The sequence below is a fragment of the Aquarana catesbeiana genome, linkage group LG09, assembly GCF_042186555.1.
Source record: "Aquarana catesbeiana isolate 2022-GZ linkage group LG09, ASM4218655v1, whole genome shotgun sequence".
In the NCBI taxonomy this organism is placed as follows: Eukaryota; Metazoa; Chordata; class Amphibia; order Anura; family Ranidae; genus Aquarana; species Aquarana catesbeiana.
The window spans coordinates 248876966-248949054 of NC_133332.1; the positions used below are offsets into that span (position 1 = coordinate 248876966).

At 45.5% G+C, this 72089-nt stretch overlaps 1 protein-coding gene across 1 annotated transcript; it reads left to right on the forward strand.

Annotated features, from left to right (window-relative positions):
• Positions 1–1084: 1084 nt before the first annotated feature.
• On the forward strand, positions 1085–47701 carry LOC141108494 (torsin-1A-like). The gene is made up of 5 exons (XM_073600143.1): positions 1085–1411; positions 6836–7101; positions 21848–22023; positions 29273–29391; positions 44428–47701. Exons 1-5 carry the CDS (start codon positions 1201–1203, stop codon positions 44670–44672), a joined length of 1017 nt encoding a protein of 338 aa, XP_073456244.1. The 5' UTR covers positions 1085–1200; the 3' UTR covers positions 44673–47701.
• Positions 47702–72089: the final 24388 nt, after the last annotated feature.

Consider the following 72089-nt stretch of genomic DNA (forward strand, 5'->3'; position numbering starts at 1 on the left):
AATAAACAAACTAACCAGCGTCACCCGTAACGGTTATACGGTGATCAGTGGTGAAAGGGTTAACTAGGGGGCAATCAAGGGGTTAAAACATTTATTCGGTAGTATATGGGGGTCCCTGTCGCTATAAAACGCTGACGGCGAACCTAAATATTTACGTTCCTAACTAGCGTCACCGGTGACACTAATACAGCGATCAGAAAAATGATCGCTTAACGACACTGGTGACGGGGGGTGATCAAGGGGTTAAAACTTTATTAGGGGGGTACCCTAGACCTAAAGGGGGGTAACACTCACTGTCCTACCACAGTAACTGTCACTAACTGACACCATGCAGTAATCAGAAAAAAAAAAAAAATACTGCTTGGTGTCAGTGTTACAGGGAGGGGGGAGGGGTGATTGGGGGGGGGATCGGGGGTGTTTTGTGTGCCTGGCATGTTCTACTGTGTTGTGTGTGAGTGTTGGTGCACTTACATGTCTTCTCTCCTCGGCGCTGGAACGGAAACTGCCGAGCCGAGGAGAGATGACATCACATCCTCTGCCTTTGTGTACTATACACAGGCAGGGGATGTTCCTCATTGGCTGGGAGCGATCGCGAGGGGTGGGCCACGATCGGATGGTCTCCCCCTCGTCTCTCATCGCTCCTAGCCAAATGCCGACCGCCGCTGGCACCGGGGCGGGGTCCGATCGGACCCCCCGCCCGCGGGAAGGCAATCACGTATAGGTACGTGATTTTGCCTGCCCGTGCCATTCTGCTCACGTATATATGCGTGAGGCGGTCGGCAAGTGGTTAACATGTAAACAACACATCTCAGAAAGAAGCTCGGTCCTTAAGTGGTTAAGCCTAAAAGAAAAATCTGTGGAGGCCACGTGATTCCTGTGGAGAGTGGAGCTCCAGTCTACAGCCAGATACCACCATTGGGAACTGGAGATGTGACAGGAAACATGTCACCTCCACTTCCATGTGTTGTTGCTAATTTCTGTTGAATGTTTGTTACATTAAAGTTCATTAAACAAAATAAAAAAAGTGCAGTGGAGGCCACATGCTTCCTGTCAAACGTGGAGCTCCACTCTGCAGCTAGACCCCCTCTCAAGGAAAGTGAGGAGAGTACGCTCTGATCCCGAGTACGAGAGGAGAGTTCTGCACATGCGCGAGTCTCCGTGCGTACAGCCCGAGAGGTGCGTGCGCAGGTTGTAGCTCCCATGGCCGGAGCTAGGCGCTGTTTCCTGGGGTCATGGCTGTCTGTTGGGGTTTTGTTGGGTCCCCTGTTGTCGGGTGTGTTGACCCTGGAGCCTGTCACCACAGCTATCGCCATAGCCACCGCCTCTGTACTGACCGGGTACCTGTCCTACCCCCGCTTCTACTGCGGCCGTCTGGTGGAGTGCTGTGAGGAGAACGCCTATAACAGTACAGGTGAGGAGGAATGGGGGGAGGGGCAGAGGGACTACACAGCCCAGCATGGAGGAGGTGATTGGTTATCAGCTGTCTCTGATTTCCTGTTCTATCTATGAATCATTCTGATCATTCATTAGAGGGTATGGACAGAGAGACAGAGAGGGGTGATGGTGTAGTGAGGGGTGACAACCTCTTCCCTTCACTTCCTGTCCTGGAGACACAACAGGAAGTCAGAGCTGATCTCCCAGAGTGACAGGAAACACCCTCCCAGTTGTCTTTTGGAACCGGTGTCCCCATTGGACGATTTCCCCTCACTTCTTATTCTGGTGACAACCGCTGACATGTTGGATTTCCCCTCGGTGATTGTGGTCACCAGGACAATCAGAGAGGGCAAATCTCCACAATGGGGACACAGACAGCCATAGGGCTGCATTCACCCTCTCCTTATCTGAAACCACACAAAAATCGCAGTAAAGCAGGCGTGTGGGTGCCATGAGTACATTGTGGCACGCCAATCGCGGGGAGCAGACTCTCACATTTTGTTGTGTGGGACCAGGAGGGGCTGTCCGGTGTGATTTGTAAAAGTAACATTTTCTGCATTTTCCAAGCCTTTGGCAGCCCAGAATGCAAGGACTGCATGGGAACATGGGCATTCCCGCGCAGACTCCCCCTCACATTCCAGATTTCACATTATTATTATTATTATTATTATTGTTGTTTTTGTTATTATACAGCAGGGATATGCAATTAGTGGACCTCCAGCTGTTTCAAAACTACAAGTCCCATAATGCCTCTAGGTGTCATGCTTGTGGCTGTCAGAGTCTTGCAATGCCTCATGGGACTTGTAGTTCTGCAACAGTTGGATGTCCACTAATTGCATATCCCTGTTATTCAGGATTTATATGGCGGTTTGCTCAGCGCTTTGAGGGCAGACAGTACAGTTACATTACAATTTGGTACAAGAGAAATCAGAGGGCCCTGCTTGATAGAGCTTACAATCTAAGACATTAATGCGGCAGGTTGGCTCCGCTGCGTGAAATCACATTATTGTACGTAATCTCGCGAGGCCTGGATAGCAGGCGTGCGCTTGCCCGCCGCAAGCTCCGGGATACCCGCGATCTTCTCATGGAGAGGAAGAACAGGGAAATGCTGATGTAAACAAGCATTTCCCCGTTCTGCCTAGTGACAGGACACTGATCACCGCTCCCTGTAATCGGGAGCGGTGATCAGTGTTGTGCCACACACAGCCCCTCTGCCAGTCACATTTACGCAGTAATCAGTGCATTTTTAATAACACTGATCGCTGTATCAATGTGGTCCTAAAATAGCGCCAGATGTGTCCGCCATAATGTCGCTGCCATTACTAGTTAAAAAAAAAAAAATATTAACAAAAATGCCATAAATCTATCCTCTAGACGCTATAACTTTTGCGCAAACCAATCAATATACGCTTATTACTATTTTTTTTTTTTTTACCAAAAATATGTAGAAGAATACGTATCGGCCTAAACTGAGGAAAAAATTAGTTTTTAATATATTTTTGGGGGATATTTATTATAGCAAAAAGTAAAAAATAATGCATTTTTTTTTTTTTTTTTTTTCAAAATTGTGGCTCTTTTTTTTGTTTATAGCGCAAAAAATAAAAACCGCAGAGGTGATCAAATACAACCATAAGAAAGCTCTACTTGTGGGAAAACAGGATGTCAATTTTGTTTGGGAGCCACGTCGCACGACCGCGCAATTGTCAGTTAAAGTGACGCAGTGCAGAATCGCAAAAAGTGCTCTGGTCTTTGGCCCAGCCAAATGCCTACCGGGCACTTTCACCCCTTCCCTGCCCAGGCCAATTTTCAGCTTTCAGCGCTGTCACACTTTGAATGTCAATTGCACGGTCATGCAACACCCACGCCTGTACCCAAATGAAATGGTTATATATATATTTTTTTTTTTTTCATGCACATAGAGCTTTCTTTTGGTGGTATTTAATCACTACTGGGGTTTTTATTTTTTTGCTAAACAAACGAAAAAAGAACAAATATTTTGAAAAAAATTGGGTTTTTTTTCATAATTTGTTCTGAAATTTTGAAAACTGGTAATTTTTCTCCATCACTTTTGTATGCTGATGAGGCGGCACTGTTTGGCAGCACTGTTGGGACTGCATTGATAATCCATGCTGATGTCCCTTTAACACAAGCTGGTTAGCGGCTCTTTTTCTCTCCTTGCGCTATTAGTGTGAGGAAAGGAATGACCTTCATTGGACACAGCTGATCACAGGGTAAAGGGCCGCTTTGATTTGCCTTTTACCACGATCTGTTCACAGAGCCCACCACCTGCATGCTGCAGGGAGTGCACGAGCAGTGCGATCACGGGAGGAGATCTATAGACGCCCTCCCGGCAAAGTAAGCCCACACAGTAGCCGTCATATGGCTTTAGTGTGGGCAAGAAGGAGTTAAAGTGTTTCTAAAGGTAAAAGGTTTCCTAAAGAGCCCCCTCTGTGCAGCTACCCCCCCCCCCCTTTCACCCGCAAGCCCTTCCTTATACTTGTTTTAGCTTAACCCCTTGCTGCCCAGCCTATAGCCGAATGACTACGGGGCCGACCTCTCGTTGATCTGTCATATGATGTCCTCCTGGATCATGCTGTTGTGTGATCTGTCACCGGCTGTCTCCAGGGGACACAGCCGATGATTGTTTACTGTATTGGCACACTGCCGATCCATGGAACCGCTGTAACCAATCACAGTGGGTCACATGACAGTTGTCACCTATGGATGGCTTCTTTCAAGCCATCCATTGTATACAATTTTGTGTTGCTGGCTGTGATTGGTCACAGTGATCACATGGTACAGACTGGGCCAATCACAGTGTCATGCAATCGGCTGTGGCTAATCATAACAAAACAAACTGAATGAATGGATTTTATTCAGTAAGCAAACATAATGTGTAAAACAAACACTGATCTTTTCCCCAGAGCAGTACAATGTTACTATGGTAACATTATATTGCTCTGGTCAAAGTGTGTGATAAAAAAAAATTGAAAAAATTTGAAAAAAAATGTTTTTCGTACTGTCACCAGTCAGTGTCCCTGATCACTGCCACACCAGTTATATGATGACTCTCTACTACACTGGTGACGGTATGTAAAATTAAAAATTATTTTCAAAAAATTTAAATTTGAAAAGGTTTGCCATGCCTCTTACTAAATACCTTGGACTGCCTACTTTTGCAAAAAGGGCTCATTTGGGTGATATTTGTACTGTCCTGACATTTTTAGGGCCTCGAGAAATGCTGTCAGTACATCAGGATTGATACATTTTCAGATATATCTCATAGTTTGTGGGCTCTGTAACTTTCCTACAGACTAGATAATATACACTGATTTGGACTATTTTCACCAAAGGAATGTAGCAGTTTACATTTTGGCCTACATTTATGAAGAAAGAGTATTTGCAAAATTTTATAACCAAAACAAAGAAAAATATGTTGTGTTTTTTTTTTTTTTTTTTTTTTTTTTTTTTAATTTCCCTTTTTTTTTTTTTCTTCAAGATTTTCGGTCTGTTTCTCCTTTAGCAAAAAAGGTGATTAAACACCACCAAAATAAAGCTCTATTTGTGTAAAAAAAAAAAAAAAAAAAACAATTTCATATGGGTACTGCGTTGCATCACTGCGCAATTGTCATTCAAATTGTGACAGCGCTGAAAGCTGAAAATTGGCCTGGGCAGGAAGGGGAGTAAAAGTGTCCGCTAACGGATAAAGAAAGGTACAATGTTTTCCTTCCTCTCTGTTTTATCATTAACCACTTGCTGACCGCACTATAGCAGAGTAATGGCTATAGCATGGCCGGCTAGTTGGCTAGTTCTATGACCGCGTGCCTTGAGCACGCCCTGTGATCGCAGTGTCTCCTGAGGACGTTGCTGATCACATATGGAGGTAAAGAGACAATCAGTGGCTCTTTACCACATGATCAGCTGCGCCCATTCACAGCTGATCACAGATGTCAACAGAAGCTGGTTATCGGCACTCTTTTTCTTGTGCTGACAGCATGAGGAGAAGAGCGCCGATAACTGACTTCTCTAAAAAGGGACATGTACACTGATTATCAGTGCCCATCAGTGAAGGAGAAAAATTACCTCTGCAAAACTTTATAACAAGCTATGAAAGTTTTTTTTTTTTTTTTTCTTTGTCTGGCTAAAAGGAAAATCAGAGAGGCTTGAATCCTGCTCGTTTTGCAAGCGTAGTCTCGCAAAACGAGCAGGGTTCAAGCCTCTGCGGTGTGCAGTACCACATTTGGCCAGAGGTGCGGGGGCGCCCATTACACTCAGAGCCATTCGGAAATACTCGGAAACACTCAGTTCGGTCCCTGCCTGCAAAAGGCAATTGCTAAGGCCTGGCTGAGCCAGTGCCTGGCCTAACTTTAAATGTGCTAGCTGCTCCTGGGAGTTAAGAGTCGTGAAGGATTAAGGAAGGGGAATAGTCTGGAAGCAAGGAAAGTGCTGGAGGGAGACTGGTGTAATAACTTGTACAGAGAAGTGTACATTCTTGTCCCAATTGATATACAATCCACCAATTGATGGATATACAATTTGCTGGACGTCTCATAATTAATTCCCTTACCCCATCTGAGTTAGATTCCCTAGTAACAATTACAAAAACAGGCACATGGACTGTTCATTGTCTCAAAGTGACTGGGAAGTGAATGCCAGGCTGGGCAGTGTGATAGGTGGGCCACATCATACATTACATAAAGGTTCCACTGCTGTTTCCTAAGGCTGGTTTCACACTGGGGTAGTGGGCGGTTTTAACCCTTTTTCGTCTGCTAGCGGGGGGTTAAAACCGCCCCGCTAGTGGCTGAAAAAGGGGTTAAAACCGCCCGCAAAGTGCCGATGCGGCGCTCTGCCGGCGGTATAGCACACAGCTGCTCTATTGATTTTAATGGGCAGGAGCGGTGAATACACCACTCCTTCACTGCTCCAAAGATGCTGCTTACAGGAGTTTTTTCCTTCCGTCCTGCAAGCGCATGGCTCCCTCGGGCTTTCACACTGGAGACACAGCAGTGGCTGTTTCAGGTCGGTTTGCAGGTGCTATTTTTAGCGCAATAGTGCCTGCAAAACGAGCCAATGTGAAAGGTGTCTTTCTCAGGATTGTGTGCACACTGAGGGCTCATGGGAAATGTAGGACTAGAGGAAACACCTACATCAATGGGGTGCCACCCTGCAGGCTTCTTTCCGTGCTTTTACAAGAAGAAAATGTATAAAACCGAATCACGATAGGACTTTGGAAGTTCATTTCCTACTGGAGCGCAGAAAAAAAGATAAACCTGAGAAATTCTCTAAATGGGTGGGAGGAGAGGAGGTTTATAGGAACAAAGATGTACCTGGACTGTTTTCACAGATTATTAGCTTGGTAATCCACTGCACACTCCACTGTAACACTTCTTATTTTTATCAGCTTTCAAGGAAGACTTGGAAAATAAACTGATTGGGCAGCACCTGGCCCGTGATGTCATCTTCCGAGCAATCACAGGGTTTATGAACACTGAAAACCCCAAAAAGCCCCTGGCTCTATCCCTGCATGGCTGGACTGGCACCGGCAAGAACTTCATCAGCAAAATCATTACAGAGAACATTCATGAGAAGGGGATGAGCAGCAAATATGTCCATCTTTTCGTGTCAACTATGCATTTCCCACACAACAACTTAATTCATCTGTACAAGGTGCGCTTACCTTTTGTAAATCTCACAAAATGTCACAATTTGAAGAACACCTAATAACCCCCTGACCTTTATAAGGCAGAATAATGAGTATTAGTTACTGTGTATGTACAGCCGTGGCCAAAAGTTTTGAAAATGATGCAAACATACGTTTTTTGCAAAGTCTGCTGCTTCAGTGTTTTTAGATCTTACCCTGAAGCCTTCTTCACAAATGCAGTGGAAATGTTTTTTATGGGATTAAGTTCTTTTTCGCGGCAAATATGGTCTTTGCAATTAATTCTTCTGATCACGCTTCATAGCATTCTGGAGTATATATGCAAATTGGCATCATAAAAACTGAGGCAGTAGACTTTGAAATGTATTATTTGTGTCATTATATATATATATATATATATATATATATATATATATATATATATATATATATAGAGAGAGAGAGATGGAAAGTATTCAGATCCCCTTACATTTTTCACTCTGTTATATTGTAGCCATTTGCTAAAATCATTTAAGTTAATTTTTTTTTCCTCATTAATGTACACACAGCACCCCATATTGACAGAGAAACACAGAATTGTTCACATTTTTGCAGATTTATTAAAAAAAAGAAAAACTGAAATATCACATGGTCCTAAGTATTCAGACCCTTTGCTGTGACACTCATATATAACTCAGCTGCTGTCCATTTCTTCTGATCATCCTTGAGATGGTTCTACACCTTCATTTGAGTCCAGCTGTGTTTGATTATACTGATTCGACTTGATTAGGAAAGCCACACACCTGTCTATATAAGACCTTACAGCTCACAGTGCATATCCGAGCAAATGAGAATCATGAGGTCAAAGGAACTGCCTGAAGAGCTCAGAGACAGAATTGTGGCAAGGCACAGATCTGGCCAAGGTTACAAGAAAATTTCTGCTGCACTTAAGGTTCCTAAGAGCACAGTGGAATGGAAGACGTTTGGGACGACCAGAACCCTTCCTAGATCTGGCCATCTGGCCAAACTGAGCTATCGGGGGAGAAGAGTCTTGGTGAGAGAGGTAAAGAAGAACCCAAAGATCACTGTGGCTGAGCTCCAAAGATGCAGTCGGGAGATGGGAGAAAGTTGTAGAAAGTCAACCATCACTGCAGCCCTCTACCAGTCGGGGCTTTATGGCAGAGTGGCCCGATGGAAGCCTCTCCTCAGTACAAGACACATGAAAGCCCGCATGGAGTTTGCTAAAAAACACCTGAAGGACTCCAAGATGGTGAGAAATAAGATTCTCTGGTCTGATGAGACCAAGATAGAACTTTTTGGCCTTAATTCTAAGCGGTATGTGTGGAGAAAACCAGGCACTGCTCATCACCTGTCCAATACAGTCCCAACAGTGAAGCATGGTGGTGGCAGCATCATGCTGTGGGGAAGTTTTTCAGCTACAGGGACAGGATGACTGGTTGCAGTCGAGGGAAAGATGAATGCGGCCAAGTACAGGGATATCCTGGACGAAAACCTTCTCCAGCGTCCTCAGGACCTCAGACTGGGCCGAAGGTTTACCTTCCAACAAGACAATGACCCTAAGCACACAGCTAAAATAACGAAGGAGTGGCTTCACAACAACTCCTTGACTGTTCTTGAATGGCCCAGCCAGAGCCCTGACTTAAACCCAATTGAGCATCTCTGGAGAGACCTAAAAATGGCTGTTCACCAACGTTTACTATCCAGCCTTACAGAACTGGAGAGGATCTGCAAGGAGGAATGGCAGAGGATCCCCAAAACCAGGTGTGAAAAACTTGTTGCATCTTTCCCAAAAAGACTCATGGCTGTATTAGATCAAAAGGGTGCTTCTACTAAATATTGAGCAAAGAGTCTGAATACTTAGGACCATGTGATATTTCAGTTTTTCTTTTTTAATAAATCTGTCAATATGGGGTGCTGTGTGTACATTAATGAGGGAAAAAATGAACTTAAATGATTTTAGCAAATGGCTGCAATATAACAAAGAGTGAAAAATTTAAGGGGGTCTGAATACTTTCTGTCCCCACTGTGTATGTGTATGTGTGTGTGTGTGTGTGTGTGTGTATGTGTGTATATATGTGTGTGTGTGTATATATGTGTATATATATATATATATATATATATATATATATATATATATATATATATATATATAATTTTATAAGACTTTGGGGTTACTTGCTAAAGGCAAATAGACCGTTCCCTTTGCAAGTGCAGTTTCACTCTGGACATTCACAAGGACATTTTCTCCAGAGCGTAGTGAACAGTCTATTTGCCTTTAGTAAATCAACCCCTTTATGTGCAACTATTTATCCTTTAAGAACAAACTTCTCTGAATCCCTAGTTCAGGGGTAGGTAACCTTTTGAGCACAGTAAGAAAATGAGAATGCCGATCTTATAACAAAAAAAAGTCAACTTCACACTCTCAATAATGAAAAAGATTTTTTATAATGTATATGCTGTAAACTACTTTTAATGGTGAGAAATTAACATCCTGCACTCTCAGGCCTCAGATGGGCCCCAATTCAGGCACCTTCACAGCCCCACCACTGTACCCCCCCGCTCATCTGCCCACCACCATCTCATTTGCCCTAAAACTGAACTTATCTGCTCATCTGCCCCACCACTGTAATCCACTTCTCATCTGGCCCAACACTGAACCCCCTTTGCTCATTTGCCCCATCACTGTAACCCCCTGTTTTTCTGTCCCACTGCTGAATCCCCTTCTCATCCCTCCCACCACTGTACCTCCTGCACATCTGCCCCACCACTGTACCCCCTTGCTCTTCTGTCCCACCACTGTAACCCCCCCTGCTCATCTGCCCCTTCAATGTATCCCTTTTCTCATCTGCCCCACCACTGTACCTCCCAGCACATCTGCTCCACCCTCGTATCCCCATGCTCTTCTGTCTCACTACTGAATCGCCTTCTCATCTGTTCTAACTCTGTACCCCCCTGCTCTCCTGTCCCACCACTGTAATCCCCTGCTCATCTGCCCCACCAATACACCTCCTTTCACATCTGCCCCACTGCTCTACTCCCCTGCTTTTGTACCCCAACACTGAACTCCCCTTCTCATCTCGCCCAACACTGTACCCCCTGCTCTTCTGTCCCGCTGCTGAACAAACCTCCTTCTCATCTCTTCCACCACTGTACCTCCCTGCACATCTGCTCCACCGCTGTACCCTCCTGCTATTCTGTTCTACCTCTGAACCCCTCCTGCTCATTTTCCTCACCGCTGTACCCTCTTCTCATCTATGATATGCAGAGTGGTGAAAGGAAGCAGAGATGAGACACATCTACCTGTCCTGGCACACTCGTCCTGCTGATCCATCTCTCGCATCCAACCCACGTGCTTGTATGTGATGTCACATACCAGCATATGGAATGGATGCGCAATTATGAGTTCAGGTCAGGGGCATTTTCTAAACGCAGTGGGACTGTGTGCAGTTTTCATAAGTTGGACCCCCGCAGCTGAGAAAAAGTTGGGTGTGATTTTCATTGCGCTGAATACTGGCTCTGGCTTAAAGGGACACAGTGCCGGGGGTTCAGTAGTAAGTGAAGTTCTCAGAAGCCCAACACTAAATCCACAAACTGTCACCTTATTGTGGTTTTCTCAATCACAGTGAAATCCCTTCTTTCTGAGATTGGTTGTGGCAACCAAGCCAGTCATCTTCCTCCAGATGGTGGGGGGGGGGGGGGGGGGGGGCTAGCAGGACAGTGATTGCCTTTAACAGTGGCCAGTGACAGTCCTCCTCCTCCTCGAAACAGGGACTGCCCCCCCCCCCGCAGAACTGCACCCAATCTCTTTCCGATCACAAAAGCTGACAATCGCAGCTACAGCAAAGTTAGAGAACCAAACAATGTTTCCCATCTTTTACAATGTGTGGGGGCACAGTGCCTCCCCCTCAGTGCAGGTGCGACGTGGGGAATTCTGAAATTGGAATGCATTAGTGTCTCACTGACACTTCCCTGCACTGCTTTGCTCATGGGGAGGGAGTCGAGTGCCGAGAAAAGAGGCTTTGCGTGCCGTTTGCGGCACCAGTGCCGCGGTTGCCTACCCCTGGACTGCAATGTGCCGTTTTGACATAATTGGGGGAATTGGTCTTTCATCTCAGGCATCACAGCCTTTTGCCAAGGCTCCGCCCACTTCCCTGCATGACCGTCCCGTGATGTTGCGGCACCAGTGCCAGGGGTTGCATACCCCCTGCCCTAGTTAATTCAGAGATAAGATGGAAAAAAAATCTCCCCATTTGAAAGCATTGTTTTATTTCTTTAACGGGGAACAAAAATTACTTGCTGATCCCAGCAAATCAGATAAATGCCTGTGCCCACTATGTCAACCTAAAAATGTTGGCACCTCCTTTTTATATTGTTTTAAACATCCAAATTCACTTTATTTGATATAACCAGTCCTGTCAGAAGACTGTCCCTATCACAAGGATAGGAATGTCTATTGTGGTGAACATTCAACTGAATCTTCTACATGGGTAGTTTTATGTTTTTATATAAAACCATAAGAACTCCCTCTATTAAACTTAGGAGGTAAAAGTTTTGTAAACCTTTATCTCCATTTCACACTGAGGTGCTTTTTAGGTGCTTTCACGCTAAAAAAGGCACCCGAAAATTTAGCAAAAACCTTTTTTCATTAAAATCAATGAATGCTTTCACACTGGGGTGGGGAAAACACTCCTGCAAGCAGCATGTTTGGAGCGCTAAAATAAGTGCCTCAAAAGCGCCCCTCTCCATTGAAATGAATGGGAAGTGCCTTCAAAAGCACCTCCAAAATGTTTTTTTTTTTTTGATTATTATTATTATAATACAGGATTTATATAGCGCCAACAGTTTACGTAGCACTTTACAACTTGGTTCGCGTGATCTTCAAAAAAAAGCGCACTTCTAGCGCTTGAAAAGGGATTGAAAAGCGCCTGACGTTTTAGGGGCAGTTTTCAAGCGCCTCAGTCTGAAGGGGCTCTTATTATTTTAGTTGCCTTCTCTCTGCAGTCTTCTTCTCCTCCTCAAAATTAGCATAGAATAACAGATTTCTTAGTCGTACCGTACATCACGGGACACAGAGCCATAGTAATTACTATGTGGATTATAGGCCACCTTCAGGTGATGGACACTGGCACACCCTATACAGGAAGTTGCCTCCCTATATAACCCCTCCCATACTGGGAGTGCCTCAGTTTTTTCGCCAGTGTCTAAGGTGTTGGTCACGAGTGAACATGTGCTGTGCTGAGCACCACTGGAGCAATCCTTGCTGGGGCTAGCTATGCAACCGGATCCATTCAAAGTGTCTTTTTAGGCTGAACTGAATGGTACCCAGGCCTCGTGCCGGGAAGAAATGAAGTTTAGCCCGTAACGCTTCTCTTTCTAGAGAGCTAGACCCCGGGATCCAGTGCTTTTTGTTTTTTTCAGCCTTAAGATTTTTCTGGCGAGGTGTTTTACGGGTCCAGGGTGTGGATCACCTGATTAAAAAGGGTCCCCAGTTCCTGAAGGTTTTTTTAATGGAACACACCGTGAGGGGTGAAGATTGGGTCTGTTGGTTTTACCATAGAGAACCCTGCGGCGGGAAAGGTAAGTGGAGATTTCTAAGGAATTTTTTAAAGTTTCTTATGAATTGTCTCCTTTAAAAAAGTAAATGTTATCATGCCTAAAAGTCACCACTGGGTATAGAGCACGTACCTTGTCATGCTTTCCTACGCTGTGTCTCGCTGTCTCAGTAGAAGCTGCAGATTCCTCCGGCAAGCAGCCCCTGAACTTCGGTAAGATTGTGGGGGGCGGTTTTCTTACAAAAAACACCCCCCCACCTGGAAAAAAAGCACTCCCCCCCCCCCCCCCCCCCCTCTCCCTGGATAGGGGGATGCCAGAACGGTCGGTGATGCCGCTCTGTTTTTTACCACTCCTGCACGGTGGTTGGATCTCCGGATCTCCTCCTTGACACCCCCCCAACCCCCACCCCCCCCCCCCCCCCGCAAGCCGATCCTGACGGATCGGAGGCCCACGGCCGCGCGGGAAAACACTCTTTTTAAAAAGAGCAGGGGGGCACGTTGTGACGGAGGGGGCGGGGTTTAGCGTGGCATTGGCACGTGGCAGCGCCCAGCGCAGGAGTAGGTTTTAAAAGCTCTATTTGCTGCCGCAGCTGACGGGGGGACACGAGCAAAAATGGGCATGTAAGAGGTTGGTGACACAGGCATTTCCTTGGCACATTTACTAAAAGCATCAGGCTGAGCGTTAATAGCAGCGGCAGTTGGTGGACTATTGCTCAAGCAGTGGATGTGATTTCTGGTAGTACCTCTGCATTTATGCATCAGGCTATGGTCAGAAGGGGGGGTTGAAACACCCCCAAAAAAGGGATAAAAGGATCTCCCTCAAGCTCTGGAAAGCCTACTCATCTCTACAATGGCATCCTCCCCTGAGGGGGTGTGGCTGGTCAGAGTGGGCATCAGGGCCATGAAATGTTTGCAACTGTTTTCAACACTGCAGCCCCAGTCTATATTACTAAAGAGGTTGTTTTCCTCAGCCATGATGGGATTGGAAAAAAGGTTAGCGCCTTTAATCGCATCTCAGAGTGGGACAAAACGTGTCAGGTTCCCTTCCATTACCCAAGACCCTCAAACTGAGGAACTGGGGGATGGAGAAGATGAATTTCCCTCAGGGGACCGTGGTGAGGCTGATGACTCCTCTTCTGAGGGATCAAATGCAGGGGGATCAGCTTCACAATCTGAAAGATTGATGGTGCAATTTCTTACTGAATGGTCCGCTCCACATTTATGCTACCCTTAACTAAGTTTTTGGGTTCACTAAAGCCTCCTCAAGCTGTGCATGCTTTTCCTGTCCATTCATTGCTGGAAAAGCTTATGTATTCTGAGTGGGATCACCCAGATAAGCATTTTCTTATCGTACATAACGGGACACAGAGCTATAGTAGTTACTATGTGGGTTATAGGCCACCTTCAGGTAATGGACACTGGCACACCCCAAGACAAAAAGTCCACTACCTACAGTATATAACCCCTCCCACTACTACTGCTGGGAGCACCTCAGTTTTTTCGCCAGTGTCTAATGTGTTGGTCACGAGTGAAGATGTGCCATGCTAAGCTCCACTGGAGCAATCCTTGCAGGGGCTAGCTATGCAGCCGGATCCATTCAAAGTGTCTTTTAGGCCGAATTGAATGGTACCCGGGCCTTGTGTCCGAAGAAATTAGGTTTTGCCTGTAAATGCTTCTACTTTAGAGAGCTGGACCCCCAAGATCCAGTACTTTTGGTATTAAGGCCATAAAGTTTTACTGGCGGTGGTGCTATTACAGGTCCAGGATTGTGGGTTTCCCCGAGGGATCCCCAGCTCCTGAAGGTTTGTTAACGGACCCCCCTGTGAAGGGCGAAGATTGGGTCTGTTGGTTTTACCACAGAAAACTCTGCGTCGGGAAAGATAAGTGGAGTTTTCTAAGAAATTTTTGAATCTTCTTATGAATGTTTCCTTTAATTTAGTGAATGTTGTCATGTCTATGTGTCAGCACTGGGGGCTGTATAGAGCTCATACCTTCTCACGCTTCCTCAGAGAGCTCACTTTGTGTCCGGAACAACAGTTTCCTTTCCTCCAGCCAGCAGCAGACCTCCGGTAAGTCTGGGGGGAGGGGTGTTTCCTCCCCACCAGACGCCGCCCACCTGTGCTGTTTTCTCCTCTTCACGAGGAAGAAGCGCCAGGAGAAAAAAAAAAGCTCTACTCTGCTTCCAGGCTCCCTCCTTGCCATTTTTCCCCCTCCCCCTCACCATAGGATCAGAGGCCCGTGTGGGAATGCTCTTTTTTAAAAAAAGAGATGAGAGGGGACATAGGCGTGGGGGGGCTTAGCACGGCGTTTGCGTCCTCCAAATGTGTTTTTTAAAAGCACCATGGTTACTGCTGCAAACTGCGGAGGGACACGAGCGACTTTAATCGCATCCCAGTGTCAAGATGCTACAGGTTCTCTTCCATTTTCCTAGGACCCTCAGACTGAGGAGCTTGGGGCAGGAGAAGACGAATTCCCTCAGGGAACCGTGGTGAGGCTGATGAATCCTCCTCTGAGGTGTCAAACGCGGGGGAGTCAGCTTTCACAATCTGGAAGATTGATCGTTCAAATTCTTGCTGATCCGCTCCACATTTATGTACCCTTGACTGAGTGTTTGGGTTTGCTAAAGCCTCCTCAAGCTGTGCATGCCTTTTCCTGTCCATTCATTGTTGGAAAAGTTTTTTGTAACTGGAGGATCACCCAGATAAGCATTATTTTCCTTTCTAAAAAGTTTTCACACTTTATCCTATGGTAGAGAAAATTTCCTAAGTAGGGTATACCAGCAATTAACGCTACTATATCCTTTTGTGAGTAAGCTTGACTTGTCTTGCAGACAATACTCAAATACTTAGGAATCCAATGGATAAAAGGTTGAAATTCCTATTAAAAAAAGGGTTTTTTTTTTTTTTTTCTTTCTCTGGCAGGTTGAGTGTCTCAGCCTGCGCTGACAGTCATTGGTTATTCGTTGAGAAACCGGTTTAAACGGGTGTTCAAGGTTTCCCTGCTCAGCAGGTCCAGGAGGCAGCTTTATGTTTGCAACAGTTGCTATGACAGATTCTAATCTTTGGGCCTTGCGCCCTTCACTAAACGTCATGCAAGAAGCTCCTGGCTAGTTTTCCTTTTTGCGGTAAAACCGCTATCTGGGGATATTTTGGATAAAATATCCAAAGAATTTCTAGTAAAAGAAAGATACCCTTTTTGCCATTTAAGTGAAGGAGTAAATGTATTTTTATTTCAAAGCCCCTTCTGTACCAGGGGCATCAGCCTCCAGGCAGTCATGTCGGCTTCTGCCGTCAGGTTCCAAGGGTAATCCTCAGAGTTAACCCCGAGGGATAAAAGAGGTCTTGGAGGAAGAAGCCTACAAGATACTGAAGCCTCCTTATAAGGATGTGCACCCGCTTGCTCAATAAGGAATTCTTCTGCAGTTCTCAGGGATCTGGAAGAAGGAGTGTCAAGACGAATGTGGGACTTCCTCGATAGCTCCAACGTACAAACCGGAGTTCTAAGAGTTTCTGTCTCCTAGTTTTTCTCAGATCAAATGCTCCTAAGGATCCAGAGAAAAAGAAATCTTTCTCTTAAGCATTGGACCATCTTTTGGCAAAAAGTGTTCATGGTGGCCCCCATGTAAGAGCAGAGGTTGGGGTTTGGTTAAATCCAAATGGACATTCTGGATCTCAAAAGATCTAAAATTAAATTCCTGAATATAATCTCTTTTTTTGCATGAAGTCAATTCAATCTGTTATCTCCATCCTACAAGGAGGAGAACTTCTGGCGTCAATCGACGTCAAAGATGCATAACTCCATATGCCTATTTCCTCGCTCACTAGTAATATCTACTTTTTAAAGTGGAAAATCTTCATTTTCAGTGTGGTAGCCCGCTTAGACCAAAGTATGGTCACCACATTCGACTACCTGGAATATCTAGGTCCGATTCTCAACCTAGGAGAAATCTTCTTCTTTAAAGTCATGAAGAAAATACTTGGGTACACCCAGAAAAGGGTGTTTGTCCCCCAGGCAAAGATCAACGCCATAAAGGAACTGATTTAGGTAGTCGAAGCAAGATGATTTTCTCCTATTCAACTTTGCATAAGGTTGTTGGGAAAGATGGTGGCTTCATTCAAGGCCGTTTCTTATGCTGAGTCTCATTCTAGACTGCTGCAAAACAGTATCCTATCGGCTTGAAGCAAAGGGTTCAAGCACTACATTCCCAATGTCTCTGACTCAAAAGCCACGGCCACCTCACCCTGATAGTGCCCAATCTCGTTTGATCTTGGAGGCTAAGCAGGGTCAGGCCTGGTTAGTACCCGGATAAAAGACCACCTGGAAATACCAGGTACTGTGGGCTAGGTGCACCGGAGCCTCAGTTTATGGTTAACTTCCAAAAATCTGCAAAGGGGAACATTCTTCCTTCAGTTACCTGGGAAATAGTAAAATGGTCTTGCCCATTAACTTTTTAGAAATTCAGGCAGAACACTTGGTCCTGAGGGCCTGAACGTTCAGTTTAAGGTATTGTCCTGCCAGGCTTCAATCCGTCTATGCCACAGCAATGGCCTATATTAATCACCAAGGGGGCACAAGAATTTGTGCGGCCCAAAGAAAGGTGAATTTTATCCTATCTTGGGCAGAAAACAATGTACTTTGCCTATTGGCAATCTTCATTCTAGAAATAGAAATTTGGCAGGCAGACTACTTGAGTCGCCAGCAGTTGTTCTTGCGAGAATGGTTCCTTCACCCCGATATTTTCCTGTCAATATGTCAAGGATGGGGGATCCCAGACATAGATCTGTTTGCGTCCAGGTTCAACAAAGAAATCAACAACTTTGTGTCAAGAACAAAGGATCCGCTAGCGTGCGGAACAGATGCCTTGCTATTCCCGTGGAATCGGTTCTTACTGTTTTGTGCATTCCCTCCTATTCTGCCTGCGCCCACAACTTCTTCACAGGTAAAGGAAGTCGTTGATTCCTGTGACCCCCAGCGGGGTCCTGGAAATCTTGGTATGCAGAGATGGTAGAGATGGCAGTAGGGGACCCATGGAACCTACCTTCACGGCCAGACCTTCTCTCGCAAGGTCCGGAGTTTCATCCTACTTTTACAAATGCTAAATTTAACTGTTTGGCTATTGAGACCCACACTCTGAAGAAGCGTGGGCTGTCAGGTTCGGTAGTTTTCTACCTTGGTTAGCAGAGCTGGGCCCCATGGTTATATATTATGGGGTCTGGGAAACATATGTCTCCTGGTGTAAAACCAGGAGCTGCACCCCAGGAAATAAGTCAAAGTAGAGTTCTTGTTTTTTTTGCAGATGGGGTGAGAAATGAAGCTGGCCTTGAATGCTTTCTAAGGACAGGTCTCGGCCTTATCGGTATTATTTCAACGACCACTTGCTTCGCATTCTTTGGTCCATAACGTTATTCAGGGGGTAACACGGCTTAATCTCCGGTTAGGTGACCCCTGAACCCTTGGGACTTGAATTTAGTTTTGTCGGCATTACAAAACAGCCGTTTTTGGCCCGATACGACATATTCCCTTGGTCCTGTTTTGACAAGGAAACAATTTTTTCTGGTAACCATATCTGCTGCAAGAAGGGTATCAGTATTGGCTGCTCTTTCTTGTAAAGAGCCATATTTTTATTGTTCACAAGGATAAGGTAGTATTGCGTCCTCATCCTAACTTTTTACCAAAGGTAGTATCAGGTTTTTATCTAAGCCAGGATATTGTTCTAACTTCATTTTTCCAGAACCCTGTTTGGAAGAAAAATCACTACATTTTCTTGATGTGGTGAGAGCAATCAATGTCTACTTAAAGGCAATTGCTCAGATTTGGAAAACGGATGTTTTTGTTTGTGTTGCCTGAAGGTCCTAAAAGAGGACAGGCAGCATCGAAATCTACTATTCTAAATAGATTCGACAAGTAATCGTGCAAGCTTATGGTTTAAAGAGGAAGATTCCTCCTTTTCCTATTAAAGCGCACTCCCCCAGGGCTGTTAGTACTTCCTGGGCAGTGCATCCCCAAGCCTCCTTGGCTCAGATCTGCAAGGCCGCAACTTGGTCTTCAGTCCATATTTTTACCAGATTCTATCAAGTAGATGTAAAAGGTCATGCGGATATCGCCTTTGGGCGCAGAGTACTGCAGGTGCAGTGTAAGTCCTCTAGTCTCTTAGTGCCCTACTTCTGTTGTGTCTCCCTCCCTTCAGTTGGCATTGCTATGGGACATCCCACATAGTAACTACCATGGCTCTGTGTCCTGTGATGTACGATAAGAAAATATGATTTTTAAAACCGCTTACCTGTAAAATACTTTTCTTTGAAGTACTTCACGGGACACAGAGGTCCCTCCCTTCTTTTGGTATACACTTGTATTGCTTTGCTACAAAACTGAGATACTCCCAGTTGTGGGAGGGGTTATATGGGGAGTGGACTTTTTGTCTTAGGGCGTGCCAGTGTCTATCACCTGAAGGTGGCCTATAACCCACATAATAACTACTATGGCTCTGTGTCCCGTGATGTACTTCAAAGAAAAGGATTTTACAGGTTAGCTGTTTTAAAAATACAATTTTTTTTCCCCTCCTACAAAGTTTTTCACACTTCCTCCTATGGAGGAAAAAAATTACTAAAGGTGGGGATACCAGCAATTGACGCTGCTATATCCTCTGTGAATAAAAGTTTGACTTGTCTGGCAGACGATGCTCAGATGCTTAGGGATCCAACGGATAAAAAAATTGGAATTCCTATTAAACACTTTTTTTTTTCTCTGGCAGGTTGAGTGTCTCAGCCTGTGCTGACAGTAATTGGTATATGTCAATCCTTGGGAGACCAGTTTAAACAGGTGCTCAAAGTTATCCTGTTCAGCAGGCCCAGGATCTGGCAGCTTTATGTTTGCAATAGTCGCTTTGAGAGATTCTATCCTTCAGGCCTCTCACCTTTCGCTTGGGCTGGTTCATATGTATAGAATACTATGGTTGAAAAATTGGTCAGCCGAAGCGCCATGCATGAAGTTCCTGGCTAGTCTTCCTTTTTGCGGTGAAGCGGCTGTTTGGGGATGATTTGGGTAATACATCCAAAGAAAGAAATTGTGTGGCCCAGAGAGAGGTGAATCATGTCCTATCTTGGGCAGAAAACAATGTACTTTGCCTATCGGCAGTCTTCATTCTAGAAATAGAAAATTGGCAGGCGGACTACTTGAATCACCAGCAGTTGTTCCCAGGAGAATGGTTCCTTCACCCCGATAGCTTCCTGTCAATATGTCAAAGATGGGGGATCCCAGACGTAGATCTGTTTGCGTCCAGGTTCAATAAAGAAATCGACAACTTTGTGTCAAGGACAGGGGATCCGCTAGCATGCGGAACAGATGCCTTGGTGTTCCCGTGGAATCCGTTTTCACTGATTTATGCATTCCCTCCTATTTTGCCTACGTCCATGACTTCTTCGCAGGATCAAGCAGGAAGGGAAGTCGGTGATTCTTGTGGCCCCCAGCGTGGTCCAGGAGATCTTGGTATGCAGAGATCATAAAGATGGCGGTAGGGGTCCCATGGACCCTATCACCACGTCCAGACCTTCTCTCGCAAGGTCCGGTATTCCATCCTACCTTACAAATGCTAAATTTAACGGTTTGGCTATTGAGACCCACATTCTGAAGAAGTGTGGGCTGTCAAGTTCAGTGTTATCTATCTTTGTTAATGCAAGGAAGCTGGCCTACAGAATCACTTATTTTAGAGTCTGGAAGGCATATGTCTCTTGGGATGAATCCAGGAAGTATGTCATAGGTAGAATCCTTGACTTTCTGTAGATGGGGTTAGACATGAAGCTGGCCTTGAGTACTTTCAAAGGCCTTTTCGGTATTGTTTCAACGACCACTTGCTTTGCATTCTTTGTTAGTTTTTTCAGGGGGTAACGCGGCTTAATCCCCCGGTTAGGTCACCCTCGAACCCTTGGGACTTGAATTTAGTTCAGTCAGCATTACAAAAACAGACTTTTTGTGCCGATACGACATATTCCCTTGGTCCTTTTGACAAGGAAACTAGTTTTTCTGGTAACCATATCTTCTGCAAGAAGGGTATCAGAGTTGGCTGCTCTTTCTTGTAAAGGGCCATATTATTATTCACAAGGATAAGGCTGTATTGCGTCCTCATTCTAACTTTCTAACGAAGCTAGTGTCAGGTTTTTATCTAAACCAGGATATTGTTCTACCTTCATTTTTTTCCAAAACCCTGCTCTATGGAAGAAAAATCACTACACTCTCTTGATGTAAAAAAAATTGAAAAATACGCTGCGCTAAAAGTGTGCTATATTATGCTATGTAATATAAGGTGTGTGTGTGTGTGTCTCCAAACGAAAACGCACAAAAAAATTAAAATGCATTAAAACATTTAAATGTGCTCTCATAAATCAAGCACAGAATACTAGTGAATAAATGGTTACATGAAAAAACAATTGTTAAAATAGTTGCTTCATAGTCATGGAATAATGCTGAGTATAAACATACACAACTATAAGCGTGAACACACTGAAGTGCAATAAATAATAAGAATCAAACAAACATGCTGAAATGCATCATAAATAATATTGAATAATGCAAAAAACGTGCCAAAGTGCCACACAATATAAGTGAAAAAAGTCTTTATTGTAATGTGATAAAAGTGGAAGTGGAGTCCTGTAAATAGATAGTAGTAAAAGTGTTACGGTAAGTGTCCACTGTAGTTAATTTCCAGCGTGCTTATAACTTCCTTTTGTGCTAAAAAAAACCATACCAAAGGTGTGATCTGGTGGCCCCCAGGTAATGTGCTCACCTCAGAGCGTGTGACACAGCTGCTACACTGAGTCAAAACACGCTATTGAACCACAGCAGGGCTCAGTACAGATCACCAGGTCTCAGGCTCCTATGCGATTTCCAAAGAGATGCATAAGAAAGAGAACTTGATAGTGTGATATCGTGTAAAACTTTATTAAATGCTGTAAAAAACGCTCCCCAAATGGGGTACTCACACTCTTGAGGTGCATCAGTGCACCGCTCTATAGAAGGCGTTCAAACAGCACTTTGGGATGGGATCTAAGCACTTTGGGATGGGCAGAAAATTCTTCTATTTATTATGAAAAGTGAAATTCTGCGTGAAAAGGTGAACTTGGTCTTAAGATGACTGCAATCTCTAACCATGTAGAATTTGTTTGATACAGTCTTATGTTAATACCCAAGGTCCTCTTCCATCATTCAGGATCAAATACAGTCATGGATTCGTGGAAACGTCACCAACTGTCCTCGATCCATATTCATATTTGACGAGATGGACAAGTTGCATCAAGGACTTATTGACACAATCAAGCCGTTCCTGGACTATTACGAGCAGATAGATGGTGTGTCGTATCGTAAAGCTATCTTCCTTTTCCTCAGGTACCAAGGAAAGGAAAAAAATCACTACTGTGTATTTTAAGTTTATGTATGATTAGCTACTTAAAGCCGATCAAAAGTCAAAGCTTGATTTTAGGTCCATCCTCCTATCACAATGCTGTGTCAGAACATATATACTGTACTTGAAGAGGAACTTCAGTGGTTTTTTTTTTTTTTGTTTTTTGTTTTTTTCAGTAACTGTAAACTGTAGCTGCTGACTTTTAAAGATCAGGTACTTGCTAGTGTCTGGGGTCCAGCGCTGTGTTCCTGAAGCTGGTGGTTCTTACCACTGCGGGTCCCTGGAGCTGCTGTCTTGGGAACAGAAACCAGCTGTGGCTTCCTGAGGAACAACAGCTGGCTTCACACTGCATGTGTGTAAACTCGCATGGCTCTTTCTGAATGGTCCTGCAGCCTCTTGGGACATGTCACGTGTCTCGGGAAACTGCATGAGGGGAGGGGCAAACCAGTATGTGGACTCTGCTACTGCTTCCCATGTGAGTGGAGTTTAAGAGGTAACTGATGTTCTACCAGGGACCCGCTCCTGGGAGTTTGGGCTTAGCTGCTGGCTACCCTCAGGTCACTCAACGTGGACTTGCAAGAGGAGGGCTGGTGCCAAGGGGCAGGAGAGCATTTGGAGACTGGGAGTGGAGAGATGGCTTAGTGGACATTCAGACTGTGGATGCATGGGGGGGGGAGGGGGTTTGGGTGCAGATGGTGAAGCTGAGGCTGTGATGAAGCAGAGGATGCAAGGGCATTTGAGGCTGTGGATACTCTGAAGGCTTAATAGAAATGGAGGATGCAGGTGCCATAAAGGTGCATTAGATGGATGTATGGATGGATTATTATTTTTATTATTATATGAAGGGTTTACATTAATGAGAGCACTCATTAGCTTACCTGCTAAGCAGAAGTAGGTACTGTACAGGAAGCAGCCAGTCAGCACCTCTGCCTCATGCAGAGCTCATCATAGCCAAGAATTAACAAGCAGGTTAGATGTGGAGGATGACTGCTCCAGGTAGCAGGTGGTAATGTCAGGGTTGATAGGGAGCAGTGTTTGGGTGGATGTAATGTCACCAATGGTGCAGCTGCTGTGTCTCAGCCAATCAGAAGGGAGAGTCCCAGATGGCTGAGACACTCATGGACATAGCTGGACAGAGATGGGGTTCAGGTAAGTATTAGGGGGGCTGAGGGGGCTGCTGCACACAGGGCTTTTTATCTTAATACAGGCATGTCCAAAGTCCAGCCCGTGGGCCCATTGCGGCCCGTGGTCCGGGTTTATGCGGTCCCACTGGTAATTTGTAAATATCTTTTGTGGCCCCCAACGAATCTCAGAGCGGCGCCACAAAAGATATATACTATATTTAGCGTTCTGGCAGCCTCGGAGGGGTGGGATGAGAGCCGTGAGATTAGATATAGGAGAATCTCCTGTTTACTCGGTGGCCTCTGTAATAGGAAGTCCTGTCTCCTGGGCTGGCATTGGATGACTGTTCTGTCTATCATAGGAGGTGGGTCTCGCCACCTCCCTGTCCCCTACAAGGCTGCAGATGGGCACTGATTAGGCTGCATTGATGGGCACTGACCCTTATTTTGCTTTACAGTTCTTTATTTAAAATGTAAGTTATTTTTCCTGAAACTTCCCTCCTAAAGTGAAGGTGCATGTTATACGCAGATAAATACAGTATATCCAAATAACACTGTGGAACTTTGTGTAAGTGGAACTTGGTAGAAGTGGGAGTTAAAAACTAGAGTTATAGAGTGAATAAGTCTTGCTTGTTGATTGCTGGGTTTGCTGGGGTGCATTTTTGGGGCATTTCCTTTTAGTTTTTCATTTGCCTTTTTCCTGTCACTTTTTAAATAGCTTTTTTTTTTTTTCCTCTGGTTCCTTCAGCCTATCAATTAAGGGGGGTGGTTAATTGCTCACAGGTGCCTATTTAACTGGGTGTAGAACTCAGTCTGAGCGTGCTCAGTCTTTGGCTGTGGAACTTTGTGTAAGTGGAACTTGGTAGAAGTGGGAGTTAAAAACTAGAGTTTAAAACAGGAGGTTATAACAGGGGTCATAGTATCTGTGTAGTGTGAGTATCTGAGTGTTGTCTGAGTAGTGTGTGTGGATCGTTAGTACTTGTGTATTGTGTACTGTATACTTGAGTATTGCGAGTGCACGTAGGTCTGTGAGTACCTGTGTATTGTCTTGTTGTGTACCTGTATATTGTCTTGAGTATTAGTGCCAGGAAGCTAGCTGTTAGGTAATTTGGACAGGGTAAAATCCCCAAATCCTCACTAAATTTAATAGGTACGATGCCCGGCGGGTGTGGAGAGGCGACTCTTTGTACATCTTGCCACATGTATGCGTTTCTTTGATCATCCGATCGAGGGTGAATACTGCTGTGCAAAATGTAAGCACATTGTTTCCCTGGAAGCCCAGGTTCTGAATCTAGGGAAGCAACTGTCAGCACTGAGAAGTCCCTCAATACTAAAGGTGAGCCAGGAATGTACACGGCAGGTGCCGGCAGGGGCCAGCACAGAGGCGGGTGGAGACAAAGAGGCGCAGGCACTAGCAAAGAGTAGATGGGTGACAGTCAGGAGGGGTAGAGGGGGAAGTGCCAGAGAGGCCGATCCAGGACTGGAGCATCCCAATAAGTACGCTCCATTGAGTGCCATTGGTGAAACCAGTCAGGGACCAGCACTGCTGGAGATGAGGGACTCTCCTAGCTGCCAGGGGAAGAACTCCTCCAGTGAGAGTGGGGTGGCAGCAAAGGGAAAGGAAAGACAGATTCTGGTGGTAGGGGACTCAATTCTTAGAAGGACAGAGAGGGCAATCTGTAACCAAGACCTGAAGCGCCGAACAGTATGTTGTCTACCGGGCGCTCGGGTTCGGCACATCATGGATCTTGTGGACAGATTACTGGGAGGGGCTGGGGAAGACCCGGCTGTCATGGTGCACGTTGGCACCAATGACAAAGTCAGAGGCAGATGGAGTGTCCTAAAGAACGATTTTAGAGACTTAGGTGCTAAATTGAGGAAAAGGACCTCCAAGGTAGTATTCTCAGGAATACTACCGGTACATCGAGCCACACCAGAAAGGCAGAGGGAGATTAGGGAAGTAAACAAGTGTCTGAAGAGCTGGTGTAGTAAGGAGGGGTTTGGGTTCCTGGAGGACTGGGCCGACTTCTCAGTCGGTAACCGGTACTATAGAAGGGACGGACTGCACCTAAATGAGGAGGGTGCAGATCTGCTGGGAATGAAGATGGCCAAAAAGTTAGAGGGGTTTTTAAACTAGGCGATGGGGGGGAGGGTCCAGAGACAGTGATAGCCAGCGCGGATGATATTCCAGAGGGTAGTGTTGGGGGCATTAGTGGTAGGTTAACCAAAGCACAAAAACACAAGGTGAGTATAGTAGCAAGTCCTAGTTGCAATTTTGAAACACCCAATACGAGGACAATATGCGACCGGTCTAAACTATGTGGCATGTTCACCAATGCCAGGAGCATGGCAGACAAGATGGGTGAACTAGAGATGCTGTTGTACAAGGAGGATTTGGATTTTGTGGGAATATCAGAGACCTGGTTCAACAGCTCTCATGATTGGCTGGCAAACATTCAAGGGTATACCCTATACCGCAAGGATAGAGAGGGTTAAAAAGGGGGAGGGGTATGCCTATATATCAAGAATAATGTACAAGCGAATGTGAGAGATGACATCACTGAGGGAGCTAGAGAGGAGGTGGAATCCTTATGGGTAGAGCTCCAAAGGGATGAAGCTAAGGGGAAAATAATACTGGGAGTATGCTATAGGCCCCCTAACCTGAAGGAGGAAGTGGAGACGGATCTCCTATCACAAATTGGATTAGCAGCAAGGATGGGAAGTGTTATCATAATGGGGGATTTTAATTATCCAGACATAGACTGGGCGGAGGGAACCGCGCATTCATTTAAGGCTCGCCAGTTCCTTAATGTCTTGCAGGACAGTTTTATGGGTCAGATGGTAGACGCATCAACTAGAAATAAAACATTACTGGATCTACTGATTACCAACAATACAGACCTGATCACAGATGTGGAAATACGGGGCAATTTAGGTAACAGCGATCACAGGTCAATTAGTTTCAGTATAAATCACACAAATAGGAAACATAAAGGGAATACAAAGACACTGAATTTCAAAAGAGCCAACATCCCTAAACTACAAACCTTGCTAAAAGGCATAAATTGGGATAAAGTATTAGGAACAAAGAATACGGAGGAGAGATGGGTTTGCTTTAAGAGCATATTAAATAAGGGCATTAGCCAATGTATCCCATTGGGTAATAAATTTAAAAGAGCGAACAAAAATCCTGGATGGCTTAACTCCAATGTAAAAATGCATATAAAAGCAAAGGAGAAGGCCTTCAAAAAATACAAGGTTGAGGGATCATCCTCAGCATTCAGACTTTATAAAGAATGCAATAAGAAATGTAAGGGTGCAATTAGGACGGCTAAGATAGAACATGAAAGACACATAGCGGAGGAGAGCAAAAAAAATCCCAAGAAATTCTTTAAGTATGTAAACAGTAAAAAAGGGAGGACAGACCATATTGGCCCCATAAAGAATGAGGAAGGACATCTGGTTACAAAGGATGGGGAGATGGCAAAGGTATTGAATTTATTCTTCTCCTCAGTCTTCACGAGTGAATCGGGGGGGCTTCAGTAACCAAAACTGCAGTGTTTATCCTCATGACACAACACAGGAAGCACCTCCATGGTTAACAGAGGACGGAATTAAAATTAGACTTGAGAAACTTAACATTAATAAATCACCGGGACCAGATGCCTTGCATCCGAGGGTACTTAGGGAACTCAGTCAGGTGATTGCCAGACCATTGTTCCTAATTTTTACAGACAGTCTATTGACTGGAATGGTACCAGCTGATTGGAGAAAAGCCAATGTAGCACCAATATTTACAAAGGGCCCAAAAAACATCCCTGGGAATTACAGACCAGTTAGCCTAACATCAATAGTATGTAAAATCTTGGAGGGGATGATAAGGGACTATATACAAGATTTTAGTAATAAGAATGATATCATTAGCAGTAATCAGCATGGATTCATGAAGAATCGTTCTTGCCAAACCAATCTATTAACCTATGAGGAGGTGAGTTGCCATCTAGATAAAGGAAGGCCCGTAGACGTGGTGTATCTGGATTTTGCAAAAGCATTTGACACAGTTCCCCATAAACGTTTACTGTACAAAATAGGGTCCATTGGCATGGACCATAGGGTGAGTACATGGATTGAAAACTGGCTACAAGGGCGTGTTCAGAGGGTGGTGATAAATGGGGAGTACTCAGAATGGTCAGGGGTGGGTAGTGGGGTTCCCCAGGGTTCTGTGCTGGGACCAATTCTATTTAATTTGTTTATAAATGATCTGGAGGATGGGATAAACAGTTCAATCTCTGTATTTGCGGACGATACTAAGCTAAGCAGGGCAATAACTTCTCCGCAGGATGTGGAAACCTTGCAAAAAAGACCTGAACAAATTAATGGGGTGGGCGACTACATGGCAAATGAGGTTCAATGTAGAAAAATGTAAAATAATGCATTTGGGTGGCAAAAATATGAATGCAATCTATACACTGGGGGGAGAACCTCTGGGGGAATCTAGGATGGAAAAGGACCTGGGGGTCCTAGTAGATGATAGGCTCAGCAATGGCATGCAATGCCAAGCTGCTGCTAATAAGGCAAACAGAATATTGGCATGTATTAAAAGGGGGATCAACTCCAGAGATAAAACGATAATTCTCCCGCTCTACAAGACTCTGGTCCGGCCGCACCTGGAGTATGCTGTCCAGTTCTGGGCACCAGTCCTCAGGAAGGATGTACTGGAAATGGAGCGAGTACAAAGAAGGGCAACAAAGCTAATAAAGGGTCTGGAGGATCTTTGTTATGAGGAAAGGTTGCGAGCGTTGAACTTATTCTCTCTGGAGAAGAGACGCTTGAGAGGGGATATGATTTCAATTTACAAATACTGTACTGGTGACCCCACAATAGGGATAAAACTTTTTCGCAGAAGAGAGTTTAATAAGACTCGGGGCCACTCATTACAATTAGAAGAAAAGAGGTTTAACCTTAAACTACGTAGAGGGTTCTTTACTGTAAGAGCGGTAAGGATGTGGAATTCCCTTCCACAGGCGGTGGTCTCAGCGGGGAGCATTGATAGCTTCAAGAAACTATTAGATAATCACCTGAATGACCGCAACATACAGGGATATATAATGTAATACTGACACATAATCACACACATAGGTTGGACTTGATGGACTTGTGTCTTTTTTCAACCTCACCTACTATGTAACTATGTAACACGCCCCAGCTCATCCTTAGACTCTTCACCACACACAGCCAAAAAGGCAAGATAATTCTTGTTGGGCAATGTATTAGTTAATTTGCATTTAATTTTAATGGTTCAAAGAATGTCAAGGAAAATGGTCGGCCCTCAAGCATGTTCAAGTCATCAAATCTGTCCGTCTTTGAAAAAAAGTTTGGACACCCCTGTCATAGTACATAGAATGCTTTAAGATAAAAAACCTTCTGACTTTACAATCACTTTAAGGATTGCTCTGACAACTAATCAAATTCAGAATACTTTATGAATCCCAAAGATAAATTATTAAATACGGTTACAATAAACTAAGACAACACAATCACAAAAACGAACAGAACAAGACACAATAACACAATAAAATGACCAATAACCGCAATGACCAAAGAAAACTAAATTGAAACTATACTCTAATAAACCATCCATACTATTAAAACGCAAGGTAGAATAAATAAAACAAAATGCAAATGGTACACCACTTTCTCTAGCATTGCCCAAAATCATAATTAACCCAATATTAAAATACTATAAAAAAAAAAAAAGCTGCTGATTGACAGTCAGCAGCTCTCCGCTCTGGGAGCAGTGAGAACCGAGCCATCGGCAGTGTTTGGTGGCTCGGTTCTCAGCGAAGAGGCGCTGGGGGACAGATGCAGCATCGGAGCGATGCTGCATCCACCTAGGTAAGTATTAATCTGCAAAAAACAGGATTCCCATACTTCTCCTTTAATGTTTTATAATGGTTGAACAAAAACAAAGATCAAAAAATTGAATCAAGTCACAAAATATGGATCTTTTATCTGTCATTTTGTCCATTCATCAGGTTTTTTTTTTTACATTTTGCTGTGTTAGGATAAAAAAAAAACACTGCATCAGGTAATTTTGCTTTGTTTCCATTAGCAATGCAGGAGGCGATGTTATCAACAGAGTGGTGCTGGGATCTGGAAAGAGGAGAGAGGATCTAGAGCTGCAGGATCTGGAGTCTGTGCTTTCTGTCGAATTATTCAACAACAAAGATAGTAAGTGCTATTGGGACAGAATTGAACACATTTTTTCAAATTTTTTTTTTTTTTTTTTAGTTATAATTCAGAAAGGCATACAAGAAGACCTGATCATATCAGGCAAGTTATCTCAAATGCTTACAAAAGATTCTGAAGTCCAAAATAGCAAATATAACAATACAAGAAGGCTTGTCAGCCTTGTAAGTCGTAATTTACATAAGTAATCCTAGCAAGAGTGGAGGTGGCAAGAACTCACAACAATGACATTAAAGTGCTAGTAAAGTCATGTATGCCATTTTTTTTACCTACAGGTAAGTTTATAATTTTACCTGTAGGTAACATGAATATTTCCTACACGTGCACCATTTAGATTACAGGTGTCTCAAACTGGCTGTCCTCCAGCTGTTGCGAAACTACAAGTCCCATGAGGCATTGCAAGGCTGACAGTTACAAGCATGACTCCCACAGGCAGAGGCATGATGGGACTTCTAGTTTTGCAACAGCTGGAGGGCTGCCAGTTTGAGAAGTCCCATCATGCCTCTGCCTGTGGGAGTCATGCTTATAACTGTCAGCCTTGCAATGCCTCATGGGTCTTGTTGTTTCGCAACAGCTGGAGGGTCGCAGGTTTGGACCTTTGGTTTAGAATATATTCCATGGAGCAGTAGCCAGTGACATCACCAGCACATTCTCTCTGAAGGAGCAGAATACAGTAAACACTGACTCCCGTGCATATGCGTGCTAGTGACATCATTGCGGCTCGGCCAGTCAGGCGGCTGGAGCCTACGAACCTGGAGGAAAGACCGGGTGAAGATGGAAGACCTGTCAGCGGTGACAGTGTGTCGCTGAAGGGCTTCATTTTAAGGTGAGTCTCTCATAATATGCTAGTATGCTATGCATACTAGCACATTATGACATTGCCTTGCAGGGTGTTTTTGTTTGTTTGTTTTACAAAGTTTACAATCACTTTAAGCCAGGTCCAGGGATGATGGTCCAATGCATGCACCAAAGTGAGGCAAGATCAGAGCTGAGCATTTTAATGTAAAATTGTCAGTTCAGTCCAATCTGTATTGGTGACCTGGCTGCTGGGATTTGTTCTGTCCTGTGCTGCAGATAAAGCACATAATTCAGTAATACGTAAGGCGACTAGCTATTTAGAGCTCACTGATTATGTGTTTTTGGGTGCTGTTTAAAATAAAAGTGTTGTCTAAGGAGGTAAGCCCAAGCGCGTGCAAAAAAAGAAAGGGAGTGGCTAAAAAAACACAGAAAAAAGTATTCTGGCTTGAGTACCTTTTGCCTTCAGTAATGGCAAACAAAAGCTGTAAGGACAGCCCAGTATAACTCCTTCCATTATGCCTTTTTTTTTTTTTTTCTTGTATCAAGATTCTTTGTTGCAGCTTCTCTGTAACTTTTTGACCTGGGGGAGGTCGCATGGGAACACTGCCAGAGAAAAGAAGCAAGGCCAGTATGTAATGTTGCCCTCTAAGCACTAATCTTCTGCATTTGTTGCTCGCCTAGGCAGTCAGACAACTCCATAGCAGTGGCTTACATCAACCACCAAGGAGGAAATGGACATCTCTCGGCTGGATTAGGTGGAACTACACATTCTTACTCTGACTGCCATGCATGTTCCAGTCATCAGTCTGAACTCCGGAGAGTCGTTGTTTTCACCTCAAGGTGTTATAGGGCGTACACACGGTCGGACTTTGTTCGGACATTCCAACAACAAAATCCTAGGATTTTTTCCGACGGATGTTGGCTCAAACTTTTTTTGTCTACACACGGTCGCACAAAGTTGTCGGAATTTTCGATCGCCAACCACGCGGTCACGTACACCACGTATGACGAGACTAGAAAAGGCCGGTTCAGAACCAAGCGCGGCACCCTTTGGGCTCCTTTTGCTAATCTCGTGTTAGTAAAAGTTTGAGAGACGATTCGCGCTTTTTCAGACTCGTGGCTTTCAGATCGTTTTCTGCCGTTCAGTTTGTGCTTGTGGGTTTGTATCTGCTCTTCAGTGCGTGCAGCAAGTTCCGCGTGACTTTAGGTAGTCATTGTATTCTTGTTCGTTACTGTTTTTCAGGTCGCTCTTCACAGGCCTTGCTGTTCTTCAGTGCGTTCTGTTACTTCGTTCTGAGCAGCCGACCGTTTTCTAGCCATGTTTCGTATGCGTACTCCTCGTAGAGTTCGTGCTGTGCGGGGGCTTGGTGTTGGGGTCCTGACCTTGACACAAGTCCAGTCCATGAACAGGGTGGGGAGGAGTTCATGGACCAAGAATTGGTTGCTTCAGCGTGACCAGTTCTCTCATATGCCTTTGCTCCGTGAGATCCGTGAGAATAATCCTGATGATTTCAGGAACTTTCTCAGGATGACGGACCCCGTGTTTCACCGTTTGTTGGCTTCGCTGACCCCCTATGTCAGCAGGCAGGATACCTGCATGAGGCAAGCCATCACTCCGGAGCAGAGGTTGGTCGCTACCCTGCGGTATTTGGCCACAGTTCTCGACAGGCATCTCCCCCCAGGCTCTGGGGATCATTATCCCAGAGACCTGTTCTGCCATCATACAGGTCCTACAGAAGGAGTATATGAAGGTAAGATTTTTATCCTTTAATATCACATTTTATTGTATTTAATGTTTGATAATATATTGTATTTCTTTCCTCATTCCCTAATTACCATGATTGTAATATGCTGTGAATGTCCCCTTTGTCCTCATTCATGCAGGATTTTTATGTAATTATTATTTTAGGTCCTTCATACATATTTGCCCTTCAATAACCTCCCCAGCATGGTGTCTCCTGCCCTATATTCACCTCATGTAGTCACTTAACAATGTATTTTTTCTGCTCCATAGTAGTGCTTTACCCCAAACACCCCTAAAATGTTTGGAAATGTTATTTTTGATTTAAATTCAGGCAGAGTGCCAGAGGCTTTTTTTTGTGGTGTCCCCAAATAATTTTTAGTAACCCTCCCTCCCCCAACTGCTAAGTCAGCTGATCCCAATTCTCTATGTATCCTCAATCATCTATCTGCTGACTTTGCCAAACCCATACACACTATACCCACCTCTTTACTGGTTAGATGTATGGAGGAATTCCCCAAAGCATGTAGTGCAAGGGCCTGCCTGTATACTTTCCAATGGTACTTTTTAAAGTATTTGTGTCCTATTATTATCTTGACAGGTAATAGCAGAATGTCCAAATGTCCTCAAATGTGTACAATGTGTATTTATATCTTTGTATTATGACACTTCTTACCTGTCTAGTGGGCTGCCAATAGTGTAACTAAGGAGGGGCTGTTCCAAGTAATACCCATTATTTAGGCATTCATCTCTCAATGAAGTGAAGAGGGTTACCTGTCCAAGATTTCCACACACCCCCTATAATGTTAGAAATGGCCCATGAGAGGGGGGGAGGGGGAATATGATAGGTGTACCTTATACTTTGGCCTTGTTAAATTCCCCTTACTAAATGCTATCTGGAGGTTGCCCCATAATGTTTGTGTCTAATCTGCTTGCCATGTTTCTGTGAAAAAATAGTAATGTTTGTTTTTTCCTCCACAGTTTCCTTCCACGCCACAGGAATGGCAGACTGTGGCCTCCCACTTTGCCCAGCGGTGGGACTTTCCTAACTGCGATGGGGCAATTGATGGGAAACACGTCCACATCGTCCCACCACCCAACTCGGGGTCGTACTATTATAATTACAAGGGTTTAAATAGTATAGTGATGTTGGCGGTGGTGTCGGCTAATTATGACTTCTTGTATGTGGACGTGGGGAAGAATGGCCGGATGTCCGATGGTGGAGTCATCGCCCAGACGGAGTTCCACAGGCGTCTCCAGAATGGAAGCTTGGACTTGCCAGCTCCAGAGGACAATGTTGAAGGACTCCCATTTGTGTTCGTTGCTGATGAAGCGTTTGCGCTGGGGGACCACCTGATGCGGCCATTCCCAATGAGGACCCTCACCCCGGAACAGAGGGTTTTTAATTACCGGCTGGCCAGAGCCCGAAGAGTGGTGGAGAACACATTTGGAATCCTGGCCAGCCGGTTCCGCCTATTTCTGACACCCATCCATATGGCGGAGTATAAACTGAACCATATTATACTTGCGTGCTGTGTTCTCCATAACTTTTTAAGGAAACATTCGGCCAACTATGCTGGCTCAGTTGGGCCTGAGGCCGGAATGATACATCAAACCACACTGACGGCGCTTGAAAGTGGCCGTCCTGGCTTGCCCTCCCTGAGTGCCCGTGATGTCCGGTTACATTACCTGGAGTTCTTTGCGGGTAGGGGGGCTATCAATATGCCAGACAATCTGTGAAGCCTTTTTATAATAAAAAAAAAAAAAATTCTTTGTGGACATTTACTGCTTGTGTTTGTTTTGAGTGCAGAAAATGGCGTGATTGTGTAACCTTATACAAAGCACTGTTGGCTGTTATTTACTAAATGCAAAAACACATTTCACTACAAGTGCACTTGCAACTGCACTGAAACTGCACTTGTAGTGCAAAGTGGATTTGCCCTTAGGAAATAACCCCCATTTTCTCAGAAAACAACAATTACATCACCCCAAAAGTGTTGTAGCGTTGAGACAATAATCCACACATTCTTGATTAACAATCTTTTTAATACCTGCACAATCACATGTGCATTTACCAAAGGTTTTTCAAACAAACCAACATGTTTGTTGTATAACCATTTTTGTGGTGGCATTATCCAAAATCAAAATGTCCATTTTATAGAAAACAGGCCTGTGTAAAACCAACAAGAAAGACACAAATCTTGAACTTACAAACGTCACATTTGGTCGAATTTGAAGGCAATATCAGACATGAGTATTTAGGAACTGTGTTTGATATTGCGTTCAGATGGGGGGAAATCACCCCTGGAAAAGCCAAATTTGGAAGATGCACACAAATTTCCCAATGTCAACATGTGCGACCTGCCATCACGGGGGATCAAGGGACGTGTTTTGGTGGAGAAACCCCTTCCTCACTGCTACTTTATTATTGAGGAAGGGATTGCACCCCCAAAACGCCTCCATTGATCTCCCGTGATGGCAGATAGCACATGTTGGCACACTGTGTGCATCCTCCAAATTTGGCATTGTCAAAAATCGCAAAAAGATTTAGGGGTTTTAAACTCGCCCCAAAACATCAATGATGTTTTTATATTTTGGAATAACATCATTGATGTTTTGCTTGATGATTTCCAATTGTAAATTACACCCCATGATCTCCCCGATCAGGATCTGGGCACTTTCGGATGTGAAAGGATCTGGATCCACAACATCACGATCACCTAAAAAGAGAGGAACCCCAAAATAAATTTGGTTAAAAAAAAATGCCCCCATCCATCTCCTATCTGAGCCTGTGGTTGCAGACACTCACCTGTTGTGGTGACTAGTTCCACCACGTCTTCATCCTGCTCAGCTTGTGTTGGGGGGATTTCCCCTTCTTCCAGGGGGGGGGGGGGGGCTCTGGTCTCCTCAGATGAGGGGTGTCCTCCGGGTCTTTTCTCCCCTATGTAAAACAAAAAAGGTATACTTAGCACACAGATATTTAATGTCAGAACTATAAAGATGAAACATTGCTTGGAAGTGGGGTAAAATTGTCAATTTTAGCCGAGTTCCAAGATGTAGCTTTTTCAGTGTCCTCTGTCAAGCTGTAATACTTTACCTGTTTTGTACAAGCTTCACCGATGGAGACCCCCCTATAGTATACACTGGAGCACCTGTGTGGGGCCCCCTAATAAAAATGGTGTTCTGGGGTCCCACACTAGTGCTCCAGTGTCCAGATGTGTAAACAGCTGCTCAGTGTCCTCTCCTTACACAGAATCTAGTTTGCATTTCATTCTAGTAACAAAGCCATCTACACAACCCAATTCTTTGAAGACAAGTATAGGGCGTCAAAATGGTGGCCAAATGCATATGGGCTAAACAATGGTATTTTATAGTTGGAACGAAAAATGTTTGATCTGAACGAATAATGTGCCCATGAACATGAAAGTTGCCATTTTAAACTGTACAACAGTTCCTAAAAGCACATGGAGCAGCATGAACGTAATAAAGACAAAAAAGAATAGGAACACAGCACAACTACTTACTTTTTTGCAGCACTCTCCGGATCTTTCTGTACTGCTCGTGTTCTCGTAATTTGAGGTCCGACCACCGGTTCCTGAGCTGATTTTTCGATCGTCGTACCCCGAAATTCCGGTGCAGACTCCTGACCACTTTCGCCATGATCTTGGCCTTTCGGATATTGGGGTTGGGGTAATAGGGCGTACACACGGTCGGACTTTGTTCGGACATTCCGACAACAAAATCCTAGGATTTTTTCCGATGGATGTTGGCTCAAACTTGTTTTGTCTACACACGGTCGCACAAAGTTGTCGGAAAATCCGATCGTTCTAAACGCGGTGACGTAAAACTTGTACGTCGGGACTATAAACGGGGCAGTGGCCAATAGCTTTCATCTCTTTATTTATTCTGAGCATGCGTGGCACTTTGTCCGTCGGATTTGTGTACACACGATCGGAATTTCCGGCAACGGATTTTGTTGTCGGAAAATTTTATCTCCTGCTCTCCAACTTTGTGTGTCGGAAAATCCGATGGAAAATGTCCGATGGAGCCCACACACGGTCGGAATTTCCGACAACACGCTCCGATCGGACATTTTCCATCGGAAAATCCGACCGTGTGTACGGGGCATAAGGCCCATACTTTCCATCATAGTCGGACTTCTTCAGGATGGCCACCATTTCCAACATCTCCCCAAAGGACATATTTGAGTCCTTAAATCTCCTTCTGGATCGGGACGTTTCAGGCTCCGGCCTTTCCTCCTCCTCCTCGTCGTTGCTACAATTAGCACGCACCTGCTGTCTATCCGCCATGTGCTCTTCCCCCACTGCGCCGAACGAAAGGGGCGGGGAATAGACTAGAAAGAATGTCAGGGGCGGGCGGAGTTATACGCATGCGCAGTGTGTATAAAGCATAACAGACGTGCGTATTACGTACGATCTGTGAGCAGAGGAAGGAGCATCGGAGACGCAGATCGTGATAACGAAGGTAAGATCTAAACTTGTGCCTATACTGCTTCAAAATGGAAGCCTATATTGTAACAAGATTAGGGGAGTTTTGCCTGACATTAGGGTTTGTCTTGTGTTGTGTCTTGCAGAGAAAATGGATGGGTTCAATGACCACAATTTCCTGCCCCTGTTCATAGACAAATACAGGGAGCTGCCCTGTCTGTGGCAAGTGAGACACCCCCACTATAATCGCAAACAGAAGAGGCAGGCAGCGCTGGAGAAACTGCTGGAGTTGGTGAAGCCGGTGGTCCCCACAGCAACCATCCCTTATTTAAAAGCCAAAATTGGTGGCCTGAGGAGCACTTATCTTAGGGAGCGCAAGAAGGTCACAGATTCCCAGAGGTCCGGAGCAGCAGCAGATGACGTTTATGTCCCCAGAATGTGGTACTATGAGAGACTGCGATTTCTGTCAGACCACACTGAAGTCAGGGAATCCCTCTCCACTCTTCCTTCCACTCTTCCTTCCACCCCAGCTGAGGCTTTCGATGTCCAACCTGGGCCTCCCAGCCAGGAAGAAGTGGAGGAGCCCAGCTGGAGTCAGGTATAGCATTGTTCTACTGATTTCTGGTCAATAAAGAAATTATCTTGACTAGATGTTATTATTGATCACTAATTGCTGATTGAAAAAAGTGTTTTACATATCTGTCACGGGCATGGCCAGAGCGGAGGCTGTTGGAGAGGACTGTGTGCAAGCCTGTTGCCCACCGATTATGGGCCCTAGCATTTGAGGTGAATGAGAAATCCAGTCTGAACTGTATTAATCGGACTCAGTCATGTATATATTGTATGGGGACTCCTTACTGTATATTTGTGTCCCTGAAGAGGGAGGGGGGATTCCTCCAGCAGCCCCCTGCTGATAAGACTGATTCATTCTGCTGGGACACATCCTGTGAGGAGATACTGGTGTTGTCTAGTTCTTGGGGTTCCTATAGCCAGATCCATTGGACTCGTGTTCCAGAACTTAGGAAGCGGTATATGACGGAAGCACTCAAGCGGAGTGTGGGGCGTTCCGTGATATTGGTGGCAAGCAGCGGGAAAGCTTCCTGAAGTCTGGGACATCCAAACTTCCATCTGGATCCAAGGTCCAGATAGCAGAAGAGGAGAGGTACAGATACCAGCCGCCATGGATGAGGAATTCAGAAGGAGGTTGCGAGAGATGCAGATACAGCACAGAGGACCAGTATCGGAGCAGGTCCTGCTGGGATGGTGTGATTCTATTCGCTGCAAACTCTGGAAGGAAGCGCTAGCCCGTGAGCAGCGACACCAGGGAAAAGTTCTCCCCTCCATCGAGGAAAGGTACTGGTCGCAGTACGGACTGCGGGTGCGGTTTTTGGGAGAAAAACCACACAAGAAGCAGACAGCTGAATTAAGCAGGCTGGTCTGGGCAGAGATGAAGCTGGATGAGAGCTACAGAGCCCTCCGGTGGCATGTATCCCAAGCATGTCCCTGGATAGCGGATGACAGCCCAACGGAAGGCTTAAGCTACGGCGGCTTGGGACTGTTGTTTGTGAAGCTGACAGGGGACCCTAACTTTGGGAGTGATTTGGAGCGGCAGGTGGACGAAATCATGGATTTCAGAGAAGGGCTACTGAACATTTCGGAAGTGCACTGGGCACAGGAAGATTTGGAGTTTCTGGCCGTTCAGGAATGGGAGCTAGAGATCGCCTACAGACGGCTGCTAGACATTGCTCAGTGCCAGGGCTGGGCTCCCTTTGCCTGGGACTATCAGGAAATACCAGCTGACAACCCTGAAATCCTGGCTGAAGAGTCGGCAATGTGGCAGAGCGATAGTGTGCTTTGCCAACCTGCCCCCACAGCTATGGAGGCGGAGGTCTTATGGCGGATGCAGCAAGTGCTGACTGACCTTGATGATCCTGTTTCTGTATGGGATGATCTTGGATGGAGGAATGTGCCTGTCCAGCAGCATGCCAGAGAATCTGCAGTGGAAAATCTGGAGATTGCCATCCCCAAAACTGAAGTGCTGACAACAGGGCAGAGCTCTGCTAACCTCTGCCCAGCACTGATGGCATCTTCTGAGTTCCACGGACAGGAGATGGTGAACCTCTATCCACAGACACCAGTTATAGAGGTAGAGGATTTAATAGACTTTTCTGCTGAGGAAGAACAACCTGATGAGCCTCCAGCAGAAGAGCTGCTATCAGGGCCAAAGTTCACTGTGTTCTGCCCAGCACCAACAGTGGCTTCAGCCTTCCTGAGAGAAGAGGTAGTCAGCCTTTCTCCCACAACAATGACAGGGACATGTGATTTTCTGCCAGCAGCATCTATGGAGTTAAAACAAACTTCTCCAGCTGAAGATCTGGTAACTGAACAGAGGGTCCAAGACCTCTGTCCCACACTTTTACCAATTCCAGAGACTGGGGATTTAATAGACGTTTCTGTAGAGGAGGAACCACCTGGCAAACCCCCAGCAGAAGTGCTGGCAACCGGACAGAGGGTCCAAGACCTCTGCCCCACACCTGCAGCAATTGTGGAGGCCCAAGGTGAGGAGGTGGCAGTCTATCGCGAGCTGCAGATCAGGATCCAAGGAGAGAATGCAGTCATCACCTCACAACTGCAGCTTGATCTGGTGTCGGTTGATGGGGCTTCAGTCCCCACCTGTATACCCCAGGGATGCTGGGCAGTCGGCCCAGATCCCCAACAGCAGGATGGAGTGAGCCCAGTCCCCCTGTCTTCTCTCCAGCGGCAGAAAGGATTCCAGGGAGAAGGGCCAGTCCGGGCCTCTCCCCAGCGGCAGATATGTTCTCTGAGAGAGGCAGAGGATGGCTGGGTGAGTAATGCACTGTTTGGGATGATTTGTTTGGGGTACTGTGTGGGTACAGGCAGTAGAGGACTGGAGCTGTGGACTAACTTCGGAGTCAACCCGTCTGGGGTCTCCTCCTGTGTTAGTCTCCTGCCGAAAGGGGAGAAATGTCACGGGCATGGCCAGAGCGGAGGCTGTTGGAGAGGACTGTGTGCAAGCCTGTTGCCCACCGATTATGGGCCCTAGCATTTGAGGTGAATGAGAAATCCAGTCTGAACTGTATTAATCGGACTCAGTCATGTATATATTGTATGGGGACTCCTTACTGTATATTTGTGTCCCTGAAGAGGGAGGGGGGATTCCTCCAGCAGCCCCCTGCTGATAAGACTGATTCATTCTGCTGGGACACATCCTGTGAGGAGATACTGGTGTTGTCTAGTTCTTGGGGTTCCTATAGCCAGATCCATTGGACTCGTGTTCCAGAACTTAGGAAGCGGTATATGACGGAAGCACTCAAGCGGAGTGTGGGGCGTTCCGTGACATTAGAAGTGGAGGAGCCCAGCTGGAGTCAGGTATAGCATTGTTCTACTGATTTCTGGTCAATAAAGAAATTATCTTGACTAGATGTTATTATTGATCACTAATTGCTGATTGAAAAAAGTGTTTTACATATCAATAGACAGTAGAGGGCACCCAAAATTGGGACAAGAATGAAAACTGCTGGGCTCCGAAGGATAGTCTGTTATATTTGTTAACATTCAATTTGCAGCAGTCAGGAGGTGAAAATTGTGTGTGATGAAGAAAAAACTAAAACTATGTCCCTTTTTCATACACAGGAAGACCTCAGCCAGGAGGAGGTTGTGGAATGTGGCAGCCAGGAGGAGGCGGGGATTAGTGGCAGCCAGGAGGAGGCGGGGATTAGTAGCAGCCAGGAGGAGGCGGGGCAAAGTGTCAGCCAAGAGAAGCCTGGGACCAGTCGCAGCCTGACTGAGTCTCAGGTCCCTCCCCTCCGCCTGCCATATAAACGAGCCAGGAAGGCCACTCCGAGTCCCGTGCAGGATTCAGCGTTCAGGCTAATTCAGGAGGCTTCGGCGTCCCTCCGAGCCTTACCAACTCCTGAAGAGGCCTTTGCCTGCATGGCTGCCACCAAATTGCAGGGCATGCAGGAGGGTCAACGCAAGCTCTGTGAGGACCTGCTTTATAAAGTCCTACGTAAGAGGGTGAGTGGGGAACTAACACCCAAGACCGACGTGGTTGAGTTGGACCATCCTCCTCCTCCTCCTCCTGCTGCCACAACTCCAACACCACAGCCACCGCGTGGAAGGAGGCGTGGAAAGAAGACCAAAGAGTGATGGCCCTGGGTTCAGTCTGGTCTGACAGAAGATGCAGTCTCTCGTATGACCACAGCCTGGGGACACAGATGTCATCTGCTGCTGTTCATGATCTCTGGGACTTCTGGACCAGACTGCACTCCCTTAGATAAGGACTCCTCGGGCCACCAATTTTGCTTAAAAATAGTTGTCTGCCCTGGGGGTACAAGTCTTCACCCACTTCTGCAGTTTCTCCAGCGTTGCCCCCCTCTTTGTTTAGTTGTGAGCCGTTACTAAAATTTTTTCTGTAAATTATACTCTCCTGTGTGTGTTTTCATCCAAAAAGGACAGTTTGTTGGTGAGGATTCAGGTACATTTCTAAAGTACAATGTGAAATTAACAAGAGACAACAACACCAAACAATCTCCTACAGATTAAATAGAACAACATATCAATGGTGTTGTGGGAACTTGTCACAAAAAACACACACAAACATTTTCGGGAGTACAAATCCAAATCGCAAACAAAATAAAAATAAAATACAAACACAAAAAAAGAATCTACATTAAAGCCAAAAAATATATAAAAAATATACAAAAATATGTTGTCAGATGTGAGAAATCAAAATATATTGAGGGAATCACGATAAATAGTAACGAAATAAGTTTGTGAGAAGTGTGTGTGAATATGAGCAGCAAAACGACTTAATTCTTGTCACATTATAAAGAAGAAGAGAGTGCGCTGTATTAAACCATTTTTTACATTGCAGTGTGACGAAAGTGCTGTATCCATTGCGAACGCTAAGTTTACCAGAACGAGCTTTTCCGTCTTGGAATTTCTTCTGAGCATGCGTGGCACTTTGTGCGTCGGAACAGGCCACACACGGTCGGAATTGACGCGATCGGATTTTGTTGTCGGAAAATTTTATCTCCTGCTCTCCAACTTTGTGTGTCGGAAAATCCGATGGAAAATGTCCGATGGAGCCCACACACGGTCGGAATTTCCGACAACACGCTCCAATCGGACATTTTCCATCGGAAAATCCGACCGTGTGTCCGTGGCATTACTGGACCTCTTTCGCAAGTTGGGAGCTTGGGACACGCACTTCCTGGCTACCACATTTAGTATCAAGAAGAACATGTTTGTCTCAAATTCCTTTGATCCTCTAGCCTTTGCAGTGGATGGTCTGGTGACTTTTCCACTTTTGAAGCTCCTTCCTCGTCAGCTCTGTGTGATCACAATGGAGGGCTTTTGGTGATTCTCTTTGCAGTGAACTTGTGCAGGAGGACATGGTACTTGGACCGCAAAAGGCTCCTGACAGCCTCTCTGTGGGCCTTTCCTGATCATCTGGATCTTCTTTCCCAGGGGTCGGGTTGCCATGCTCTTGAAAGCTATGAAATTGGCCTCTTGCAAAGTCCACCATTGCACTGGCAAAGCATATTTCTTCTGGTGCGAGTCAAGCAAATTCCATCCCAGAAAATTCTCTGTTGGACAAATACTGCCTTTTCTTTAGTCTGGTCTGGATCAGCATTTCAATTTGAATACCATCAAGGGTCAAGTCTCAGCCTTAGAAGTTTTTTTTGAGAGACTGAATACCTCACTCCTTAATGAAGGCCTAAGTAACAGCTGTTGCTCACATTGCTCCTCCTGTACATCCTCCAGTGATCCTCGGGGATCTTAACCGGGTTATCCCCTTTGAACCTATTAAGGACTCTGTCTTTCCTTACTCACAAGGTTGCCTTTCTTGTTCCAATACTTCTTTGAGGCTAAATTTTTGAATTTGGGGCATTAACCTGTAAAGAACCGTTTCTTGTGTTGCACAAAAAAAAGGTTGCTTTGAGGTCCAGGGTCTATTTGACTCCCAAGGTGGTTCTTTTGCCTTAAAGTGGAGTCAGAAAATTAGGCCCTGCTAGATCACTTGGCTCCTTTTGCAGGTATAGCTATGTAAAACAATAAAAATGCCTATACTGTTTAAAATCCAGTAATACAATGTCTCTCCCTGCTCCACACATGCTTGGTTGTGCCGAAAATAAGAACCAGTAGAGGCCGATCTGCTGACAGCCCAAAGATACAGTATACTGCTGCTCAGGGGCTCTGGGCATCAGAACAATGGGAGCCTCCAGCCAAAAGAAAAATGAACTATACTGGAGGCAATTTACAGCACGCACTAGTTTTGGTTGCAAAATTATTAATGTGGAATGTAAGCTCCCTGCTAAAGAACATTATTTTTTATGACATTGTTATGGGTAAGGTTCCCGTAAAGCATGGTACTACCATCTTTGTTCTCCTAAACATCCTAAGGAGATTACCCTCTATGGTATATACCGTATTTATCGGCGTATAACACGCACAGGTGTATAACACGCACATTCATTTTAAGAGGGAAGTTTCAGGAAAAAAACTTAAATTTTAAATAAGGAACTTTGAAGCAAAATAAGGGTCAGTGCCCATCTGCAGCCTCACCATTGCCATCAATGCAGCCTGATCAATGCCCATCTGCAGCCTCACAAGTGCCATCAATGCAGCCTCATCAGTCCACATCAATGCAGCCTCACCATTGCCATCAATGCAGCAGCTTCACCATTGCCTTCAGTGCAGCTTGATCGATGCCCATCTGCAGCCCAGAGGGGACAGGGAGGGGGACAGGACGAGCGCCGTCAGATTACATATACTGAGAATCTCCTATGATAGACAGAACAGTGGTGCAAAGGCGGCCCAAGAGACGGGACTTCTTATTACAGATGCCGCCAAGTAAACAGGAGATTCTCGCTGTATGTAATCTGACGGCGCTCGTCCTGCCCCCCCCTCCCTGCCCCCTCTGAGGCAGCTAAAATTAAAGTATTGGCGTATAACATGCACATGCTATTTGCACCCGATTTTAATGGTGAAAAAGTGAGTGTTATACGCCAATAAATTCAGTATGTGGTAGACGCTGTTTGAGTTTATTTCTCAGCTGCAGCTTCCCTTTACAGTCCAAAATGTCTTTGTGATTATTGCAGGTCCCCATGTAATCACAATGACATTTGGACTGTAAAGGGCCATCTAATTTTAAGGCTTGACAATATTTGTTATGTATTTATCAGATGCAACCCAGTCCTTTTTATATTTTACCTAAAAATTTGGTATAATATTGTGTTTGCATTAAAATTCAATTAAAGCGGAGGTTCACACAAAAATTGAACCTCCGCTTTTCGGAACCCTCCCCCCCCCCCCCTCCGGTGCCACATTTGGCACCTTTCAGGGGGGAGCGGGGTGCATATACCTGTCTAAGACAGGTATTTGCACCCACTTCCGGCATAGACTTACACAGGAGTCTCTGCCTCTTCCTGTCCCCCCGCGCTGTCTGCTGGGACACAAACGGGTCCCAGGAAATAGCGGGGACCAGTTAGGATGTGCAGTGCGACTCGCGCATGCGTGGTAGGGAATCGGGATGTGAAGCCGCAACGCTTCACTTCCTGATTCCCTCACAGAGAATGGCGGCGGACCGAAGGACGGTTCGGCCTCGGGTGCCGACACCGCTGGATTCGGGGACAGGTGAGTGTCCTTATTTTAAAAGTCAGCAGCTGCAGTATTTGTAGCTGCTGACTTTTAAGAAAAAATTTTCGCGGGACTCCCTCTTTTTAAGTGTATTTTTTTCTGAAAATATGCATTTGACAAATAGCTGTGCAAATATCTCGTTACATAAAAAAAATAAAGAAAACTGTCACTATTTTATTCTCAGAAAATATATAATTGTTTATGGGTTTAACATCATTTCTCGTCAAAAAAATGCAGATTTTAATGTCTGAAAAGAAAAATTTAGAAATTGTCCCGGCAGACAAGCTGTTAAAGATTATATTTTGATTGAATGCTGTTGATCAGATGACTCATTCCACTGTTAATCCACCATGTTTTTATCTCCAGGTGGCTTTTGGCACAGCAGCCTGATTGACAAGAATTTGATTGACTTCTATGTCCCTTTTCTACCGCTGGAGTACAAACACGTAAAGGAGTGTGTCATGGCAGAGCTAAGACATCGCGAGTTAATGCTCGATGAAGAGCTGGCATCCCTTGTGGCCAATGAGATGACTTATTTCCCCAAGGATACTCGAATGTTCTCTGATAAAGGTTGTAAAACTGTCTCAACAAAGCTGACCCTTCATCTCTAGTCACTGCTGTCTGATTTAGCCAGCTGCTGGTCAGCGAAGACACGATCTCGCTTTATCCTTGTACTGGGCTCTCAAGATTTGGGTATTTCATGAATGACTGGTGCATGTTTAGCCTTGCTTCTCAGGTATTCCCCAATGATGCCTCCACTGGTAACAATATGGAGGTGAAAGTATCCCTTGACTCCACTTGCAGTCCCCTTCTTTCCTGGTGTATTTAGCCTATCTTAGGTAAACCTACACATTTTATGGATGAATATTCATGTTTGCATAAACCTAATCCTAAATGGTTCTCTTGCAATATTGACATTTTGACCCATCAAAACTAAACTGATTCATCCAACTAATTTTTACGCTCCCTTTGGTTGTATTGAAAAATGTACAACTAATATGGCAAATACGGGTCATCTTGTTTTCTATACTAATACTGGTTTAATATCATGGAGCACAAATTCTCACTTTGTGTGTGTGTGTGTGTGTATATTTTTTTTTTTTTTTTTGTAGTGTGGGGAAAAATGTATTCTTGCAAGCCTTTACCTTGTAAAGTTTTATAATGGCAATTAACCTAAACGTGAATTGATTTTGAATAATTTTTTTTTTTTTTCAAAAAGCAGTTACATTGCAGGAATGCGAACTGTCACATTCTGCTTGTTCTCTCAACCAAACTGTTGAGATGGCAGCTTCCTTGGCTGAAAGGGAAAGAAGGGTTTAGTTCAGCTTTAAACTGCTCACCAGTCTTTGACATTGATATTTTTGACCACTCCTCCTCCATGCAACATTCTTTCAGTTACAAGATGCATGTGGGTTTCCTTTTATGAAGTGCCTGATTCCAATCCCGCTACAAAATTTCAATGGGATTCAAATTGGGGTTTTTCTGGGGCAGGCCAGAACTTTATTTTTGAGTAGTAAAGGTTTGTTTTTCCCTAACTCACCTCCCATGGAGGTTAACCTAGTGCAATCCCATTCTGACTGTAGTTACCTGCAGCTCCCGCAGTGAAATTTTGGGGTGCTTAAAGTGTAAGTCCACCCTAATGTCCCATACATGGTCGGACATTGATCTGACATTCCAACAACAAAATCCATGGATTTTTTTCAGACGGATGTTGGCTCAAACTTGTCTTACATACGGTCGCACAAAGTTGTCGGAAATTCCGATCGTTATGAACGCGGTGACGTAAAACACGTAAGTCGGGACTATAAACGGGGCAGTAGCCAATAGCTTTCGTCTCTTAATTTATTCTGAGCATGCGTGGCACTTTGTGCGTTGGATTTTTGTACACACGATCAGAATTTCCGACAATGAATTTTGTTGTCGGAAAATTTTATAGAAAGCTCTCAAACTTTGTGTGTCGGAAATTCCTATGGAAAATGTGTGATGGAGCCTACACACGGTCGGAATTTCAACAAGGTCCTATCACACATTTTCCATCGGAAAATCCTATCGTGTGTACAGGGCGTAACACTAAAATCCCTGTATCTACAAACATCCATGATCTAGAACTAACCTATCTAGCCCTGTAATGAAGAAATCGCTATACTTACCTTTTTTGAAGCCGATCTGATCCGGTCCCCAGCGGCAGAAGCTCTGCAGAGGACATGGCACAACAACAGCTGTGAAATGAATGGGGAGTGACATCTCCCATGAAATTACTATGGGGCTTCCATTGTTCTCTGCACACGAGTCCACAGTGAAGCCTTGGCTGACAGCGAAGCCTTGGCTGACCGCTCAGCGTGGGATTGGGATCACCTTTATAAAAGGTATGTATACTGATTTCTTCTTTACAGGGCTTGATAGGTTAGTGTTAGATTGTGAATGTCTGTAGATGCAGGGATTTCATTGTTAGGGTGGACTTCTTCTTTAAAAGACTTGTTGTTTTAGCCCCAAATGGTCTGCTTTCAGCCAGAACTGAGAGCTTCTGATTTCAATTCAGATTTGAATGGACTTTTCCACTAATTGTGAGATTTAAAGCGGGGTTCCACTCAAATTTTTAACTTAATCTTACCCCCTTCAGTTAATTGCATAGATGTTCAAATGCCACACAATATTTTTTTTTTATCGCTGTAATTACCTTTATATTGTACTTTATTGTGGCACTTCCTGTCTCTCCTCCCATTGGAGTAGGTGTGTTTATTGCCTTTCCCCGGAGCTGCACTGTCTCCTGGGAGCTTAGTGTCAGGCTTCCCAAGATTCAGTGCGGAAACAAAGATCATGCGCGTGAACAAGCTGTGAATGACCAGCATTCACCGCATCCAGGAAATCAATGCGTGTGGGCTTCACATGCCCACAAGCAAGATGGAAACAGCCAGCATCACATTTTTTAAGTTATTCTTCAGTACGAAAACAGACAGAGGTGGAAATATTACACCCAAACCGTGAGTATTATTTTGGGATTAGCAAAGTGTCTCAATGACCTAAAAAAAAAAAAGATTGGTCGCCGGACTCCTGCTTTAATTATTCTCACCAACTATCTGCATATTGTAGAACGTAGAATTATATTTCACTGGTGTCCCAGGTAAGATGTCGGTTCATCTGTGGTTTTGCAGCAATATTATACATATAAACAACACAAGACAAGGTGCATCCATGACAAAGAGTCTGTTAAATTGCTGAGAAGACTGATTGTTTTTTTATATTATATGTGAAGTATGGGTTTTATACAAGTAATTATAAAGAATAGAAAACATCAGTTTGCAAATTTGAAATCTAAAAAAAATAGCCCCAGACCAGGACACTGTCATGAAAGAAACACAAATGCTGCCATTGCTTATCTCCTTCTGGCTGTGATGCAGATCTTGCAACTTCCTTCCTTTTCCAATAGCTGACTGGAGAGGGGTACACAGAGATCTGATTTCACCTGCCAGTGAAAACTAGAATTTTCATGAGGTCAGAAATGGCAGCTTAAATAGAAACCAAAAAATGTTTTAGAGTCAATGGTTTTTAAACTGATGATTTATGTTTTTAACTGCACAATCTTTTGTTTTATAATTTAATAAATTGTAACTAAAAATTAAATTAAAAAAAAGAACACAGATGCTCTTTTCACTTGTCTTTAATTGGTGTGGATCCCTTTAAACCAGGGGTGCCCAACCGCTGGCCCGCGGCGCCCTCCGATGTGGCCCGCCACGTCTTGCTCTGAGATGGCGAATCAGCAAGCCCAGATCGCGGGTCCCGACCCGCCATCTCCGAGCATCAGCGCAAAGAACGGAGCCACCGCCAGAGGAAGCAGAGCCAATGCTTCCTGTATAGTGGAGTGATACCAAATGTACTCTTCCTGTGACAGGAAGCATTGGTTCTGCTCTCTACTGCAGCCGCATGCTTCTGTCACACTAATGCACAGGAACCCCCGATCTCGGACAGCAGCCAGCAGTACCAGTACCCACCAGCAGTACCAGCACCTATCCGCAGTACCAGCCCTGGGGGACAACCAGAAGCAGCCATAACCACCTGGGGACAGCAGCAACCAGCTTCAGAAATCCTGAGGAAGAAGTGAAGATCAAGGTCAGTTGAGATGCAGGTAAACCGCTGTGTAGCAGTGCAAAAGCAGCCTTAGGCCCCTTTTACACGATCGGTCTGATCGGGTCTGCCTGTCTGTTTTTCAGGCGGACCCACTCTGACCCTCCATTCAGCTCTATAGAGTGGAGATGTAAACTCTTGTCTGCTTACACCCGCCTATCTGCAATCCGATCTGCTTAAAAAAACAGAAGGGGATCTGTCCCCTTCTGTCTGGGCAGATCAGAGGGCCCTTAGGGTAGAGCGGGCTGCATCTGTGTCTGCTCTACATATGCAGAGTGGACACAGACCTGCCATCTGCCCGCTACGCTCATTGTGGCTCTCGCTCCACAAAAGGTTGGGCACCCCTGCTGTAAACGGAGGGAGGTTTGAAGACCTGTGGATGTGTATTTCACATGTAAGCTACGGTTATTTTAACAGGAGATAAAAGGTGAAACTGGAAAAATGTGAGCTTCACCTGCTGGCTGCTTGTAAGAATACATGATACCATGTCATCTAACTACTCTGATACGTTTAGGCTAGGAACACACTATTGCGCTTCGAGCATACTTCATTGGTGCAGAAACAGTGGGCTATTCATTTGATTGGGCTGCAGAAATTGCAGGGACAAGGTCCCTGTACCTTTTATATAATGCAGCCGCATGGAAACCGTGCTGAATTTTCCTTTAAAGGGGGGGGGGGGGCTTGTGAATTTGTGGCATCCCCATGCATCTGCATAAGTGCAGTGCTTTTTGGCTGCAGGTGCATAAATGCATGTGAATTACACGCTCACCTGCAGCAGAAAAAATGTGAACCTAGCCTTAAGGTGTCACATGTACATGAAAGAACATGTACATGTTCAACAGGAGGATGCACCGCCTCCTGTTGCCTCCCTAGCCAATATGTACACAGGGTGCACTGTCCATCACTGCAGTGCCTCGTGATTACTGTGTTGGTGGGATGGAATTCCGCTGCAAAGAAGCTGCTGCAGAGATCGAGGTGAGTGGGGAAAAAAAAAAGTGTTTATCTGAAGCTGCTAGAAGACATGTACAATGCATAGCCTGTGCCCTGCCCCCTGTTAATAACAGTCACTGTATTGCCAGTCCTATTGTTGTCCTTTTCGCAGAGTGAAAGTAACTTTGCACATGTGTAGCATAGGTGTCAGCTTATGTCACCATGTTAAAAGGACAGCAATATGGGTAGCATTTCAGTGACTGTTATTAGTGGGCAATTATGTATAATTTATATACTTTTTTTTTGTGCGTGTTTGCAAAATTAAAGTGGGCTGGTTTGGATGAAGTCCAAGGAAAAATGTTTGTCCCTGTCCACCCCAGGGTGGGGACACATAAGAGTGGAGGGGGCCATATTAGAGGACAGGTAGAGCTGCAGAAGCTCCTCCATGGGTGCAGTGCGTGAGGACATAGTGGAACTCACCACCTTCAGGGCCCGTGTGTACCGCACACATTGGTGCCACCACTGGTGCTATACACTACATTCCCACACTACTACTTTCTGTACACGGTGCATGTATTATATTTCTGTAGCACCCTGGGTTTTAGTCAGGGAGCTCCTCACAAATTTACCAAGAGTAGACATCTTGATCGATTAATAGAGATCAATTAGTTTTTTCCCTATGTTTGGCCTTGTTGCACTTTTCTCTTCTACCACTAGCCGGCTGGGAACTTGGTGGTACTAGATATGAGAAGGGCAACCCAAGGTCAGGTTATGGGTATATGGGGTATTTCAGCCAATGGGCAGGGGTTTTCTTGAATCCCATGGCCTGCTGGGAGAACCTATATAGTCAGGTGAGGTTAGGTGATCGTTTTTTTCTGTGCCTCCTAGATGGCTGTCTGGACGTGTGTCATACGCCCCAGGCTGCTAGGCCGGAGATTGGGCCTATCCCGAGGGGCATCTGGCTGCCAGGCTGTGTGGGGGGCCTAGCCAGAAGTAAGAGGGCAGCACAGGGTTGGGACTGCGGCTTGAAGTCCAACCAAAAGTGACCGTTTTGTCAGCCAGAGAACCTTTCAGTGTTCGGAGGTAGAAGGGAAGCTGTCACCAACCACCTTTACCAGGGACCACAGTGAGTAACTGAAGAAAGTACCGGAACCATATTCTCACCGAACGGGCGCGGTGGGGAATCGGGAAACTTCTCAAGGTGATCAAGTCAAAGACCCAACCCGTGGAGGAGACGCTTTAGGGGCAGCCTTGTGAGTCAAGCCAGGGACCTCACTGGTTAGCGGGGTGAAGCTTGAAGTATCTGGAGTGCCAACCTAGGGACCCAGCAGGGATGCATGGGTGACGCTTGAGGGGATACCACTGCAAACCTTGGAGGAGCTCAAAGGATTTAGTGTTAGTGAATCAGCGGGTCTAGTGGGAGACGGGGAGCTCAGTATTGAAGAACTACAAGAGGCAGTTGTAGTGAAGCTGAAAGGACTGTTACGTTTGAGTTAGGAACTGAAATGCAGCGTATACACGAGCGGACTTTCTGGCAGACTAGGTCCGCCGGTCTTCCTGACGGACTTCCGACGGACTATCTGACCGAACGGACTTGCCTACACACGACCGGACTTTCCGGCAGACTAGGTCCGCCGGTCTTCCCGACGGAGTTACGGCGGACTTCCAAATGAACAGACTTGCCCACACATGGACTAAAGTCCGTTCATTTTAAACATGATGAGGTACGACGGGACTAGAAAAGGAAGTCAATCTCGCCGCTTTTATCGGTGAGATTGACACCTTGCGAGCCCCGTTGCAGAGCATACCAGGCCCTCAGGTCTGGTATAGATTTTAAGGGGAACCCCCAAAATCCATACCAGACCCTTATCCGAGCACGCAGACGAGCGAGCGCCCCCCTCCTGAACCATACCAGGCCGCATGCCCTCAACATGGGGGGTGGGTGCTTTGGGGGAGAGGGGCGCCCTGCGCCCCCCCCCCCCAAAGCACCTTGTCCCCATGTTGATGAGGACAAGAGCCTTTTCCCAACAACCCTGGCCATTGGTTGTCGGGGTCTGCGGGCGGGGGGCTTATCGGAATCCGGGAGCCCCCTGCCTATATAAGTCATTGCACACCGCTCATACAGCATTACAGCGGGAGAGAGCGGCGTGTCAACATCGGAAGAAGAGAAGAGGGAACAAGACGACGGAGAAGACCGGGCCACCGCTAGCAAAAGAGCAGATGATAGCGGAGGAGCCCGGTAAAAGAAGTGGACACCGGGAGAGAGCGGAGAAGTCGGAAGAGACCCCCGGAGCTGCCTAATAAACTACTTTAAAAACCTGCGTAGTGTGTTTTTTATTGACACTTTTTTCCCCAGGTGAATGGGTAGGGGTACCATGTCCCCCATACTCATTCACATAGGGCGGGGGGCCGGAATCTGGGGGCCCCCTTATTAAAGGGGGCCCCCAGATTCTGATAAGCCCCCCGCCCGCAGACCCCGACAACCAACGGCCAGGGTTGCCGGGAAGAGGCCCTTGTCATCAACATGGGGACAAGGTGCTTTGGGGTGGGGGGCTGCGGGGGGGGCGCTCGCTCGTCCCCACCCCCTTTCCTGACCGCTCGGGCTGCGTGCTCGGACAAGGGTCTGGTATGGATTTGGGGGGACGGCGTAGGGGGTTCCCCTTAAAATCCATACCAGACGACATTGTCGCCTCTTTCTTGTGTTTTTCCTATTGCAGCAAGCGTGCAATTATACCCTGTCGCTGAGAATCAGCGCAATAGGATCGCACTGGAAACATTCTCGCGGGCAGGTGCTGTAGCTGCCCTTGCGTCGTATTTGGTCCGTCAGACCAGCATACAGACGAACGGGCTTCCGATAGGAACTCGGTCCGGCGGAAAGATTTGAAGCATGTTTCCAATCTAAAGTCCAGCGGATTTTCGACCGAAAAGGTCTGTTTGAAGTCCGATGAAGCCCACACACGGTCAGATTGTCCACCGGATTCGGTCCAGATCCTTTCCCTTGGATTTTTGTACAAAGGGCGTTGGCCAGAAGTTTGTCTTGCATACAGACTGCAGGATTTTTCCAGCCAACTTTCACCAAATCACGTAGTTTCTCGGCTCTTTACCACCACCCTTTGGTCAGCTTCTGTATTGTCTGCATAATAAATTACTTTTAAAACCTGTGTAGTGTGTGTTTTTTTATTGACACTTTTTTTCCCTAGGTGAATAGGTAGGGGTACCATGTACCCCATACTCATTTACATTGGGTGGGGGCCAGGATCTGGGAGCCACCTTATTAAAGGGGGCTCCCGGATTCCGTTAAGCCCCCCCGCAGACCCCGAAAACCAACGGCCACGGTTGTCGGGAAGAGGCCCTTGTCCTCATCAGATGCTTTGGGGTGGGGGGGGCGCAGAGCACCCCCTCCCCCAAAGCACCCACCCCCCCCCCAGGTTGAGGGCATGCGGCCTGGTACAGCTCGGGGGGGGGCACGCTCGCTCGTCCCCACCCCCTTTCCTGACCGGCTGGGCTGCATGCTCGGATAAGGGTCTGGTATGGATTTTGGGGGGACCTTCACGCCGTTTTTTCGGCATAGGGGGTTCCCTCTTAAGATCCATACCAGACCTAAGGGCCTGGTATGCCCCCAAAGGGGAATTCCCCCTCGCGCTCGCCGCAATAGGAAAATGTGTTTTTCCTATTGCAGCCAGTGCAAGATGTACAGTACCCTGTCGCAGAGAACCAGCGCGATGGGTTCGCGCTGGAAACATTCTTGTGGCCGCATACTGTAGTTTGTACAAAAGTCCAATGCTTTTGTGTACACACGATCGCACTTTGCTCCATTGGACTTTTGTTGCCGGAAAGTTTGTCCGTTCGCACAGCCAACAAAAGTCCGATGGAAACAGAAAAAGTTTGTCTGATGGAGCGTACACACGGTCGGATGTTGCTCCAAAACAGCTAATTTGCATGTTGTCAAAAAGTCAGATCATGTGTACGGGCCTTTAGACTGTTACCATAGGAGACAGCATTCCTGCAAGTGCAGATGTGCAGAAGTGGCTTCTTGCTGGGGCCTTTCCCTGCACGGCTGTTCTCTTATTTAAGTCTCGGAGTCTGTCAATTGAATTTGCAACTATCTAAGGGTGTTCTGGCCCCTAACCCTCTTTCCCCAAAAAATACAAAAATGACTGTTAGAAGAAATAAAACCTCTTTTACATCCAAGAAGTGTCTGGCGCCCAATAACTTTGTCCACCTTGCACCCACTATGCCTCACAAACCACCACATACAGGAGGATGTCAGTTATCTGTGGCTTGGAAAGTTCTCATTAGACTGGACAAGGCCAGAGACCTTGCTACATTTTCATACTGCTACATTCTGTACACTGTGCTACAGTATATACAGTGAGGGAAAAAAGTATTTAATCTGCTGATTTTGTACGTTAGCCCACTGACAAAGAAATGATCAGTCTATTATAACAGTGAGAAACAGAATAACAACAAAAATATCCAGGAAAACGCATTTCAAAAAAGTTATAAATTGATTTGCATTTTAATGAGTGAAATAAGTATGTAATCTCCTATCGTTCAGCAAGATTTCTTGCTCCCAGGTGTCTTCTATACTATTCTCTTAGAGCCCTTTCACACTGAGCCACGTTAGCGGTAAAGCACCGTTATTTTAGAGGCGCTATTCGACCACTAGCGGGGCGCTTTTAACTCCCACTAGCGGCCGAGGAAAAGTTGGAGGCGCTTCGGCAGCGGTGCTCATTGATTTCAATGGGCAGTGGGGCTGGGCGAATGATTTGGCCCAAGCATAAGTTCGGGCCGAACTTTCGCTGTTCGGATGTTCGGCGAACAACCAAACGGGTTGTTCGACCTTTTGTTCGGCCCCCCAAACCGGCCACAATGCTTGCGGCGCTGAGCAGTGCATTACAAGCCCTGATTGGCCAAAGCAGTGAAAGCTGACACCTGTCTCAGCCTCACAGCGAGCTGCTGAGAGCCTGAGACGACCACTCCCCACCCCTCCACAGCTCAGCACTCCAGTGAGCGAGGAGCAGCAGCAGAGTGGAGAGCTACTGTCAGTCAGCAGTTCTCTGCTTAGGGAGCTGTGAGAACCGAGCCATTGGCAATGTTCGATCGCTCGGTTCTCAGTGTAGAGGCGCCGGGGTCGGGAAAGATGCAGCACCGGACCAATGCTGCCAGCCAGCTCTGCACATTGCACCCATTTGAACATCCCTTGTGATCACATTGATTTTAATTTCCATCATTTTTTATTGGGCTTTAACAAATATAAGGCAAGCAAATACATGACATCTTTATGGTGCATTAGATTTGTAGGTCATATAATACAACACATTTGAACCAGAGGCATCTAATGCAATAAAAGCGTCATTTTCTTTATCGTACATCACGGGACACCCCCTTCAGCCCCGGAAGGTTTTACCACCTTCCTGACCAGAGCACTTTTTACAATTCGGCACTGTGTCGCTTTAACTGCTAATTGCGCGGTCATGCAATGCTGTACCCAAACGAAATTTGCGTCCTTTTCTTCCCACAAATAGAGCTTTCTTTTGATGGTATTTGATCACCTCTGCCGTTTTAATTTTTTGCGCTATACACGGAAAAAGACCGAAAATTTTGAAAAAAATGATATTTTCTACTTTTTGTTTTAAAAAAAAATCCAATAAACTCAATTTTAGTCATACATTTAGGCCAAAATGTATTCGGCCACATGTCTTTGGTAGAAAAAATGTCAATAAGTGTATATTTATTGGTTTGCGCAAAAGTTATAGCGCCTACAAACTAGGGTACATTTTCTGGAATTTACACAGCCTTTAATTTATGACTGCCTATGTCGTTTCTTGAGGTGCTAAAATGGCAGGGCAGTACAAAACCCCCACAAATGACCCCATTTTGGAAAGTAGAGACCCCAAGGAATTTGCTGAGAGGCATGTTGAGCCCATTGAATATTCATTTTTTTTGTCCCAAGTGATTGAATAATGACAAAAAAATTACAAAAAGTTGTCACTAAATGATATATTGCTCACACAGGCCATGGGCATATGTGGAATTGCACCCCAAAATACATTTAGCTGCTTCTCCTGAGTATGGGGATACCACATGTGTGGGACTTTTTGGGAGCCTAGCCGCGTACGGGGCCCCAAAAACCAATCACTGCCTTCAGGATTTCTAAGGGCGTACATTTTTGATTTTACTCCTCACTACCTATCACAGTTTCGGAGGCCATGGAATGCCCAGGTGGCACAAACCCCCCCCCCAAATGACCCCATTTTGGAAAGTAGACACCCCAAGCTATTTGCTGAGAGGCATGGTGAGTATTTTGCAGCTCTCATTTGTTTTTGAAAATAAAGAAAGACGAGAAAAAAAAAATTTTTTTTTCTTTTTTCAATTTTCAAAACTTTGTGACAAAAAGTGAGGTCTGCAAAATACTCACTATACCTCTCATCAAATAGCTTGGGGTGTCTACTTTCCAAAATGGGGTCATTTGGGGTTTTTTTTTGCCACCTGGGCATTCCATGGCCTCCGAAACTGTGATAGGCAGTGAAGAGTGAAATCAAAAATTTACGGCCTTAGAAAGCCTGAAGGCGGTGCTTGGTTTTCGGGGTCCCGTACGCGGCTAGGCTCCCAAAAAGTCTCACACATGTGGTATCCCCGTACTCAGGAGAAGCAACAGAATGTATTTTGGGGTGTAATTTCACATATTCCCATGGCATGTTTGAGCAATATATCATTTAGTGACAACTTTGCGCAAAAAAAAATAAAAAAAATTAAAAATTGTCTCTTTCCCGCAACTTGTGTCACAATATAAAATATTCCATGGACTCGACATGCCTCTCAGCAAATAGCTTGGGGTGTCTACTTTCCAAAATGGGGTCATTTGGGGGGTTTTGAACTGTCCTGGCATTTTATGCACAACATCTAGAAGCTTATGTCACACATAAACCACTCTTCTAACCACTTGAAGACAAAGCCCTTTCTGACACTTTTTGATTACATAAAAAAATAATTTTTTTTTGCAAGAAAATTACTTTGAACCCCCAAACATTATTATATATTTTTTTAAAGCAAATGCCCTACAGATTAAAATGGTGGGTGTTTCATTTTTTTTTTTCACACAGTATTTGCGCAGCGATTTTTCAAAGGCATTTTTTGGGGAAAAAAACACACTTTATTAAATTTTAATGCACTAAAACACACTATATTGCCCAAATGTTTGATGAAATAAAAAAGATGATCTTAGGCCGAGTACATGGATACCAAACATGACATGCTTTAAAATTGCGCACAAACGTGCAGTGGCGACAAACTAAATACATTTTTAAAAGCCTTTAAAAGCCTTTACAGGTTACCACTTTAGATTTACAGAGGAGGTCTACTGCTAAAATTACTGCCCTCGATCTGACGTTCGCGGTGATACCTCACATGCATGGTGCAATTGCTGTTTACATTTGACGCCAGACCGACGCTTGCGTTCGCCTTAGCGCGAGAGCAGGGGGGACAGGGGTGCTTTTTTTTTTTTTTTTTCTTTATTATTATTATTTTTTTATCTTATTTTTAAACTGTTCCTTTCATTTTTTTTTTTTTTTAAATCATTTTTATTGTTATCTCAGGGAATGTAAATATCCCCTATCATAGCAATAGGTAGTGACAGGTACTCTTTTTTGCAAAAATTGGGGTCTATTAGACCCTAGATTTCTCCTCTGCCCTCAAAGCATCTGACCACACCAAGATCGGTGTGATAAAATGCTTTCCCAATTTCCCAATGGCGCTGTTTACATCCGGCGAAATCTAAGTCATAAAATGCTCGTAGCTTCCAGTTTCTTAGGCCATAGAGATGTTTGGAGCCACTCTGGTCTCTGATCAGCTCTATGGTCAGCTGGCTGAATCACCGGCTGCATTCTCAGGTTCCCTGTTGAGACAGGAGAGCCAGAGAAAAACACGGAAGACGTTGGGGGGGGCATTCCCTCCCACTGCTTGTAAAAGCAGTCTAGAGGCTAATTAGCTGCTAGGATTGCTTTTACATGAAAGCCGATCACTGGCTGAAAAGAATGATACCAAGATGATACCTAAACCTGCAGGCATCATTCTGGTATAACCACTCAAAGTCGTGAATGGCGTACCTGAAGACAAAAAAATGGTTAACAATAAAGCACAGTAAACGGTAAGGTATAAAAAATTGCATATCTGAAAAGCAAACATGATAAAACAGAACAACAATAAAACGTTGCAGAATAGAATACAGTAAAAAAGAGCAGAACAATAGAGAGAGAGAGAACAATAAAATGACAACTATTTTTTTTTTATTTTATATTTTTGTATGTGTTTTTTTTTTTTTTTTACACTTTTTTTTGTAACTAACTTTTATAACTGTAACCGGTTCCAGGTTCGGGTCTCTCAAAATGCGATGGCATCTTGGGAGACCCTGTGAAAGTGTGCCTAGTCTGTGCAATGCTGTACCCTACGCTAATACTCAACTAGTGAATGGTAGCGTTCAAAACATTCACCAATGCAAAGACCAGGATTGTCAGGACAGGAGGGACAATAATAGCGAGTGTCACGCCTATATCCGCGCTTGCTGCAGACACGACATCTTTTTTGGGGGGGTTCGCTGGGTAGGGGTACTCGGGAGGACATAAAGAAAATGCCTCTCATGCAGCCGACTGCATTTGGTTGGGGATGTGAATGGGGGAAGTACGGGCGCTGCAGAAGCGGTGGGTTCCCAATTAGGATTGGCGAATGCAGCAGGAAGGGCACTATGGGCACGACGGGCCTGTGTTTGTCTTTTTGGTGGCAGCGGGACACTACTTGTGCTTGCCACCTCACCAGCTTGAACTGCACTTATGGGACTCGCCACGTCACCAAGTGTTACTGCAGTGCTGGTTTGACTACGACCGGGGTGTACTAGGCCGCTGGTGCTTGCCAGTTCACCAAAACGCTACAAAAAAAACTGTTAGCGATCGCAGGGATCAGGCCTGACTCTGCGAACGCTGCAGTTATGCGTTTAGTGTTTTGTAAGTGTCGGTGATCGATCGATACTGCAATTGGGTGGGCTGGGCTGGGCCGGGCGGAGGGGCAAAACGCAGGTGCTAGCAGGTATCTGGGCTGATCCCGCTAACACTGCGTTTGTGGGAACCCTAAACTGCTGGGGACGCTAGTATAGATCTGATCAGATCAGATATTGATCCGATCAGATACTATACCACTAAGGGAGGTGTACGGTGCGTGGGTGGGTGTTAGCGGTACTGGCGCTAACCTGACGCTGCCTGGGGCTGGTGCTTACCAGTTCACCAAAACGCTACCAAAAAAACTGTTAGCCATCGCAGGGATCAGGCCTGACTCTGCGAACGCTGCAGTTATGCGTTTAGTGTTTTGTAAGTGACAGTGATCGATCGATAGATACTGCACTTGGGTGGGCTGGGCCGGGCGGAGGGGCAAAACGCAGGTGCTAGCAGGTATCTGGGCTGATCCCGCTAACACTGCGTGTTTGGGAACCCTAAACTGCTGGGGACGCTAGTATAGATCTGATCGGATCAGATATTGATCCGTTCAGATACTATACCACTAAGGGAGGTGTACGCTGCGTGCATGCGTGGGTGTTAGCGGTACTGGCGCTAACCTGACGCTGCCTGGGGCTGGTGCTTGCCAGTTCACCAAAACGCTACCAAGAAAACTGTTAGTGATCGCAGGGATCAGGCCTGACTCTGTGAACGCTGCAGTTATGCGTTTAGTGTTTTGTAAGTGACAGTGATCGATCGATACTGCACTTGGGTGGGCTGGGCCGGGCAGAGGGGAAAAACGCAGGTGCTAGGGGGTATCTGGGCTGATCCCGCTAACACTGTGTTTTTGGGAACCCTAAACTGCTGGGGACACTAGTATAGATCTGATCGGATCAGATATTGATCCGTACAGATACTATACCACTAAGGGAGGCGTATGCTGCGTGCGTGGGTGTTAGCGGTACTGGCGCTAATCTGACGCTGCCTGGGGCGACGCATATCACCGCCGGGCGATCAGGGGGCTAAACCTTTATTCGGTAATAAACGGCGGGTGCCCTGACACTATAAAAAATAAACGAACTAACCAGCGTCACCCGTAACGGTTATACGGTGATCAGTGGTGAAAGGGTTAACTAGGGGGCAATCAAGGGGTTAAAACATTTATTAGATAGTATATGGGGGTCCCTGTCAGTATAAAACGCTGACGGCGAACCTAAATATTTACCTCCCTAACTAGCGTCACCAGCGACACTAATACAGCGATCAGAAAAATGATCGCTTAGTGACACTGGTGACAGGGGGTGATCAAGGGGTTAAAACTTTATTAGGGGGGGTTAGGGGGGTATCCTAGACCTAAAGGGGGGTAATACTCACTGCCCTAACACTGTAACTGTCACAAACTGACACCATGCAGTAATCAGAAAAAAAAAAAAAAAAATACTGCTTGCTGTCAGTTTGTGACAGTGGGGGGCGATCGGGGGGCGATCGGGGGTGTAAAGTATGCCTGGCATGTTCTACTGTGTATGTGTTGTGCACTTACATGTCTTCTCTCCTCGGCGCTGGAACGGAAACTGCCAAGCCGAGGAGAGATGACATCACATCCTCTGCCTGTGTGAAACTACACACAGGCAGGGGAGGATTCCGATTGGCTGGGAGCGATCTGGCACCGGGGGGGGGTCCGATCGGACCCCCCGCCCGCGGGAGGCGGTCCGATCGGACCCCCCGCCCGCGGGAGGCAGATCACGTACGGGTACATGATTCTGCCTGCCCGTGCCATTCTGCCGCCGTATATGTGCGTTAGGCGGTCGGCAAGTGGTTAATAATGTTGGTTATACACCACCTATAGGTGAATGGACACTGGCAACCAATAGACAGGAGGTTCCCCTCTATATAACCCTCCTTCACAGGAAGCACATTAGTTTCTCGCCAGTGTCTTCAAGGTGATGGTCACGGATTACATGTGCTCTTGTAGCCTACTTGGAGGTCTGGATGGTTCTGTTAGGAATCATGGACTTCAATCGGATCCAATCGAAAAAGCTGTCAGCCAAACATGGATGGTACCGGAGCCTCATGGGAAGCAGAGAAGATTCCTCAAGGTTTCGCCTGTAATGCAGCCTTACGGCGCTGGACCCTGTGTAATGGAAACCTGTGCAGTGTTTTTTCTGACCAAGGTGCTTTCCTGCAGGGTGCTATACAGGTCCAGGGGAGTGGACCCCACATTTTTGGGGACCTAGTCTCTGAAGGTCTTTTATCACAAAGCTTGTCGTGATGGGTGAAGATTGGACTCCTGTTATGTTCAGAGTCCTGCAGCAGAATGGTAAGTCTGCATTTATTTGCAGTCTCTCTTTTAAAAAAAAAAAGAGAGAGAAATCTGACTGTGTTATCCCGGTGGCCACTGGGAGCAGTGTGCCGTTTAATCATGCTATGTACGCTTACTCATGTGGCTGCGGTTTCTCCTCCAGCCACTAGAGGGAGCAGGCTGGCTCAGTATGGCCTATTTTTATATAGGCAGGAAGTGGAAGGGCGTCCATGCCATGTGGCAACAGGTTCAGTAGGCCTCTGGAAACATAGCAGCAGCCTGAAGATGCTAACAAAGTGTGAGTACTTACTATGGGAGTACTATGTGAAGACAAGTCATGATTATATGCTGCATATTTACTGCTTATCCGGGGGGGACTGTACAGCTGTAAGTTAAAACACCCCTGGATGTTTAGCAGTTCACTTTAAAGTGTTGACTGCTCTATAAGCAGGTGCAGTGTAATATACATGCTTGCAATCTTGTTACTTAAATGCATGTTTAAATATACACGTTTGGGAAAACGTGAGCGTGGATGCATTTTTTTAAGGAGTTTGTATCTCCAATATAGTGTATATGTGCTTGACTAAAAACCTGCAGGTCTACTACGGGCCCAACTGCAGTTAAGCAAGTGCTTGCTTGGAAACCTGCTATAACGGCATGGTTGTTGGAATGCACGGTTGCTAAAAATGCACAGTTGCTGGAACGCACGGTTGCACAAAGATTGTAACACTGGGGTGAGGGAAGCATCTGAGGCTGCTGGGTTTTGAGAGTATATCGGACCAGTAAGACTTATGCCCTGTACACACGACCGGTTTTGCCGTCGGAGTAAACTCTGAAGGTTTTTCCGACAGAATTCCGCTCAAGCTGTCTTGCATACACACAGTCACACCAAATTCCGACCGTCCAGAACGCGGTGACGTACAACACGTATGACTGGACTAGAAAACGGAAGTTCAATAGCCAGTAGCCAATAGCTTCCGTCTCGTACTTGCTTCAGAGCATGCGTCATTTTTGGTGCATCGGAACAGCATACAGACGAGCGTTTTTTCCGATAGTAATTTGTTCCGTCGGAAAAATATAGAGAAATATGTTCTCTAAGTCCGTCTGAATTTTCGATGGAAAAAAGTCTGATGGAGCATACACGCGGTCGGAATATACGATGGTAAGCTCCCATCGGACTCTTTCTTTCAGAAATTCCGCTTGTGTGTACACAGCATTAGGGTAGTCTCTGAGTTGGTTTGTTCCATCCTCTTTTTTTTTTTTTTTTTTTTTTTTTTCTTTTTTGCCACTTCAGTCGACCTTTTCGAGGGGCTTAAATCAACTTTGCAGTTCATTTTTCTTTAATCTCCCTCTCGATGTCTCATCATCGTAGCACTTTGCCATATCAAAATAGTAAAAAAAAAAACATAATATCTATTACATGACACGTCCCAAAGAGAATTAAACAGGCCCAATTACCATTTCCGAACCCCTCTATTGTTATTTTCCCTTCCCACCCACACCCTCCCTCCCTGCCCCAAACCTTCCCTTTCCCCTCCTCTCCAAGGTCTTTTCCTCTTCTACTTTCCTTCTCTAGTCTAAGGCTTTCAGTTCTTTAGCGTAGCTCCAAGTTTTTTTAAATTTTTTCCAACACTCCCACACGTCTAAATTCCCACTTCTTGTTTCGTCTAACGTGCTTGCCAGAGTCTCCATATTATATGTTTCCTCTACTGCATCTATCCACTCCCATGTCCCTGGACTCTCCCTCCTCTGCCAACTCTTCGGTATCAATCTCTTTGCAGCGTTTAAAAGGTGAGGAACCAGTGACCGCTAATATTTATTTATATCTCCTTCTCCCCCATGAAACAAAACCTCCCAAAGGTCTTCTACCACCTCTATTTCTGTAATTTTCTTAATTACAGCGAGAATCCTCTTCCAGAAATTTTTTATTTTAGGGCAATTCCACCAAAGGTGCCCCATTGTTCCTACTTCTTGGCAGCCCCGCCAGCAGCGTGCCGAACCATTCTGATATTTACTTGTTATCTCTGGAGTTAAATAACTTCTACTTATGCATTTATAATTCATTTCTGCCGTTCGTACGTCCGTTGCTGAGTTAAAAATCATTTTCAAAATTCTTCTAATTGTGTTTTCGTCTTTCTTTGTGCCAAGTTCCCTCTCCCATTTGCCCATAAATGGTGGTATCTCCAATTTTTCTCTCATCATCAAGATTTTATATATTTTGGAAACTATATTTCTCGGGTCTTCCATGTCACAAAACCTTTCAAAGTCTGTCAGTTTTTCCCCAGACCTAATAGGATGTGGTAGTTTGTTCACAAAATGACTCAATTGGAGGTACCGCCACTCATCCATCCCCCGTGCCGCCCTCTCGTGTCTGAGTTGTTGAAGTGTCATGATTTTACCTTCTTTAATGATTTCTCTTAATTGTGTAATCCCCAAAGTGCTTCCTTTCCTCCTATGATTTCTGTTCCTGGTGCAAAAAAATTATTATCTTTTAGTGCTAGTAACGGTGAGTTATATTTCCCATTAACTTTCTTGTATACCCCATCCCAAATTTTAACCCTTTCATGACTAAGCCTATTTTTGAAATTTGGTGTTTACAAGTTAAAATCCGTATTTTTTTCTAGAAAATGACTTAGAACCCCCAAAGATTATATGTATTTTTTTAGCAGAGAATCTAGAGAATAAAATGGTGATTGTTGCAATATTTTTTATCACACGGTATTTGTGCAGCGGTGTTTTAAACGCAAATTTTTGGAAAAGTAATACTTTCATGAATTTTAAAAAATCCAAACAGTAAAGTTACCCCAATTTTTTTGTATAATGTGAAAGATGATGTTACGCCGAGTAAATAGATACCAAACATGTCACCCTTTATAATTGCACGCACTCGTGGAATGGCGACGAACTACGGTACCTTTGAATTTCCATAGGCGACAATTTAAAAAATTTTTACGGTTACCAGGTTTGAGCTACAGAGGAGGTCTAGGGCTAGAATTATTGCTCTCGCTCTGACGATCGCGGCGATATCTCACATGTGTGGTTTGAACACCGTTTACATATGCGGGCGCGACTTCCGTATGCGTTTTCTTCGCTGCGCGAGCTCGCGGGGACAGGGGCACTTTAAAAAATTTTTTTTTTTTATTTAGTTTATTTATTTTTGTACTTTATAAATTGTGTTTACATTTTTTTTTTTTTTTTTTTTTTTTTTTTTTACTTTTATTGCTGTCACAAGCAATGTAAACATCCCTTGTGACAGTAATATGTGGTGACAGGTACTCTTTATGGAGGGATGGGGGGTCTAAAAGACCCCCCATCCCTCCTTTACACTTCAAAGTATTCAGATCGCCGAAAACAGCGATTCTGAATACTGTGTACTTTTTTAAATTCGGCGCCATTGGCAGCCGAGTAAACGGGAAGTGACGTCATGACGTTGCTTCCGCATTTACAACAAGAAGGCTGGAACGAAGCCACTCGCAGCTTCGTTCCAGCCCGCCCCCAGCCGCCGAAGGCAGCCGAACGGACACAGCGGCGGGAGGCGGCGGGAGGGGGGGGATGTCCCCTCCCGCTCCTCCGGTATAACAGCCGAGCGGCTTTTAGCCGCATCGGTTGTTATACACGGGTAGCCGATCGCCCGCTGTAAACAATGGTACCGGGATGATGCCTGCAGCTGCGGGCATCATCCCGGTATAACCCCGGAAAGCCGAGTACGCATATGTGCGTTCGGTCGGCGGGAAGGGGTGTAATTACGTGTGTGCTATTGTCTAAAATTCTAAAATGTGGAGGGTTCCAAATAATACTTCCCAATTGTGCTTTATTTACTAAGGCTTTCCTCTATTTTTACCCACCTTTTTTCGTTTTCTCTCTTTGTCCATTCAACCATTCTTGACAGAACCACGGCTTTATAATAGTTCTGGACATCTGGCATGGCCAGGCCACCATTTATTTTCCTTTGTTTTAAAATCTGGAAGGAGATTCTCGGTCTTTTATTTTTCCATATAAAATTCATTATTATCTTTTTTTAGCTTTCTTAAGTAGTATAGGGGGAGTGGTAGTGGAGTCATCTGGAATTGATACATAATTTTAGGGAGTAGGACCATTTTGATGACATTGATGCGGCCTATCCATGAGAGGGGCTTACTGGCGAATTTTTTACAGTCAAGTCTGACTACGTCAAGTAGGGGTAGATAATTTATGGTATATATCTTCTCAATTGAGTTAGCTAGTTTGATTCCCAGGTACCTTAGTTCCTTGGTCCACCCAAAGCTAAACTCTTTTTTTCAAGATCTCTACTTCTGCCATGCTTAGATTTATATTTAATATTTCCGACTTTACCAAGTTTATTTGGAAATTAGATGCCTCTCCATATTTCCTCAGGGCTTTTACTAGGTTGGGCATAGAAGTCACAGGGTCCGTTATATAGAACAGCACATCATCAGCGAATGCTGCGATTTTATGTTCATCCTCTCCCACCTTAATACCTCTTATGTCGGGGTCTCTACGTATTGTTGCCAGGAGGGGTTCCATAGTCAGGACAAAGAGCAATGGGGACAGGGGGCACCCCTGCCTCGTGCCGTTTTCCATCTCAAATGGTTGAGACATTAAGCCATTCACTCTTATTACGGCGGTAGGGTGATGATACAGAGTTTTAATCCGTTGGATCATTTTAGGTCCTAGTCCCATAGTCTCCAGAGTCTGTATCATGAACCCCCAGTCTACTCTGTCGAAGGCCTTTTCAGCATCAATTGACAGAAGTAGCCCTGGGGGTCCACTCTCCTTTATTTTTTGCAGCAGGAGTAGCGTCCTGACCCCGTTGTCCCTCCCTTCTCTTTTAGGGACGAACCCCACCTGGTCTGGGTTAACCAGGGAGTTCATTAACTCCTTTAACCTCTCTGCCAAGACCTTTGCACATAATTTTGTATCGGTGTTGAGCAGAGAAATGGGGCGATAACTTGAGCATAGTGTTTTCTCTTTACCCTCTTTCAGTATGATTGTAATGGAAGCCTTCAAGGCCTCCCTACTCATCTCATAGCTATCTCCCTACCCATTCATGTAGTGACACAACCTAGGGACTAATATCTCTTTAAATTTTTTATAATAGAACAGTGTGAACCCGTCCGGGCCAGGACTTTTCCCAGGGGCCGTTCCTGCTAGTGCTTTTCTTATTTCCTCTTCAGAAATTGGCATTTCCAAGAGTTCCCTAACCGCATTTGTAATCTTAGGGAGCGTCGCCTTCTTTAAATAATTATTACTTCTCTCCCTCCTGTTATTTAGGTGTGTGTCTTGCTTTGAAACTGAGTATAACTCCTGGTAGTAATTCTTAAAGATATCCGCTACCTTTCTAGATGAGTACTCCATATGGCCATCTTTAGTCTGGATTTTCTCTATGAAGTTCCTAGCTTTCTTCTTTTGTACCATTCTCGCCAGGTGTTTACTTGGTTTATTGCCCCATCGATATCTTTCCCTTACTATCTTACTGAATGTTACTCTAGATTCTTGCTCCATTGCCGTTTTTGACTCTGCCCTTTTAATTACCAACTGTTGATATATCTCCTGAGAGCGCTGGCCCAGTTGTTTTTTATGCTTTTGTTCCAGTCTGGCTAAATCTACTGTTAGTTTTTGAATTTTCTCACGTCTCTTTTTTTTCTTCTTCGCCCTCCTATGTACGCCCTTTACTGTAGACCTTGGAGAGATGCCCCACTTTCTTAGTATTGAGGCTAGGATGGGCCCCCTTCCCTTACTCCTCCCCCTCCCCCCCTCTAACCTCTCCCTCCCTCCCCTCCCCCCCGCCCCCCAATTGGTCCCCACTGGACCATTAGGCCAATGAGGGTCGCGCACATCGTGGCCGTCTATTGGTCTCCACCTCCAAAGGTGGAGATCTTGGTGTATCATCACTCTGGTCCCCGTTGCCTTGGTGACCGGGTGGGCTAGCCGTCTCCTGACAGCACTTCCATCTCCACGGTTTTCTTCTCATAATATTATCTCTTCCCTCTTCCCACAGAATTCTCCTAACTCTCCCGGGAATCTTAGCCTGGCTGTTCTACCATCTTTGCTTCCAAGCAGGCAGGCCGGGAATCCCCATGAATATTTTACATTTTGATTTGTCATTTGTTCCAAGAGGGGCTTAAGGTGACGTCTTCTCACCAGTGTATCTTTAGCTAAATCAGCGAATACTTGAATCCTTGCCTCCTCATATTGAAGCAGGGTTTTCCCTCTCAATTTTACCCATATGTTTTCCTTGTCCTCGTAGAATCTAAACCTCCACTATTATGTCACGACTTCTTTCTGTTCGTCTAGTATCAAACCTTCCTATCCGGTGTACCCGCTCGATTTTTGGGAAGTCTTCTCCTCCCAGTTCCAGGAGAGGGCTGAAGATTGCCGCTACGGTCTTTCTCAAATCTTCTCCCCTCCTTTCCGGGACCCCTCGGATTCTCAGGTTTTGTCTGCGGTTTCTATTTTCCTGGTCTTCTAACCTGTAGCATATTTTTATCTGGTTTTGTTGGGTTATTTTAATTTGTTCTTTTAATTCGGAGAGTTCCCGCTCTTGTTTGTCCATTATATCTTCTGCCCTCTCAACTCTGGCCAATAGGTTACCTAGGTCTGTCCTCCTCATACTTATCTCCGATTTGATTGAGGTTTCGAGTGACTTGAACATTTCTGCGATTTCATTTTTCGAGGGGAGTTGTGGCTCCTGCCTATGTTCTTCCATTCTGGATATTTCGAGAGCGTTCTCGGTTGATAACTCATCTCTTGAGTGGTCGGGGGTCTGATCTCCCCTCCCATTTAGTCCCTTCTTCTTTTTGTCTGCCATGGTTGATGTTTGGGCCTCCTGATGGGCGCTCCCTGGGCTCCCCCCGGCCAGATATTGCTTAATTGTGCTCCCGGCGGTACTTCCAGAGGTGTTATCTTTTGGTGTCTTCGGTGGTCCCCCCTTCCCAGCTTTGGACGCGGTTCTACTCATTGTGTTTTCCATGGTCTGGGAATGGTGGATTTTAATCGCTGAGGCTTGGGGATGTATATGATTCTTAATAGTTCATACACTTAATCTATTTAGTGTTCTCAAAACTAAGCACTTTAGTATACCTTTATCTCCTACTGTCTTATGGGTGCCTTAAATCCAGGATGTATTGCACCCCTTCTATTCCTCCTTCTTCCAACCAGCTTTCTTGTCTTTCCTCCGTATACTGATTATACTGATATACTGATTATATTTTTAATAAGGGGCAAGATAGATGTCCTACTTCATACACAGTTGTAGTGAAAGAGAGCTTCCACTGTCGCTCCCATCATCACCTCTTTACCTTTCTATTATAAATGTAATACTTCTTAATTCCCACCATTATTTATTGCCAGTAAAGTGGTGTTACGACAGGTGGTACAAGTACTTCTTCAGGTTATAGCAGTAGTGTGGCACTGACAGTATTATTAGTAATTTACAATGGTGTATTTAGCCATATACATTAGTGCCCAGCGTCTCATCCCACAGCTTCCACGGTATCACTCATACTTTTACCGACACTCTTCCCTTTTGCAGGAGGGTTCCTGTTTCTCTCTTACCTTTTATGACTGATAGGAGAGAGCGACTCTTATCACCAACCCTCCACCGTAGCACCTTTGCCTTCTGGTGTTGCTGTCGGGCGGCCTCGAGTTCTCGCGTGCTGCAGGATCCGTTGTGTGGCTCTGCGGGTCGAGGCGTTCCAGATCGAGTGAGGCGTCCTGATCGAGTCTTCGCTGTCTTACTGCTGCAGCCCAGGGGGAGGGGAGGGGGCACAGGGGATACCAGAGGGGAGGCCGAGATCGTTACCGCGTCTGTTCCTCTGAGTCCCCCGTGCTAAGCCCGGTTCTCATCAGGCTCCGAGTTATCTAACTGCAACGTTGTTCACACAGCGCGGCTCTCCTCTCCTCCTCTCCCGGTCCACCCCATCCACTAGCCTTGCTGTAGGAGAGAGGCCGCCAGGACGCCAGCTAGCCGACACACCTCCAGCTCCTCCCTTCCTGCCCGACGTCTCACGTCATGACACACGCTGCCTCAGCGAACCATCTTTTTTGCCGACAAAAGGACCTGGTAGGTTAAGTGTACCTCTTGGCACTGACTGGGTCTGGCACAAAGGCGTCTTTGCCTTACATTTGCTCTTGGAGCAGAAGTTATGGGCTCATTATTGAGAGACAATTAAATGGTGGCAGTTCCAAAGTCAAATAGGAACATGATGTCTATCTTAAGGTCTCAACCCACTGAACATCCTTCTGTTTTCAGATAGGTTAGACGGTTCAGTGATGACCTCTCTGCAAGAGGTAGATTTTGGGGTCCATAACCATCTATAAATGTTTGTCTCCAGGTTCATCAAAGATTTCTGTAATTGCAGTGGAAAGCCGGTTTTGTTGTGAATCTTCTCTTTGGGTTGGCCACAGCTCCGGAGGATTCTCAAAGCATCTAGCCGCAATGCTGGGCTTGCTGAAGACGCCTCAATATTCTTTACCTCAATCTTGGCTCAAGAAGCAGTCAATTCCAGGAGAAATTGTTACATGCTGTTGAGAGGGTGGTAAATAACATGTCAAGTTGAAAATTGACACTGGTGCCAATTGCAATGTCATGTCCTTATCCACATTGCACAGCAATGACCCCAAAGCTGAAATTGATCAGTCAAATAAAGTAAACCTGATACCTTTTGGCAGTCAACAGTTCAGACACTGGGCACTTCTACCTTAAGAGCCTGCTAGGCTTGTGCATGTGCGTTAAGCATGCGCTTAAATCCAGCTCAGTCCAGAAGTACATGCAGTATAACAGGCTCCTGATAACTTATTTCGAACTGACACTGTTGGTAAGCTTCCAGTCCTGTATCACATGCGCTTAGATGAAACGGTACAGCCTATGGTGTTTTTTATAGCCAGTGGGAGCCTTCCTTCAAGGGGCACAAAGTTCTTCAAGAGTTGGAAAGGATGACTAGAATGGGCATCATTGCACCAGTGCAGGAGGCTACCCCCTGGGTGTCTGCCATGGCAGCAGTAATCAAGAAAGATGACACTTTCTGCATATGCATTGATCCAGTGCACCTCAATAAGGCTCTCCTGAGGCCTAATCACCCATTAAAAACTGTAGAGCAAGTGAACGCTGATATGCCATGGGCAAAGGTCTTCAGCATGCTACATGCAAAATGTGGATTATGGCAAATCCCTCTGGATGAGAAATCATCATTACTCACAATATTTATGACCTGATATGGGAAATACAAATGCTTACGGATGCCATATGGAATTTCAACTGGAAGCAAAGTCTTTCAGAGATGTATGGAACAGCTCTTTGCTGGACAGCCATGTGAAATAGTCATGGATGATATCTTGATTTGAGGTTCCTCCATTGAGGAACATGACAAACGACTTAAATGCGTACTAGACCATGTCAGAGCCACCAATATGCTGCTCAACCCTACCAAATGTCGCTTCAGAGTCTCAGAGGTGTCATATGTTGGACACCTCACTGATAAAGGTGTCAAGCCTGACCCAGAAAAAAACAATGCAATCCATGTTTGTCCTCTGTAGCAAGAATTTAATGGATGGCTAAGGTTTCTTGACATGACCAATTATCTCTCGAGGTTCATTCATCACTGAAAGAGAAATATCACCGCTCTAGGAAGGCCGATTGGAAACGAACATCTCCATGCTTGAAGCAACAGGTACTAGCAATGCTTATACAATGAAGTCATTAGAAAAAGTCCTGGACAGTCGCACTGAAACTGATGTGTTGCCTTTAATGAATAAAAGTCATCAAAGATACATGCCACAGCAGAAAAATGCAGGAAAGCTGACGCGTTTCACACTAGTCAGTGCTTAACCACTTGCCGACCGCCGCACGACTATATACGTCGACAGAGCGGCACGGGCAGGCAAAAGGACTTACAGGTACGTCCTTGCCTGCCCGCGGGTGGGGGGTCCGATCGGACCCCCCCCCGGTGCCTGCGGCGGTCGGCAAATCTCCCCCGGCGATCGGTGGTGAGGGGGAGGCCATCCATTCGTGGCCCCCCCTCGCGATCGCTCCCAGCCAATGGGATCATTTCCCTGCCTCTGTATTGTACACAGAGGCAGAGGAAATGATGTCATCTCTCCTCGGCTCGGTATTTTCCGTTCCGGGCCGAGGAGAGAAGACTGCAATGTGAGTGCACAACACACACACACACAGTAGAACATGCCAGGCACACAAAACACCCCGATTCGCCCCCCGATCCCCCCCAATCACCCCCCCCTGTCACAAACTGACACCAAGCAGGTTTTTTTTTTCTGATTACTGTATTGGTGTCAGTTTGTGACAGTTACAGTGTTAGGTCAGTGAGTGTTAGGCCCCCTTTAGGTCTAGGATACCCCCCTAACCCCCCCTAATAAAGTTTTAACCCCTTGATCACCCCCCGTCACCAGTGTCGCTAAGCGATCATTTTTCTGATCGCTGTATTAGTGTCGCTGGTGACGCTAGTTAGTGACGTAAATATTTAGGTTCGCCGTCAGCGTTTTATAGCGACAGGGACCCCCATATACTATCTAATAAATGTTTTAACCCCTTGATTGCCCCCTAGTTAACCCTTTCACCACTGATCACTGTATAACCGTTATGGGTGACGCTGGTTAGTTTGTTTATTTTTTATAGTGTCAGGGCACCCGTCGTTTATTACCGAATAAAGATTTAGCCCCCTGATCGCCCGGCGGTGATATGCATCGCCCCAGGCAGCGTCAGATTAGCGCCAGTACTGCTAACACCCACGCACGCAGCATACGCCTCCCTTAGTGGTATAGTATCTGTACGGATCAATATCTGATCCGATCAGATCTATACTAGCGTCCCCAGCAGTTTAGGGTTCCCAAAAACACAGTGTTAGCGGGATCAGCCCAGATACCTGCTAGCACCTGCGTTTTGCCCCTCCGCCCGGCTCGGCCCAGCCCACCCAAGTGCAGTATCGATCGATCACGGTCACTTACAAAACACTAAACGCATAACTGCAGCGTTCGCAGAGTCAGGCCTGATCCCTGCGATCGCTAACAGTTTTTTTGGTAGTGTTTTGGTGAAATGGCAAGCACCAGCCCCAGGCAGCGTCAGGTTAGTGCCAGTAGCGCTAACACTCACGCACCGTACACCTCCCTTAGTGGTATAGTATCTGAATGGATCAATATCTGATCCGATCAGATCTATACTAGCGCCCCCAGCAGTTTAGGGTTCCCAAAAACGCAGTGTTAGTGGGATCAGCCCAGATACCTGCTAGCACCTGCGTTTTGCCCCTCCGCCCGGCCCAGCCCAGCCCACCCAAGTGCAGTATCGATCGATCACTGTCACTTACAAAACACTAAACGCATAACTGCAGTGTTCGCAGAGTCAGGCCTGATCCCTGCGATCGTTAACAGTTTTTTTGGTAGCGTTTTGGTGAACTGGCAAGCGCCAGCGGCCTAGTACACCCCGGTCGTAGTCAAACCAGCACTGCAGTAACACTTGGTGACGTGGCGAGTCCCATAAGTGCAGTTCAAGCTGGTGAGGTGGCAAGCACAAATAGTGTCCCGCTGCCACCAAGAAGACAAACACAGGCCCGTCGTGCCCATAATGCCCTTCCTGCTGCATTCGCCAATCCTAATTGGGAACCCACCACTTCTGCAGCGCCCGTACTTCCCCCATTCACATCCCCAACCAAATGCAGTCGGCTGCATGAGAGGCATTTTCTTTA

Excerpts from the sequence above, each read along its gene's own strand:
- LOC141108494 (XM_073600143.1), top strand. The coding sequence starts at position 1,201 with ATGGCCGGAGCTAGGCGCTGTTTCCTGGGGTCATGGCTGTCTGTTGGG. Across the intron at positions 1,412-6,835 it reads GAACGCCTATAACAGTACAG|CTTTCAAGGAAGACTTGGAA; the intron begins GTGAGGAGGAAT and ends TATTTTTATCAG. Across the intron at positions 22,024-29,272 it reads GCTATCTTCCTTTTCCTCAG|CAATGCAGGAGGCGATGTTA; the intron begins GTACCAAGGAAA and ends TGTTTCCATTAG.